General features: G+C 48.2%; 8 non-coding genes across 8 annotated transcripts; all 8 read left to right on the plus strand.

Annotated features, from left to right (window-relative positions):
• Positions 1-9,652: 9,652 nt before the first annotated feature.
• On the plus strand, positions 9,653-9,843 carry LOC137354036 (U2 spliceosomal RNA). Its single transcript, XR_010970186.1, has one exon. It is a non-coding gene; the product is annotated as a U2 spliceosomal RNA (small nuclear RNA).
• Positions 9,844-16,997: 7,154 nt separating this feature from the next.
• Positions 16,998-17,161, plus strand: LOC137354900 (U1 spliceosomal RNA). Its single transcript, XR_010970551.1, has one exon. It is a non-coding gene; the product is annotated as a U1 spliceosomal RNA (small nuclear RNA).
• A 1,423-nt stretch (positions 17,162-18,584) lies between these two features.
• Positions 18,585-18,777, plus strand: LOC137354466 (U2 spliceosomal RNA). The gene has a single exon (XR_010970454.1). It is a non-coding gene; the product is annotated as a U2 spliceosomal RNA (small nuclear RNA).
• A 13,914-nt stretch (positions 18,778-32,691) lies between these two features.
• On the plus strand, positions 32,692-32,882 carry LOC137355122 (U2 spliceosomal RNA). The gene has a single exon (XR_010970761.1). It is a non-coding gene; the product is annotated as a U2 spliceosomal RNA (small nuclear RNA).
• Positions 32,883-40,009: 7,127 nt separating this feature from the next.
• On the plus strand, positions 40,010-40,173 carry LOC137354911 (U1 spliceosomal RNA). Its single transcript, XR_010970562.1, has one exon. It is a non-coding gene; the product is annotated as a U1 spliceosomal RNA (small nuclear RNA).
• Positions 40,174-41,597: 1,424 nt separating this feature from the next.
• LOC137354467 (U2 spliceosomal RNA) lies at positions 41,598-41,790 on the plus strand. Its single transcript, XR_010970455.1, has one exon. It is a non-coding gene; the product is annotated as a U2 spliceosomal RNA (small nuclear RNA).
• A 13,912-nt stretch (positions 41,791-55,702) lies between these two features.
• Positions 55,703-55,893, plus strand: LOC137355154 (U2 spliceosomal RNA). Its single transcript, XR_010970791.1, has one exon. It is a non-coding gene; the product is annotated as a U2 spliceosomal RNA (small nuclear RNA).
• Positions 55,894-63,032: 7,139 nt separating this feature from the next.
• Positions 63,033-63,196, plus strand: LOC137354923 (U1 spliceosomal RNA). The gene has a single exon (XR_010970573.1). It is a non-coding gene; the product is annotated as a U1 spliceosomal RNA (small nuclear RNA).
• The last annotated feature ends 8,246 nt before the right edge of the window (positions 63,197-71,442 follow it).

Below are 71,442 nucleotides of genomic sequence, written 5' to 3' on the forward strand. Positions count from 1 at the left end.
CTTTACCCAAAGAGTGGTAAGATAGCGGAATGTGCTACCGCAAGGAATAGTTGAGGCAAATAGCATAAATGCATTAAAAGGGAAGCTAAATAAGCAGATGAGAGAGAAAGGAATATAAGTGTATGCTGGCCGAGTTAGATGAAGCCGGGGAGAGGAGACTCGTGTGGAGCATAAATGTCGGCATAGAGCAGTTGGGCCGAAAGGCCTGTTGACTCGCTGTTATGGCTTCTTTCTGTGCGGTATGATTCTGTCCGTTATAATGGTTTCCTAGCAAGTGGCGGAAGGTAAGAAATGGCTCTACACGTATCAAATATAGAGTAGCCTATGTTAAGCAATGTACATTGAGTTTGGCTGCTGGGCAGTGATCCATCAATGATCTCAGAGAACAGTGACCATTCCTATGATGCCACAGTCGTCAGGCAGGGATCAGGAAGAGTTACTGCATTGCAAACAGAGCAGGCTCTAGCTATTAGTTGTCCACTAACTCAAAGAAAACTACTGGGCGAGCCGAAGTCAGGAGGAGCATAAGTTCTAAAGGATCCACCACATTTTGCTTAGCAGCCATTGGATAGTGAGCTGGATCAGAAGTCCTGGCTGAGTTTAATTTTACTGCGGTTCTGCCAGATTTCAGGGAAAACAAACAGATCAAATTTGGTGTTATGCTTCAGCATTTCATAAGAAACATTAAAATTTTAGTCCCACGGGGCTGAACAATGAACAGATGCAACTGAGGAAAATGCAACCGCAACTTATATTTATAGAGCACATTTAACATAATGAAACATCCCAAGGCACTTCGCAGCAGGGTTATAAAACAAAATTAGACGCCGAGCCACGTAAGGCAATATTAGGGAAAATGGCCAAAAGCTTGGTTTTAAGGGGCGCTGGAAAGGAAGAAAGCGAGGTGGCGAGTCGGAGTGCTCTGGGGAGCGAATTCCAGAGCTTAGGGCCGAGGCAACTGAAGGCACGGCCACCTGCGGTGGAGCAATTAAAATCGGGGATGCTCAAGAGAGTTCAAAATTAGATGAGTGCATTTGTCTTGGAGGGTTGTGGCCCTGGAGGAGATTGCAAAGGTAGGGAGTGGCAAGGCTGTGGAGGAATTTGGAAACCAGAATGAGAATTTTTAAATCAAGGCATTGCTTGACCGGGAGCCAATGTTGGTCAGCGAGCACAGGGGCGATGGGTGAACGTGACTTGGTGCAAGTAAGACACAGGCAGCAGAGTTTGGATGACCTCAAGTTTACGGAGGGTAGAATGTGGGAGGCCAGCCAGAAGTGCATTGGAAGAGCCAAGTCTAGAAGTAACGACGGCATGAATGATGGTTCAGCGGCAAATGAGCAAAGTCAGCCGATTCTATGGAGGTGGAGATAGGTGGCCTCAGTGATGGCGCAGATATGTGGTTGGAAGCTCATCTCGGGGTCAAATATGACACCAAGGCTGCAAAGAGTCTGGTTCAGTCTCAGACAGTTGCAAGGGAGAGGGGTAGAGTCGGTAGCTCGGGAATGGAGATTGGAACGGCGACCCAAGGCACTGGCTTCGGTCTTCTCAGTATTTAATTGGAGGAAATTTCTGCTCATCCAGTACTGGATATCAGGCAAGCTGTCTGATAATTTAGTGGAGGTGTCGAGAGAGGTTGTGATGAGGTAGAGCTGGGCGTCGAGGCGGCCAAGGATAGATCCTTGGGGAACACCAGTAGTAATGGTGCGGGAGCGAGAAGAGAGGCTGTTGCAAGTGATACAATGGCTACGATTAGATGGATAAGATTGGAAACAGGCAAGTGCAGTCCCGCCCAGCTGGACAACTGTGGAGAGGCGTTGGGGGAGGATTGTGTGGGTCAACTGTGTCAAAAGATGCAGACAGGTCGAGAAGATCAAGGAGGGATCATTTCATTTTGTCACAGTCAATTAGGATGCCATTTGTGACTTGAAGAGCCATTTTGGGACTGTGATGGGGCAGAAACCTGTTTGGAGGGATTCAAATATGGAATTTCATAGAACTGTAAAAAGGTTATGGCACAGAAAGAGCCCATTGTGTCTGCACCAGCCGAAAAAACTAGCCTCCCAATCTAATCCCACCTGCCAGCACCTGTTCCGCAGCCTTGCAGGTTACAGCACTTCAGGTGGAGGTCCAGGTACTTTTTAAATGAGTTGAGGGTTTCTGCCTCCACCACCGATCCGGGCAGTGAATTCCAGACACCCACCACCCTTTTGGGTGAAAAAGTTTTTCCTCACGTCACCTCTAATCCTTCTTCCAATCACCTTAAATCTGTGCCCACTGGTAATTGACCTTTCCGCTAGGGGAATCGGATCCTTCCTGTCTTCTATGTCTAGGCCCCTCATAATTTTGGACACCTCAATTAAGTCACCCCTCAGCCTCCTTTGTTCGAAGGAAAACAAGCCTAGCCTATCCAATCTTTTCCTCATAACTGCAATTTTCAAGCACTGCAACATTCTTTTAAATCTCCTGTATACTCTTTCCAGAGCAATTATGTCCTTCCTGTTACGTGGTGTCCAGGACTGTACGCAAAACTCCACGATCACAGTCCTGAATGCCGTTCCTGATTTTCGTCAGAATTTTTAGTTGTAGTTTAAGCTAGACATTTTCTCGGGTTCGGTACAGTCCTGTATGCAGACCTCACATCCATGCCACAAAGTGCATTTTAGCTTCAATGGAAAAGAAAATGGAGCGCAGTGAAAAGCAGGCTGCTGATTTGCTGTGAGCCCATTTTGCACGATTGATGCAGACCAATTTCACCCCTTCTGTCAACTACAGAGCGGTTAATTTAACCTCAGCGGTGGGGAAAAGAATGCAAAGCATCAGTAGGGATGATATTAATAATCAGTTGGAAGGGTGAGGCTTGATAGAAAAAGGCTTCAGAAAAGAGGTCTAGTTTGCCAAACCTAATCCTGTGATACTTGATTCTGTGGTATCGTAGCTCAGTGAGATTTGGTAGATGTCATCCATTTGGAGTTCCAGAAAGATTTTGATAAACATAGAACATAGAACAGTACAGCACAGTACAGGCCCTTCGGCCCACGATGTTGTGCCGAACCTTTAACCTACTCTAAGGTCAAACTACCTACCTACCCTTCATTCTACTATCATCCATGTACCAAGAGTCGCTTAAATGTCCCTAATGTATCTGCTTCTACTTCCAAATCTCCCCTTTGACCTCTGGGAGAGAAACTAGAGAGAGATGTGAGTTCCGGGCCAGGGCACGGGGACTCTTTAGAGGAAGTTTTGTCCAGTGGGTGACTGGAAGGAAGGGAAGCAGCACAGGCAGCTGAACTAAAGGCCTCGATCTTCGTGACAAAGAGGTCCATGAGCTCCTCGGACTTATTATTGGAGGTGAGGGTGGAGGAGAGAAATGAGAGGGGTTTACGAAGATGGTTTACAATAGAGAAGCGAAGCCAGGGGTTATCTTTGCATTCCAAGATAGTAATCAGTTTTGGGAGAATAGAGCAAGACCCAATAGTGCTTTATGTGATGTAGCCAGGTCTGGTAGTGAATGGCTGAAGCAGTTGTCCACCATATCCTTCACAACTGCATTCTTCGGACTTGAGGGAGAGGAGATGAGGGCCGTACCGGGGGAAGTGCCAGGGTGAGAGAGAGTAATGGCTTTACTGGGGACTAGGGCATCACAGTTGGAGGTGAGGGTGCAGTTGAGCAAATCAGTAGCTGCTGAAATGTTGTGATCAGAGAGCCAAAGGCAGTTGTAAATGAATTGGAAGATAGCATTCCGGGGTGGATACAGAAAGAGGTAGTGTTGGGGCGTAGAAGGGGCAAGTGGGTGGAGAGTGATACAAGAAAGTGATCAGAGTTGGCATTATCCGATGGGAGAAGCAAGCCCACGTTAGATGGCAAGGTCAAGGGGGGTAGCTGTGAGAATGGGTTGGGGAGTTTACATGAAGCGAGAGATATAGTGAGAATACGATGGCGGTGAACTCAAAGGGGAACGAGAATGATGAGTTGAGATGGAGGTTGAAATCACCGAGAATGAGAAGCAGTTTGGTGCAGAGGCTGAGGGAGGAAAGCAGTGAAGATATCTCGGTGAAAATGTTATTATCATGCTTACGTGGGCAGTCGAGAATGAAGATTTTGAATAAGAGGTGAGAGGGATGGAGCAAGGTGAGATGCTCAAAGGAGGAGAAAGTGCCAGAGGAGTAAGGGTTCAGGCCAAGGTGTGATTTGGTGATAAGCACCACACTGGCACCGACAGTCTTGACAGGGCAGGTATTGGAAGGTATAGCCAGGTGGGCAGGCTTCATTTAGGAGGAAGGTGTCATCACCCCTCAGTCAGGTTTCCGTTAAGGCCATGATGTCGATGCAATCTTCAAAAATAAGTTCATTTTTGGCAAGGGCCTTGTTTGCAAGTGAACGGGTATTCTGGAGGGAGTTGAGCAGAGGGGTGGTGAGAGCTGATCCACTGACAGATTCCACAGGGTCAGAAGTGGGAGGGGTGAGTTGGACAGGAAGGAGATTGCCAAGAATAGCCCGCGGCGGACACTCTGGGCGGGAACTTCGGCGGAATAGTAGGATGGGGCAATTGGGCTTGCTGTTCCTAACGAGCCAGTGCCGAGTGCCTCGATGAGGATGTCAAGGGAGGCACAGAGGGAAGCTGTAGGCTCATCTAAGAGGGAGTCAAACCTGGCATGGTGCAAAAGAGCAGGAAGGCCGAGCAGGACCTTGAAGGGTTGGGGTAGGGAATTGGGAGGTCCACGATCACAGTCCTGAATGCCGTTCCGGCCGAGCAGGACCTTGAAGGGTTGGGGTAGGGAATTGGGAGGTCCACGATCACAGTCCTGAACGCCGTTCCTGATTGTCGTCAGAATTTTTAGTTGTAGTTTAAGCTAGACATTTTCTCGGGTTCGGTACAGTCCTGTATGCAGACCTCACATCCATGCCACAAAGTGCATTTTAACTTCAATGGAAAAGAAAATGGAGCGCAGTGAAAAGCAGGCTGCTGATTTGCTGTGAGCCCATTTTGCACGATTGATGCAGACCAATTTCACCCCTTCTGTCAACTACAGAGCGGTTAATTTAACCTCAGCGGTGGGGAAAAGAATGCAAAGCATCAGTAGGGATGATATTAATAATCAGTTGGAAGGGTGAGGCTTGATAGAAAAAGGCTTCAGAAAAGAGGTCTAGTTTGCCAAACCTGATCCTGTGATACTTGATACTGTGGTATCGTAGCTCAGTGAGATTTGGTAGATGTCATCCATTTGGAGTTCCAAAAAGATTTTGATAAACATGGAACATAGAACAGTACAGCACAGTACAGGCCCTTCGGCCCACGATGTTGTGCCGAACCTTTCACCTACTCTAAGATCAAACTACCTACCTACCCTTCATTCTACTATCATCCATGTACCTGTTCCAAGAGTTGCTTAAATGTCCCTAATGTATCTGCTTCTACTACCACCGCTGGCAGCGCATTCCACGCACCCACCACTCTCTGTGTTAAGAACCTACCTCTGACATCTCCCCGAAACCTTCCTCCAATCACCTTAAAATTATGCCCCCTGGTGATAGCCCTTTCCACCCTGGGAAAAAGTCTCTGGCTATCCACTCTATCTATGCCTCTCATCATCTTGTACCCCTCTATCAAGTCACCTCTCATCCTTCTTCGCTCCAATGAGAAAAGCCCTAGCTCCCTCAATCTTTCTTCGTAAGACATGCCCTCCAGTCCAGGCAGCATCCTGGTAAATCTCCTCTGCACCCTCTCTAAAGCTTCCACATCCTTCCTATAATGAGGCGACCAGAACTGAACACAATATTCCAAGTGTGGTCGAACCAGGGCCTTATAGAGCTGCAGCATAACTTTGTGGCTCTTAAACTCAATCCCCCTGTTAATGAAAGCCAACACACCATACGCCTTCTTAACAACCCTATCAACTTGGGTGGCAACTTTGAGCGATCTATGGACATGGACCCCAAGATCCCTCTGTTCCTCCACACTACCAAGAATCCTGTCTTTAAGCCTGTATTCTGCATTCAAATTTGACCTTCCAAAATGAATCACTTCACACTTTTCCAGGTTGAACTCCATCTGCCGCTTCTCAGCCCAGCTCTGCATCCTGTCAATGTCCCGTTGCAACCTACAACAGCCTTCCACACTATCCACAACTCCAGCAATCTTCGTGTCATCGGCAAACTTGCTAACCCAGCCTTCCACTTCCTCATCCAAGTCATTTATAAAAATCACAAAGAGCAGAGGTCCCAGAACAGATCCCTGCGGAACACCACTGGTCACCGAGCTCCATGCTGAATACTTTCCATCTATGGGCCAGCCAATTTTGTATCCAGACAGCCAACTTTCCCTGTATCTCATGCCTCCTTACTTTCTGAATGAGCCTACCATGGGGAACCTTATCAAACGCCTTGCTAAAATCCATATACACCACATCCACTGCTCTTCCTTCATCAATGTGTTTTGTCACATCTTCAAAGAATTCAATAAGGCTTGTGAGGCATGACCTGCCCCTCACAAAGCCATGCTGACTGTCTCTAATCAAACCATGCTTTTCCAAATAATCATAAATCCTGTCTCTCAGAATCCTCTCCAATAATTTGCCCACTACCGACGTAAGACTGACTGGTCTATAATTCCCAGGGTTATCCCTATTCCCTTTCTTGAACAAGGGAATAACATTTGCCATCCTCCAATCATCCGGTACTACTCCAGTGGACAGTGAGGACGCAAAGACGCCAAAGGCGCGGCAATCTCTTCCCTCGCTTCCCGTAATATCCTTGGGTATATCCCGTCTGGCCCTGGGGACTTATCTGTCCTCATATCATTCAAACTTTCCAGCACATCCTCCCTCTTAACATCAACCTGTTCCACGCTGTCCTCACAAACGACCAGGTCCCTCTCACTAGTGAATACTGAAGCAAAGTATTCATTTCGGACCTCCCCTACCTCTTCCGACTCCAGGCACAAGTTCCCTCCACTATCCCTGATCGGCCCTACCCTCACTCTGGCCATCCTCTTGTTCCTCACATAAGTGTAGAACGCCTTGGGATTTTCCTTAATCCTACCCGCCAAGACTTTTTCATGTCCCCTTCTAGCTCTCCTCTAAGTCCATTTTTCAGTTCCTTCCTGGCTACCTTGTAACCCTCTAGAGCCCTGTCTGATCCTTGCTTCCTCAACCATAAGTAAGCTTCCTTCTTCCTCTTGACTAGCTGTTCCACATCTCTTGTCATCCAAAGTTCCTTCACCCTACCATCCCTTCCTTGCCTCATCGGGACAAACCTATCCTGCAGTCGCAGCAAGTGCTCCCTAAACAACCTCCACATTTCTGTCGTGCCTTTCCCTGAGAACATCTGTTCCCAATTAATGCTCCCCAGTTCCTGCCTAATAGCATTGTAATTCCCCCTCCCCCAATTAAATATTTTCCCTTCCTGTCTGCTCCTGTCCCTCTCCATGACTATAGTAAAGGTCAGGGAGTTGTGATCACTATCACCGAAATGCTCTCCCACTGAGAGATCTGCCACCTGGCCTGGTTCGTTGCCAAGCACCAAATCCAACATAGCCTCCCCTCTAGTCGGCCTATCTACATATTGATACATAAAATGTTATGTAAGGAACTTAAGTCCGTTGATGGATTGCAAATTGGCTCAAGTTGGGTAGAGAGTGGGCAGGTTTTAGGTAGAGCTGCTGCCAGACAGGTTGCGGTCACCAGTGGGCTGGGCCAGTGCTGATTGGTGTAACCTCCGTTTTTTATTATTGATCTGGAGCAGGACGTAGATAGTACAGTTGTTAAATATGCGGTAGAGTCAAGATTTTAGAAGAAGTCAAATTGGACAAGTTTGCCCAAAGCTGGCAAATGTTCCTCGGTGTAGTTAATCGTGTGACAGATGTCGGGTTGATAGTACAAGTGAGAAGCAGGCTGAATATGGGAAGTTCAGAGGGGAAGTGAAAAAAGAATTGAGAGAAGCAAGGAGAGAGTATGAGTAGAGACTAGCAGCTAACATAAAAGGGAATCCAAAAGTCTTCTATAGGCATATAAATAGTAGGAGATGGTGGTAAAAGGAGGAGTGGGCCTGATGACTGGAGCATTGCCAGTGTTACACCGTTGTTCATAAAGGGTGTAAGGATAAGTTCAACAACTACAGGCCAGTCATTCTAACCTCGGTGCTGGGAAAGCTTTTAGAAACGATAATCCAGGACAAAATTAACAGTCGCTTTGCAAATGTGGATTAATGAAGGGAAGGCGGCACAAATTTAAGAAGGGCAAATTGCGTTTCCCGACCTTGATTGAGTTTTGTGATGAGTTAACAGAGAGAATTGATGAGCGTGATGCTGAGTGACAGGAAACAGAGAGTAGTGCTGAGCGATTGTTTTGCAGACTAGAAGAAGGTATATAGTGGTGTTCCCCCGGGGTCAGTATTCAGACCACTGCTTTACTTGATCTATGTTAATGACCTCGACTTGGGTGCGCAGGGCACAGTGATGGACTTGAAGAGGACATAGACAGGCTGGTGGAATGGGCGGACACGTGGCAGATGAAATTTAATGCAGAGAAGTGTGAAGTGATACATTTTGGTAGGAAGAACGAGGAGACGCAATACAAAATAAAGGATACAATTCTAAAGGGGTGCAGGAGCAGAGGGACCTGGCGGTATATGTGCACAGATCATTGAAGCTGGCTGGGCAGTTTGAGGAAGCGCTTAATAAGGCATACGGGATCCTGGGCTTTAGAAATAGAGGCATATAGAGTTATGGTGAACCTTTATAAAACACTGATTCGACCTCAACTGCAGTATTGTGTCCAATTCTGGGCACCACACTTTAGGAAGGATGTGAAGGCACTAGAGAGGATGAAGAAAAGATTTTTGAGGATGGTTCTAGGGATGAGGGACTTCAGTTACATGGATAGATTGGAGAAGCTGGGGCCGTTCTCCTTCGAGAAGGTTGAGAGGAGATTTGATAGCAGTGTTCAAAATCATGAGGGGTCCGGACAGAGCAGATCAGGAAGAAACTGTCCCCATTGGTGGGAGGGTCGAGAACCAGAAGACACCGATTTAAGGTGAATGGCAAAAGGACTAAAGGCGACGTGAGGAAAAACTTTTTGATGCAGCGAGTGCTTAGGATCTGGAATGTACTGCCTGAGAGTGTGGTGGAGGCAGATGCAATTATGGCTTTCAAAAGAGAATTGGACAATTACCTGACGAGAAATACAATTTACAGGGAAAAGGCGGGGAGTGGGACTCGCTGAGTTGCTCTTGCAGACAGCTGGCACGGACACGACATAAGGCCTCCTTTTGTGCTGTAACCATTCTATGATTCTGCGTGTGCAGTTCTGCACAGTTGGTTGTTGCATGGTCACTCACACCCTGCAAGACACGCAACTGCTTTAAAAAGTTTATGTTCCACAGCAGCCTCTGACAATGACGTACGTACGTGTGGACAGGCACAACCCTCTCCCATCTGATTGGTAGAATACTGGCAATCTACATACCTATGAAGCAGTTTCACTGACAAAGGAAAAAACAGCAACTTCTGTCAACTAATCTTCTGTTCCAATTAGAAATCCAGAGAAAAATATGCCGACAGTGAAACCGTCAGCAGTTATACGTCTTTGGACACAATCAGTCTGACGTAAAAGAGGGAGGGCAAATGGGGCCTGAGGACACCGTAACCTATACCGGTATCGCTTCTCGGCCTTTTGGCTAAGATCAAGTGTAGTATCTGTTCTTATCAGTTTAATATCTGATACGTCCCTTATCTGGGGACCATATATTAAATTGATTTTTGGAGCAGGGAGATGGAATAGGGGCTTGCTTCGTCCACTCCACGCATCGACCTGGTATTGCAGTATCTCTGGGAACGGTGCACCTCCCTTTCAGGGAATTTTTAAAATCTAAAAACAGTATTCTAAATGTTCACAAACTGTACATGCTCCTCTGCTCGCAGCATTCTCGAGTGGCAGGTTCTGTCGTAAGTTCCGCACGTCAAACTGCCACGTGACGCTGTGAGTTGTTGTTTTTGGCGCCTGTCACCAAGCTGCTGTAGCCACTTGTCGTTGTGGTAGTGCACGCCAGTCCACAGGATGTAGCTCCATTTCCTTCTTCCGCCAGCTAGTGACTCCCAGCTCTGATAGTACACGCTGCCCCATTTGTCCTCTGGTCTTGGCTACCTCACCGTACGCAAGGCGCTTGGGTGCTCGTCCGTCTTCCATCCTGAGGACGTGTCCCATCCGCCGTCTGTTACATTCGTGCCAGCACACTTGGGAGCTCTGCCTTTGGGCAGGACTGCCGCATTTGTGATGTTGTCCTGCCAGGATATACCCATAATGTGCCGCAGACAGCAAAGATGGAAATTATTCAGCTTCTTTTCCTGGTAGCTGCACGTCGCCCATGTTTCACAGCCATACAGCAGGGTGCTGAGAATACAGGCCTTATAAACAGTGCTGAGAACACAGGCCTTTCAACAATCAGCTTGGTCCTAAGGGTCCGCTTGCTCTTATCTCATGTGCATTTCGCGAGTCGGCAAAGCTGGTAACTGCTTTCCCTATGCACGTATCGAGCTCTACATCAAGGCACTGATTGTCTGTCACGGTGGACCCAAGAGAGTAGATCTGCTAGCCACTTCCAGTGGGGTGTTGTTTAGTGCGATCAGGCGCGGAGAGGCAAACCTTGACCCATGACCTTAGTTTACTTGGAGAACAAGTTACAGGCATGGGAGAGACAGTCTGTGAGTCTTTGTAACTGAGCAAAGATGGTACATAAACAAATTTTGCAGTCGAGTATCCCACATTTGGGGACATCGCAGGCGTCAGCACACCCAAAGGGCAATGGGTTAGCTTGGTCCCGGGAGAACTTCTTCCCCCCCAAAAATATACTTTATTCATAAAAATCTGTGAAAAAAATGCATTACAAAACAGTTCAAAACAGTACCAAGCTGACATTCCAAAAAGTGCAAAGGAAATCAGTTTTCTTCGAGACAGGAGTGAGTTGCCTCACAACCCTTCCATTCTATTTTTCATGCCATGTGCATTTTACAGCAAACCCATATTTGGTGTATACAGCCCGAGGGGTTTCCCATGGGTCCAGTCCCTCAGTTCACTTTGGTGGGAGTACCTTACACAGTGGTCTTTCCCCATTGAGCCTTTACAGGGTCTGTCCCAAGCTTTAGTGCGTCCCTCAGCACGTAGTCCTGGACCTTGGAATGTGCCAGTCTGCAACACTCGGTCGTGGACAACTCTTTGTGCTGGAACACCAGCATGTTTCGAGCAGACCAAAGAGCGTCTTTCACTGCATTGATGGTCCTGCAGCAGCAGTTGATGTTTATCTCAGTGTGCCTCCCTGGGAACAGCCCAGAGCTGCTTGGGATGAACTTCGACAAAAACCACTGCATCTCTTTCCACACCTGCTTTGCAAAGACACATTCCAGAAGGAGGTGGGCAACGGTCTCTTCCCCACCACAGCCACCTCGAGGCAGCGTGCGGAAAGTGGGTGCGAGACTCCGGGCGTGCAGGAAGGATGTAACGGGGAGGGCCCTTCTCACCACCAGCCAAGCTACGTCTTGGTGCTTGTTTGAAAGTTCTGGTGATGAGGCATTGTGCCAAATGACTTTGGCAGTCTGCTCGGGGAACCACCCGACAGGATCCACCATCTCCTTTTTCCGTAGGGCCTTGAGGATATTGTGTGCAGACCACTGCCTGATGGATTGGTGGTGAAAGGTGTTTCTCTGCACAAACTTTTCCACGAAGGACAGGTGGTACGGCTCGGTGGAACTTGATGGAGCATTCTGCGGCAACGTGGCCAGACCCATCCTTGGCAACATCGGGGCCAGATAGAACGTCGGCACGTAGTGAGACTTGGTGTTTGCGGAATGGGGTTGTACGCAGAGCTTGATGCAGCCGCACACAAAAGTGGGCATGAGGATGAGGGGGAGGTTGTTTAACTTTTTTGCCCCAAGCTTTATCTAGAGGTTTGAAGATGGTGTCTGTGCGGACAGGCTCCACTTCGGATCTCCAGATAAAGTGTAAGATGGGTCGGGTGAGTGCCGTGGTGCAGGACTGGGTTTATGGAGCAGAGCTGCGGTGTCATGGTGTCATCCAAGATCTGGCCATTGGCACCAACTTGACCTGATCGTCACCAGAAGACACCATCTGCCCAGCGTTCTCCATGCCCGCACCTACCATCGCCACTCTCTTGTCAGCAGCAAAGTGAGGGCCCAAGCCCAAAGGTTTCACAGTTCCAAACAGGACGGTCCGCCACGCATCGGCATCCCTGCTACAAGAAATGATGCCAAGTGCCAGCAGTTCGCATTGGCGCTCGAGCAATTGCTACCTGCTAAAGGTTTACCAGGAAAAGCCGATGTTGAAATTGATGAAGCTTGCAAATCTCTGGGCTCAATCATCTATGACACAGCGGCAGCAGTGACATTTGGTAAAGGTGGAACACGCAACAAAGACTGCTTTGTGACCTACTCAGCAGAGATGACATCTGTCATTGAAGCAAAAAGCAGCGCCTACCTGATGCACAACATAAAGCCAACAGCCAGAACACTCTATGACTTGAAAGTAGCCAAGGCAGTCGTGCAAAAGACAGGGAGACACTGCGCACATAAACACCGGAGCAACCTATGTCCAGAAATCCACACTGCCTGTCACAGTGTGAATCTATGTGCTATGTACGATGGGATCAAGCTGGCGCTTGGTCCTACCATTACCACAGTTGCCCCTCTGAAATTGGCCTACGGTCAAGTACTCAGCGACAGAAGCAAACAGATGTCCCACTGGGTTGGACACGACTGTGAGCTGTACTCCCGTGACACGGGCATCTCCCAGCCTGCGCTTGACGCTCTTCTGCAGCTTCCTGTCATGGATCACTCGAGCTTGAAAAGGTCATTGATTCCTTTGCCCGCAGAAAGGCACCCGGCAAGGATGGAATTCCAACCGAATTGCTTAAGCACGAAAATCCCATTCACTGCCACACCTTCGTGACCTCCTCTTTCGCCGTTGGAGGGCAGGATCCTTCCTCAGGACATGTGTGATGCAAAGAAATTATCACGTTACGCAAAAACAAAGGTGACGGAGGAGACCGTAACAACTACTTGCCAGGGACATCTCGCTCCTCAGAGTCACTGGGGTCTTGCTGGAAAGACTCTGTCTACTGGCAGATCAAGTGTATCCAGGAGGACAGTGCGGTTCCCGTGCTGACAGATCTACACTGGGCATGACCTTCGCCATACGCCAGCCGCAAGAGAAGTGTCGGGAACAGGACATGCCTTGCTATCGTAGAGCTCACGGAATCATTTGACACCGTCAGCTGAGCAGGACTGCACATGATTTTAGAGAAAATTGGCTGTCCACCAAAACTCTGTAGTCTCACCCGTTCCTTTCATGACAACGTGCACAGTTCTGTACGGTTTGGTGGCTCCACTTCCGACAGTTTCAGCATGAAGAATGGAGCGATACAGGGCTGCGTCCGAGCCCCCACTTTGTTTGGTATTTTCGTCTCCACGCTCCTGACCTTTGTCTTCCCTGCAGATATGGAAGGAGTTTGCCTGCATACTAGGTCAGGCGGCAAGCTCTAGCGTCTATCCAGATTGAAAGCGAAGACAAAAATGCAGCACGTCTTGATCAGAGAGCTCCTCTACGCTGATGATGCCGCGCTAGTGGCCCACACGGAAACTCAGCTACAGCCACTCATGGAGCGTGTCTCCCATGCCTCTAACCTCTTCCCTCTTACTACAAGTGGCAAGAAAACTGTGGTTCTGGGGCAGGGTGTCACATCTACGCCCTCGATCGGACTAAGCAGCACTCCGCTGGAAGTGCAGATTCTGCAACCTTGGATCAACGGTGACAGACAGTCTGATTCTTGATGCAGAAGTCGACACACGCAGAGGGAGAGCAGCTACCACCTTTGGCGGACTCACAAAACGTGCATGGAAAAATAACAAGCTCGCACTTTGGACCAAGTTGCTGGTTTATGAGGCCTGTGTTCGCAGCACCTTGTTGTACGGCTGTGAAGCATGGACGACTTACAGCTGTCAAGAAAGGAAGCTCAACCATTTTTATCATCGATGTCTGCGGCGTATTCTCGGCATCTCATGGAAGAACCAAATCGCGAATGCGACGGTGTTCTCAAAAGCAAATCTCCCGAGTATGCCAGCACTCGTCACGCAGAGGTGACTTTGCTGGCGCGGGCATGTTTGCAGGATGGAAGACGACCCATTCCCAAGGGTATTCTATATGACGAGGTGGGCAGAGCCAGAAGACCAATAGCTCCACTTCAAGGATGCCTGCAAGCGTGACATGAAGGCCCGAAACATCGATTTTCATACGTGGGAGACACTAGCCAAGAACAGAGGAAAATGGCGACATTACCCCAGACTGGTGCACGCCACCACGACGGCCAGTGGCTACAGCAGCGTGACAGCAGGCGCCAACACGCAAACCAGCACCCTACAACGGCACCTGATAACCCCACCTCATATGCGGCACTTGTGGCAGGACCTGTCTCTCACAGATTGGCCTTTTCAGCCATCAGTCAAAGTGCAGCACGTGAAACGATCGCATCGCCGATGGATTTGCTGCACGTCCATCATCTTACGTTGGTGGAAGGATGCCGCCGCCGACATATACAACCGGACACCGCGGGGGGCGGGGGGGGGCCCACTCGGCCCATTGTGCCTATGGCCGCTCGTTCAAAGGGAAATACAATTAGTCCTACTCCTGTCTCTTCTTTACCTATAGCCCTGCAAATTTTTTCCCTTCCAACTGTTTCTTGAAATTCCCTTTCCAACCTTATGATTGAGTCTCTTTCCACCATCCTGTCAGAATATGCATTCCAGACCAATTAAAGATTTATAGAGCACCTTTAACGTAATACAACGTCCCATGGCGCTTCACAGGGGTGTCAGAAAGCAAAATTGGACGCCGAGCCGCGTAAGGCCGTATTAGGGCAGATGTGCAAAGGCTTGGTCACCAAAGTAGGTTTCCACGAGCGTCCTAAGGGAGGGTAGAGAGGCGGAGAGGCTCAGGCAGGGAAATCTGGAGCTTCGAGCCTGGGCAGCTGAAGGCACGGCCGCCAGCGGTGGAGCGATAAAAATCCGCGATGTTCGAGAGACCAGAATTGGAGGAGTGAAAGAATCTCGGTGAGGAGTGAGCCGCAAAGAGGTTTCAGAGGTTGAGAGGAGCAAAGCCATGGAGGAATTTGAAAGCAAGGATGAGCAATTGAAACGTGTGGTGCTGCTCAAGCAGCGAGCACAGGGGCGATGGGTGAACTGCACTTGGTGTGAGCTTGGACACGGGCAGCAGAATTTTGGAGCAGTAACCTTCTTAGTTACTTCTTTATTTGTTGCTGAGGCCATGCGGTTCTTCTTGAAGGAAAATGCCACGGTTCCTCGTAGATATTCCCTGCCACAAGAGACATCATTTTGACTTAAGGCCTGACTCGAACGCAGCACAAGGAAGCCTCGCTGGAAGCACCGACCATGCTGGAGGAATTTAGGATTCCTGCCGTGATGGCTCGGGTACCTTCAAGAATGATGTGCATTTCTATAACGCCTTTCACGATCACAGCACATCCCAAATACAGCCAATGAAGCACTTTTGAAGTTTAGGAAAGGCGGCAGCCAATTTGCGCACAGCAAATTCCCACAAACAGCAATGTGATGATGACGGGGTAGTGTTTGTTTTCGTGTTGTCGATGGAGGGATAAATTGGCCAGGTCGTGGTGGATAAGCCCCCTGTTCTTGGAAAGAGTGCCGCAGGATCTTTTGCGTCCGTCCACCTGAGAGGGCAGACGGACAAGGCCTCGGTTTAATGTCTCATCCGAAAGATGTTAGGAAACATGTAGATGCGTGTCTACAACCTGAATATTGCTGAAAACAGAAATTTTGTCAAAGCTTTTCGTCTTGCACTCATGAGGACAACTCGCAAGCATAAGGGAAGCAACAAATTTATACTATATGAGAAGAGAGTGCTGATTGGTTGGCAAGTAGACTGTGATTGGTAGAGGCGTTGCCATGGAGAAATTTAAAGCAGGCAGCTTGACTCTGATTGGTCAAGGCATTGCCCTGAGGAATGAACCAGCAAATGACTGTCACATATTTTGTTTCCCTGAAATAGGCGCAGTGTGTGTACATGTTCTTTCTGTCTGCAAAGAACAGGCCCCTGTGTATTAATATATGTAGCTTCCAGTACACGCAAATGCGCCACACAAATTTCAAACAAAGCTTGGCAGTTAACTGTCAGTCACCATAAAACTGTCAACGCCTCTACCAATCAGAGTCCCCTTGCCAACCAATCAGCAGTCTCTTCTCATACAGTATAAATTTGTTGCTTCCCTTACATTGGTATTCTTGCAGGTTGTCCTGATGAGTGCAAGACGAAAAGTTTTGACAAAATGTCTCTGTTTTCTTCAACCTTTTAATGTGGCTTCTCCTTGAATCAGTTACTGGCTATGTGGACAATGATCATACTGCAGAGAGTAAGATAGATTGCAAAGCCAGAGTTAAACAAAGGGAGGTAGGTTTGCTGGCTTTGGGAAACTGGTGAAATATTTCAAGCAAAGGAAGTGAATGTGACAAGTGAGGAAGACTTGACGGCCAGAACTTTCTCCCTATGTCCCTATTGGTGTTGTGGTGCAAAACTTGAAAAGTGCTTTTTCGAAGGCATCAGATTGTGAATGGTGTTTGAAAGGAAGAGAAGCCAAGCATTTCCTTCCTTTGCAATGTATACGTCTAGGGATTTCTTACTGGAAAACGCCTCGCGGCCTGAAGGAAGGCAGCTGAGGGGGTGGGGTGAGGGTGCTGATTTCCTATTAAGGGCAATATTCAAACGTCATTGCAGGCTCTGGATCCGTGCGGCATTTTGTCGGAAGGTGTAATGAATGATAGATTGCAATATTTGCCAAGAACTGACGTGAACAAAGAGCAGCAGATTGTGAATGGAGTGACAAGGCGATGTGTAAAAACGGAGTGTTTGAGACCGTAAGAGGTGGTGTGTGATGTCAGGTGGCAGTGTGTGGCAATATGTAGCATACTTACCTGGCAGGGGAGAGACCATGATCAAGAAGGTGGTTCTCCCAGGACGAGGCTAGCCCATTGCACTTCGGGTGTGCTGACGCCTGCGATGTCCCCAAATGCGGGATACTCGACTGCAAAATTTGTGGTAGTGGGGGACTGCGTTCGCGCTCTCCCCTGGTTTTACAAAGCAAAATTAGAACTTACTGTCTTTTTCAGCTTCTTTTGTTGCCATCATTTATTCCCACTGTTTTCTTTGCATGTACTCGCTCTTCTGCTTAATTCCTAACCTTTCTTTTATCTTTTCTCCACACACTCAGCATGTTGTATCAGCGTTCTCTCTCTCTCTCTCTCTCCATTGCGCCTAATAACCTGCTCATCAGCTGCCAGATGCTCACATTCTTGCTCTGTCTGCCGCCCCATACCCCACTCCTACTCTGTGCCACGCCGCTCACCCGACCCATCTTACACTTTATCGCCACGTCCAAAATGGACCCTGTCTGCACGGACACCATCTTCAAACCTCTACGTAAAGATTGGGACAAAAAAATTTATACAACCTCCCCCTCATCCTCATGCCCACTTTTGTGTGCCGCTGCATCAAGCTCTGCCTACAACCCAACTACGCAAACACCAAGTCTCACTACCCGCTGACCTTCTGTCTGGCCCCGATCTTGCCAAGGATGGGTCTGGTCTGCCCACATTGCCGCAGAATGCTCCATCCACTTCCACCGTGCCGTACCACCTATCCTTCGTGGGAAAGTTTGTGCAGAAAAACACCTTTCACCACCAATCCATCAGGCAGTGGTCTGCACGCAATGTCCTCAAGGCCCAAGGGAAAAGGAGAAGGTGCATCCTGTCGGATTGGTTCCCCGAGCAGACTGCCAAAGTCATTTGGCACAATGCCTCATCATCACAACTTTCAAAACAAGCACCAAGACGTAGTTTGGCTCGTGCTGAGAAGGGCCCTCTCCGTCAGATCCTTCCTGCGCGCCTGCAATATCACCGCCTCCGTACACTGCCCTCCAGGTGGCTGTGGTGGGAAACAGACTGTTGCCCACCCCCTTCAGCAATGTGCTTTTGCAAAGCAAGTGTGGAAAGAGACGCAGTGGTTTCTGTCGACGTTCATCCCGAGCAGCTCCGTAACACAGGAGTCTGTGTTCTACCCTCTGTTCCCAGGGACGTCTACCGAGATAAACATCAACTGCTGCGGGAGGACCATCAACCCGGTGACAGACCCTCTTTGGTCTGCCCGAAACTTGCTGGTCTTCCAGTGCAAAGAGTTATCCACGACTGAGTGTTGCTGACTGGCCCATTCCAAGGTCCAGGACTACGTGCTGAGGGACGCACTAAAGCTTGGCCAGACGCCGCAAAGGCTCAATGGGGAAAGGCCACTGTGTAAGGTCCTCCTACTGAAGTGAACTGAGGGGCTGGACCCATGGGAAACCCCTCAGGCTGTATACTCCAGATATGGCTTTGCTGTAAAATGTACACGGCATGTAAATTGGAATGGAAAGGTTGTGAGGCAACTCCCTCCTGTATCGAAGAAAACTGATTTCCTTTGCGCTTTTGTTTTGAACTGTTTCGTAATGCATTTTTTTAAACTGATTTTTATGAATAAAGTACATGTTGGGGGGAAAAAATCTGTTCTTATCAGTTTAATATCTGATACGCCCCTTATCTGGGGACCATATATTAAATTGATTTTTGGAGCAGGGACATGGAATAGGGCCTTGCTCCGTCCACACCACGCATCGACCTGGTATTGCAGTATCTCTGGGAACGGTGCACCTCCCTTTCCGCTGCTGCTGCTACACTTCAAACTACAAAACCACGTACAACCATCCCGTCAAAGCTGGCACAGTTTACACAGCTACTCACAAACGGCTAAATCCACAAGATCATACATACCCTTCAAATGCTTGAAAGCTAAAACATACACTCAACAATTAAACATCCCATTACTCCGCCACATTCATCTATTTACGCGCACAAAACTTACACGCACAGCGTGCAAACAATAAAACTCTGCGCAAACCTCCAAACCAACTTAAGCTGCAGCCAGCACAAAGGGAGCCGCAGTACAAGGAAATAAACCACAATTAGCCCAAAAGGAGGACCAACGCCAAGCAAAGGAAGTCCATCAGCAGGACGCAAGACAGTTCCTCATACAAAACAAAGCAGCTGAAACAGTACTCTCGACATTCAGTGCAGGAGAACTACTCCAATCAGGAAAAGCTGTTTCCCCTAACCAACGGGGTACCTGTTAGGAATTTAGATTGCCAGTCTGAAAACCAGGAAGCTGTCCATGACTGGACGTCTACCCGCTAATATGATAGCAAAGGTGGCATTTACTGGAAGGAGAATTCGGCAATCACACATAGAGAGCATCAGCAAACAGCAATGACAGTCCATAAGTTGGCATCTTTCCATCTACGGAAGATGATGGACACGTAGCAAACAATTGATTTAGGTGGGGTGTCTTCTCTGCTCCTTTGCTGATGACTGTGAAGGACAATCCTCGAGAGGCAGGTTCTGCCACAAGTTCTGCACGTCTAGCTGCCAAGTGACGCTGTGAGTTGGTGTTTTCGGCATCGGCACATGTTGCCAAGCTGCTGTAGCCACTTGTCGTCGTGGTAGTGCACGTCAGTCCACAGGATGTATCGCCATTTCCCTCTTCCGCCAGCTAGTGACTCCCAGGTGCGATAGTCGACATTTAGGGCCTTCATGTCACACTTTGGCTGCCCCATTTTCCGTCTGGCCCTGGCTACTTCACCATACACAACGTCCTTGGGTATTCGACCATCTTCCATCCTGCAGATGTGTGCCGTCCACCGAAGCCGTGTCTGTTACATCCGTGCCAGCACATATGGGAACTCTGCCTTTGAGAGGTCTGCCACTTTTGTGATGTTGTCCTGCCAGGATATACCCGTAATGTGCTGCAGACAGCTAAGATGGAAATTATTCAGCTTCTTTTCCTGGTAGCTGCACGTCGCCCATGTTTCACAGCCATGCAGCAAGGTGCTGAGAACACAGGCCTTATAAACAATCAGCTTGGTCTGAAGGGTCCGCTTGCTCTTATCCCATGTGCAGTTCGCGAGTCGTCAAAGCTGGTAGCTGCTTTCCCTGTGCACGTATCGAGCTCTAGATCAAGGCACTGATTGTCTGTCAAAGTGCACCCAGGAGAATAGAATTTGCTAGCCACTTCCTGTGGGGTGTTGTTTAGTGCGATCAGGGGCGGAGATGCAAACCTTGACCTTAGTTTACTTGACACTTAAAAGTCAAGGGGAACAAGTTACAGGCATGGGAGAGACAGTCTGTGAGTCTTTGTAACTGAGCGAAGACAATCCATAAAGAGATCATCATTCCAGCCAGCCATCCTGAAATACAAGTCACCCATGAGGACTGTATTAAGGCAGTCAGGAATCAGCCCTATCTGATGAGGATAACTCCAAAATTGCTGGATTAAAGTGTTGAAGACGAGAGTTAGAGACATTGGAGAGAAGTTATCGTGGCCAGCAACAGTATGCTTCTCAAAGTATCTTTCAATCCAAACATCAGGACATGACTAGGCCCACCTCAGGCAGAATGATCTGCTCAGCTAACATTCCCAAGAAGTAAGTTCAGGAGACGTGTTAGTCGTAGCGAAGCATGAAATAGCCAATTGGTGCATCTTACATCCTGAAAATGGATCCTGACATCTTGGATCAACTGAAAATTTTGATTCAAACGAGAATGCCTCTGGAGGTCTGGTTTCTAGCAGAAGGTACAAACAAGGCCCAACAACAACTCACTAGCCATATCCCACTTTAAAGGCCGAGGACCTGGAGGTTACAATGGGATGAAGTTCAGTTGTAGGCAGGCTGGAGGCAGCTCGGTGAAGCCACCGATCAATGCAGGAGAGAGGTTTGGAATTCAGCCCCATGGTCCACTGGAAGTGTAGAGTGAGTGGCCTCAGGTATTAACAACAGACCTGGGGAGCAGTAGGCGTGAATCCCGGGGATCAAGAACAGCAAAGATCGGAGATGGAGAGAAAGGGTAAATCCAGCAGTTCAGGGCAGATGAAGAAGATGGCTCAAAGAACAGCTGCTAGGCACACAAGACTGGGAGCAGCAATGGCAGCCTGAGGAGCCAGTCGATCCAGCGCAAACAGAACATCTAGACCAGTATCTCTAAAATACATCCAACAGAGCACGGCACTGCAGTGCAGAGCCAGCATTTCCTGAGCATCAGGGCTGCCAGTGATCACTGAAAGGAAGAGAGGTGTGAAGCTGTTATCTTATAGCTGTTACACCATTGTTGTCTCAGCAGTGACTAGAGATGGAATTTTTTTACTGAAAGCAACTCCTCTTAAAGACTAATCCGAGAGGGTCGAAGAGTGCGAGACTGAGCAGCGGCACCACTGGCATTGAAGCGTCGTAGGAGAGACCCCAAAGAAGATGGGCCCCAAGAGCAGGTGTCAGCCAATGAGGAGCACGCAAGACCGAGAGCTGCAGGAGGAGCCCGAGGAGCCAGTCCATTCAGCAAGCTCCGAAAGCAGAGAAGAAATATTTGTTTCTCTTTCAGTCACCCCTTGCCTGAGTAAATTGCAAAAAGGTCCTAAAAAGCGACTGTTCCGCCCACTCACAACCCTGCACCATTCGTCTTTTCTTCAGGTTAGGTTTGAGTAAGCATTGCAGCCTCCAGCCACAAACCGGTCTCAGGCACAGAGATAAGGGCCAGCACCATGACTGCACCCCCGACTCCTGCCCATTACACAAGACAGGACATCATCTGAGCAGTAGTAAGCAGTCGAAGAATGGAATCTGGCTTCACACTAGGCTACAAAGGAATCCTAAGAGGGCCAGAGAGATCAGATTATGAAGGAGTTTACAAATTATAATTTCTTGGCTTTTCGTTAAGATCAGCTGAAGTACAAACATTCTTTACAAATTACTATCTGTTACATTCCCTATGTAGGGGCGAAAAATACAACTTTGCAACACAGATGGAATCGGGACTTGCTCCATTATTACAGTGCCCTAATTGAAATGAACAAATATCCTTTCTGCGATGCATAGAATCGTAGGAAGATACAGCACAGGAGGAGGCCATTGGGCCCATTGTGTCTGCAGGCTGTTTGGTTGGGCCAATCGTTGCCAGATATGACTGGACGACATAAAGCACCATCTCCATCAGCAAGACCACCTCCCTAACATCACCTGACTACAACTCTGCCTCGGGACTTCTGCTGCTGAAACCTTCATCCACCCCTTTGTTACCTCCACATTCAACTATTGTAATGCTTCCTCGCAACTTGCTCCCTCCATACACTGAAGCTCATCCAAAATTCTGCTGCCCCTATCCTGACTTCATCACCGAGTTCATTCACCCATCACCCTTACGCTCGCTGACCTACATTGGCTCCCAGTTTGGCAATGCTTTGCTTTTAAAATTCTCAAGCTTGTTTTCAAATCCCTCCATGGCCTCGCCCTTTCCTATTTGTGTAACTTCCTCCAGCCCTGGCAGCCTGTGAGATGTCAGCGTTCCTCAAATTCTGGGATCTTGCACATCCTTGATTTTCATCCTTCCACCATTGGTGGCTATGCCTTCTGCTGCCTAAGCCCTAGCATCTGGAATTTTCTCCCTAAACCTCTCCACATTTCTACTTCTCCCTTACACTTTAAGATGCTCCTTTCAACCTATATCTCTGACCAAGCTTTTGGTCACCTGCCATAATATCTCCCTGTGTGGCTTGGTGTCAAATTTTGTTTGATAGCTCTCCAGTGACGCACCTTGGGACTTATTACTACGCTAAAGGCGAGTAGTGAGTTATGACGGTCTGGAATGCAGTGCCTGAAAGCGTGGTGGAACTGGATTCAATAGTAACTTTCAAAAGGGGGATTGGATGTGAACTTGAAAAGGAAATATTTCCAGGGCTATGCAGCAAGAGTCGTGGAGTAGCTTGGACAGGTCCGTTCCTGTGAACATGGAGAAAAAGTTTCCACTTGTGGGGAAAAACCAAAATTACAGGCCATAAATATAAGATAGGCACTAACAAATCCGGGGGAAACTTCTTTACCCAAAGAGTGGTAAGATAGCGGAATGTGCTACCGCAAGGAATAGTTGAGGCAAATAGCATAAATGCATTAAAAGGGAAGCTAAATAAGCAGATGAGAGAGAAAGGAATATAAGTGTATGCTGGCCGAGTTAGATGAAGCCGGGGAGAGGAGACTCGTGTGGAGCATAAATGTCGGCATAGAGCAGTTGGGCCGAAAGGCCTGTTGACTCGCTGTTATGGCTTCTTTCTGTGCGGTATGATTCTGTCCGTTATAATGGTTTCCTAGCAAGTGGCGGAAGGTAAGAAATGGCTCTACACGTATCAAATATAGAGTAGCCTATGTTAAGCAATGTACATTGAGTTTGGCTGCTGGGCAGTGATCCATCAATGATCTCAGAGAACAGTGACCATTCCTATGATGCCACAGTCGTCAGGCAGGGATCAGGAAGAGTTACTGCATTGCAAACAGAGCAGGCTCTAGCTATTAGTTGTCCACTAACTCAAAGAAAACTACTGGGCGAGCCGAAGTCAGGAGGAGCATAAGTTCTAAAGGATCCACCACATTTTGCTTAGCAGCCATTGGATAGTGAGCTGGATCAGAAGTCCTGGCTGAGTTTAATTTTACTGCGGTTCTGCCAGATTTCAGGGAAAACAAACAGATCAAATTTGGTGTTATGCTTCAGCATTTCATAAGAAACATTAAAATTTTAGTCCCACGGGGCTGAACAATGAACAGATGCAACTGAGGAAAATGCAACCGCAACTTATATTTATAGAGCACATTTAACATAATGAAACATCCCAAGGCACTTCGCAGCAGGGTTATAAAACAAAATTAGACGCCGAGCCACGTAAGGCAATATTAGGGAAAATGGCCAAAAGCTTGGTTTTAAGGGGCGCTGGAAAGGAAGAAAGCGAGGTGGCGAGTCGGAGTGCTCTGGGGAGCGAATTCCAGAGCTTAGGGCCGAGGCAACTGAAGGCACGGCCACCTGCGGTGGAGCAATTAAAATCGGGGATGCTCAAGAGAGTTCAAAATTAGATGAGTGCATTTGTCTTGGAGGGTTGTGGCCCTGGAGGAGATTGCAAAGGTAGGGAGTGGCAAGGCTGTGGAGGAATTTGGAAACCAGAATGAGAATTTTTAAATCAAGGCATTGCTTGACCGGGAGCCAATGTTGGTCAGCGAGCACAGGGGCGATGGGTGAACGTGACTTGGTGCAAGTAAGACACAGGCAGCAGAGTTTGGATGACCTCAAGTTTACGGAGGGTAGAATGTGGGAGGCCAGCCAGAAGTGCATTGGAAGAGCCAAGTCTAGAAGTAACATGGCATGAATGATGGTTCAGCGGCAAATGAGCAAAGTCAGCCGATTCTATGGAGGTGGAGATAGGTGGCCTCAGTGATGGTGCAGATATGTGGTTGGAAGCTCATCTCGGGGTCAAATATGACACCAAGGCTGCAAAGAGTCTGGTTCAGTCTCAGACAGTTGCAAGGGAGAGGGGTAGAGTCGGTAGCTAGGGAATGGAGATTGGAACGGCGACCCAAGGCACTGGCTTCGGTCTTCTCAGTATTGAATTGGAGGAAATTTCTGCTCGTCCAGTACTGGATATCAGGCAAGCTGTCTGATAATTTAGTGGAGGTGTCGAGAGAGGTTGTGATGAGGTAGAGCTGGGTGTCGAGGCAGCCAAGGATAGATCCTTGGGGAACACCAGTAGTAATGGTGCGGGAGCGAGAAGAGAGGCTGTTGCAAGTGATACAATGGCTACGATTAGATGGATAAGATTGGAAACAGGCAAGTGCAGTCCCGCCCAGCTGGACAACTGTGGAGAGGCGTTGGGGGAGGATTGTGTGGGTCAACTGTGTCAAAAGATGCAGACAGGTCGAGAAGATCAAGGAGGGATCATTTCCCTTTTGTCACAGTCAATTAGGATGTCATTTGTGACTTGAAGAGCCATTTCGGGACTGTGACGGGGGCAGAAACCTGATTGGAGGGATTCAAACATGGAATTTCATAGAACTGTAAAAAGGTTATGGCACAGAAAGAGCCCATTGTGTCTGCACCAGCCGAAAAAACTAGCCTCCCACCTGCTAATCCCACCTGCCAGCACCTGTTCCGCAGCCTTGCAAGTTACAGCACTTCACGTGGAGGTCCAGGTACTTTTTAAATGAGTTGAGGGTTTCTGCCTCCGCCACCGATCCGGGCAGTGAATTCCAGACACCCACCACCCTTTTGGGTGAAAAAGTCTTTCCTCACGTCAACTCTAATCCTTCTTCCAATCACCTTAAATCTGTGCCCACTGGTAATTGACCTTTCCGCTAGGGGAATCGGATCCTTCCTGTCTTCTATGTCTAGGCCCCTCATAATTTTGGACACCTCAATTAAGTCACCCCTCAGCCTCCTTTGTTCTAAGGAAAACAAGCCTAGCCTATCCAATCTTTTCCTCATAACTGCAATTTTCAAGCACTGCAACATTCTTTTAAATCTCCTGTATACTCTTTCCAGAGCAATTATGTCCTTCCTGTTACGTGGTGTCCAGGACTGTACGCAAAACTCCACGATCACAGTCCTGAATGCCGTTCCTGATTTTCGTCAGAATTTTTAGTTGTAGTTTAAGCTAGACATTGTCTCGGGTTCGGTACAGTCCTGTATGCAGACCTCACATCCATGCCACAAAGTGCATTTTAACTTCAATGGAAAAGAAAATGGAGCGCAGTGAAAAGCAGGCTGCTGATTTGCTGTGAGCCCATTTTGCACGATTGATGCAGACCAATTTCACCCCTTCTGTCAACTACAGAGCGGTTAATTTAACCTCAGCGGTGGGGAAAAGAATGCAAAGCATCAGTAGGGATGATATTAATAATCAGTTGGAAGGGTGAGGCTTGATAGAAAAAGGCTTCAGAAAAGAGGTCTAGTTTGCCAAACCTGATCCTGTGATACTTGATACTGTGGTATCGTAGCTCAGTGAGATTTGGTAGATGTCATCCATTTGGAGTTCCAAAAAGATTTTGATAAACATGGAACATAGAACAGTACAGCACAGTACAGGCCCTTCGGCCCACGATGTTGTGCCGAACCTTTCACCTACTCTAAGATCAAACTACCTACCTACCCTTCATTCTACTATCATCCATGTACCAAGAGTCGCTTAAATGTCCCTAATGTATCTGCTTCTACTTCCAAATCTCCCCTTTGACCTCTGGGAGAGAAACTAGAGAGAGATGTGAGTTCCGGGCCAGGGCACGGGGGCTCTTTAGAGGAAGTTTTGTCCAGTGGGTGACTGGAAGGAAGGGAAGCAGCACAGGCAGCTGAACTAAAGGCCTCGATCTTCGTGACAAAGAGGTCCATGAGCTCCTCGGACTTATTATTGGAGGTGAGGGTGGAGGAGAGAAATGAGAGGGGTTTACGAAGATGGTTTACAATAGAGAAGCGAAGCCAGGGGTTATCTTTGCATTCCAAGATAGTAATCAGTTTTGGGAGAATAGAGCAAGACCCAATAGTGCTTTATGTGATGTAGCCAGGTCTGGTAGTGAATGGCTGAAGCAGTTGTCCACCATATCCTTCACAACTGCATTCTTCGGACTTGAGGGAGAGGAGATGAGGGCCGTACCGGGGGAAGTGCCAGGGTGAGAGAGAGTAATGGCTTTACTGGGGACTAGGGCATCACAGTTGGAGGTGAGGGTGCAGTTGAGCAAATCAGTAGCTGCTGAAATGTTGTGATCAGAGAGCCAAAGGCAGTTGTAAATGAATTGGAAGATAGCATTCCGGGGTGGATACAGAAAGAGGTAGTGTTGGGGCGTAGAAGGGGCAAGTGGGTGGAGAGTGATACAAGAAAGTGATCAGAGTTGGCATTATCCGATGGGAGAAGCAAGCCCACGTTAGATGGCAAGGTCAAGGGGGGTAGCTGTGAGAATGGGTTGGGGAGTTTACATGAAGCGAGAGATATAGTGAGAATACGATGGCGGTGAACTCAAAGGGGAACGAGAATGATGAGTTGAGATGGAGGTTGAAATCACCGAGAATGAGAAGCAGTTTGGTGCAGAGGCTGAGGGAGGAAAGCAGTGAAGATATCTCGGTGAAAATGTTATTATCATGCTTACGTGGGCAGTCGAGAATGAAGATTTTGAATAAGAGGTGAGAGGGATGGAGCAAGGTGAGATGCTCAAAGGAGGAGAAAGTGCCAGAGGAGTAAGGGTTCAGGCCAAGGTGTGATTTGGTGATAAGCACCACACTGGCACCGACAGTCTTGACAGGGCAGGTATTGGAAGGTATAGCCAGGTGGGCAGGCTTCATTTAGGAGGAAGGTGTCATCACCCCTCAGTCAGGTTTCCGTTAAGGCCATGATGTCGATGCAATCTTCAAAAATAAGTTCATTTTTGGCAAGGGCCTTGTTTGCAAGTGAACGGGTATTCTGGAGGGAGTTGAGCAGAGGGGTGGTGAGAGCTGATCCACTGACAGATTCCACAGGGTCAGAAGTGGGAGGGGTGAGTTGGACAGGAAGGAGATTGCCAAGAATAGCCCGCGGCGGACACTCTGGGCGGGAACTTCGGCGGAATAGTAGGATGGGGCAATTGGGCTTGCTGTTCCTAACGAGCCAGTGCCGAGTGCCTCGATGAGGATGTCAAGGGAGGCACAGAGGGAAGCTGTAGGCTCATCTAAGAGGGAGTCAAACCTGGCATGGTGCAAAAGAGCAGGAAGGCCGAGCAGGACCTTGAAGGGTTGGGGTAGGGAATTGGGAGGTCCACGATCACAGTCCTGAATGCCGTTCCGGCCGAGCAGGACCTTGAAGGGTTGGGGTAGGGAATTGGGAGGTCCACGATCACAGTCCTGAACGCCGTTCCTGATTGTCGTCAGAATTTTTAGTTGTAGTTTAAGCTAGACATTTTCTCGGGTTCGGTACAGTCCTGTATGCAGACCTCACATCCATGCCACAAAGTGCATTTTAACTTCAATGGAAAAGAAAATGGAGCGCAGTGAAAAGCAGGCTGCTGATTTGCTGTGAGCCCATTTTGCACGATTGATGCAGACCAATTTCACCCCTTCTGTCAACTACAGAGCGGTTAATTTAACCTCAGCGGTGGGGAAAAGAATGCAAAGCATCAGTAGGGATGATATTAATAATCAGTTGGAAGGGTGAGGCTTGATAGAAAAAGGCTTCAGAAAAGAGGTCTAGTTTGCCAAACCTGATCCTGTGATACTTGATACTGTGGTATCGTAGCTCAGTGAGATTTGGTAGATGTCATCCATTTGGAGTTCCAAAAAGATTTTGATAAACATGGAACATAGAACAGTACAGCACAGTACAGGCCCTTCGGCCCACGATGTTGTGCCGAACCTTTCACCTACTCTAAGATCAAACTACCTACCTACCCTTCATTCTACTATCATCCATGTACCTGTTCCAAGAGTTGCTTAAATGTCCCTAATGTATCTGCTTCTACTACCACCGCTGGCAGCGCATTCCACGCACCCACCACTCTCTGTGTTAAGAACCTACCTCTGACATCTCCCCGAAACCTTCCTCCAATCACCTTAAAATTATGCCCCCTGGTGATAGCCCTTTCCACCCTGGGAAAAAGTCTCTGGCTATCCACTCTATCTATGCCTCTCATCATCTTGTACCCCTCTATCAAGTCACCTCTCATCCTTCTTCGCTCCAATGAGAAAAGCCCTAGCTCCCTCAATCTTTCTTCGTAAGACATGCCCTCCAGTCCAGGCAGCATCCTGGTAAATCTCCTCTGCACCCTCTCTAAAGCTTCCACATCCTTCCTATAATGAGGCGACCAGAACTGAACACAATATTCCAAGTGTGGTCGAACCAGGGCCTTATAGAGCTGCAGCATAACTTTGTGGCTCTTAAACTCAATCCCCCTGTTAATGAAAGCCAACACACCATACGCCTTCTTAACAACCCTATCAACTTGGGTGGCAACTTTGAGCGATCTATGGACATGGACCCCAAGATCCCTCTGTTCCTCCACACTACCAAGAATCCTGTCTTTAAGCCTGTATTCTGCATTCAAATTTGACCTTCCAAAATGAATCACTTCACACTTTTCCAGGTTGAACTCCATCTGCCGCTTCTCAGCCCAGCTCTGCATCCTGTCAATGTCCCGTTGCAACCTACAACAGCCTTCCACACTATCCACAACTCCAGCAATCTTCGTGTCATCGGCAAACTTGCTAACCCAGCCTTCCACTTCCTCATCCAAGTCATTTATAAAAATCACAAAGAGCAGAGGTCCCAGAACAGATCCCTGCGGAACACCACTGGTCACCGAGCTCCATGCTGAATACTTTCCATCTATGGGCCAGCCAATTTTGTATCCAGACAGCCAACTTTCCCTGTATCTCATGCCTCCTTACTTTCTGAATGAGCCTACCATGGGGAACCTTATCAAACGCCTTGCTAAAATCCATATACACCACATCCACTGCTCTTCCTTCATCAATGTGTTTTGTCACATCTTCAAAGAATTCAATAAGGCTTGTGAGGCATGACCTGCCCCTCACAAAGCCATGCTGACTGTCTCTAATCAAACCATGCTTTTCCAAATAATCATAAATCCTGTCTCTCAGAATCCTCTCCAATAATTTGCCCACTACCGACGTAAGACTGACTGGTCTATAATTCCCAGGGTTATCCCTATTCCCTTTCTTGAACAAGGGAATAACATTTGCCATCCTCCAATCATCCGGTACTACTCCAGTGGACAGTGAGGACGCAAAGACGCCAAAGGCGCGGCAATCTCTTCCCTCGCTTCCCGTAATATCCTTGGGTATATCCCGTCTGGCCCCGGGGACTTATCTGTCCTCATATCATTCAAACTTTCCAGCACATCCTCCCTCTTAACATCAACCTGTTCCACGCTGTCCTCACAAACGACCAGGTCCCTCTCACTAGTGAATACTGAAGCAAAGTATTCATTTCGGACCTCCCCTACCTCTTCCGACTCCAGGCACAAGTTCCCTCCACTATCCCTGATCGGCCCTACCCTCACTCTGGCCATCCTCTTGTTCCTCACATAAGTGTAGAACGCCTTGGGATTTTCCTTAATCCTACCCGCCAAGACTTTTTCATGTCCCCTTCTAGCTCTCCTCTAAGTCCATTTTTCAGTTCCTTCCTGGCTACCTTGTAACCCTCTAGAGCCCTGTCTGATCCTTGCTTCCTCAACCATAAGTAAGCTTCCTTCTTCCTCTTGACTAGCTGTTCCACATCTCTTGTCATCCAAAGTTCCTTCACCCTACCATCCCTTCCTTGCCTCATCGGGACAAACCTATCCTGCAGTCGCAGCAAGTGCTCCCTAAACAACCTCCACATTTCTGTCGTGCCTTTCCCTGAGAACATCTGTTCCCAATTAATTCTCCCCAGTTCCTGCCTAATAGCATTGTAATTCCCCCTCCCCCAATTAAATATTTTCCCTTCCCGTCTGCTCCTGTCCCTCTCCATGACTATAGTAAAGGTCAGGGAGTTGTGATCACTATCACCGAAATGCTCTCCCACTGAGAGATCTGCCACCTGGCCTGGTTCGTTGCCAAGCACCAAGTCCAACATAGCCTCCCCTCTAGTCGGCCTATCTACATATTGATACATAAAATGTTATGTAAGGAACTTAAGTCCGTTGATGGATTGCAAATTGGCTCAAGTTGGGTAGAGAGTGGGCAGGTTTTAGGTAGAGCTGCTGCCAGACAGGTTGCGGTCACCAGTGGGCTGGGCCAGTGCTGATTGGTGTAACCTCCGTTTTTTATTATTGATCTGGAGCAGGACGTAGATAGTACAGTTGTTAAATATGCGGTAGAGTCAAGATTTTAGAAGAAGTCAAATTGGACAAGTTTGCCCAAAGCTGGCAAATGTTCCTCGGTGTAGTTAATCGTGTGACAGATGTCGGGTTGATAGTACAAGTGAGAAGCAGGCTGAATATGGGAAGTTCAGAGGGGAAGTGAAAAAAGAATTGAGAGAAGCAAGGAGAGAGTATGAGTAGAGACTAGCAGCTAACATAAAAGGGAATCCAAAAGTCTTCTATAGGCATATAAATAGTAGGAGATGGTGGTAAAAGGAGGAGTGGGCCTGATGACTGGAGCATTGCCAGTGTTACACCGTTGTTCATAAAGGGTGTAAGGATAAGTTCAACAACTACAGGCCAGTCATTCTAACCTCGGTGCTGGGAAAGCTTTTAGAAACGATAATCCAGGACAAAATTAACAGTCGCTTTGCAAATGTGGATTAATGAAGGGAAGGCGGCACAAATTTAAGAAGGGCAAATTGCGTTTCCCGACCTTGATTGAGTTTTGTGATGAGTTAACAGAGAGAATTGATGAGCGTGATGCTGAGTGACAGGAATCAGAGAGTAGTGCTGAGCGGTTGTTTTGCAGACTAGAAGAAGGTATATAGTGGTGTTCCCCCGGGGTCAGTATTCAGACCACTGCTTTACTTGATCTATGTTAATGACCTCGACTTGGGTGCGCAGGGCACAGTGATGGACTTGAAGAGGACATAGACAGGCTGGTGGAATGGGCGGACACGTGGCAGATGAAATTTAATGCAGAGAAGTGTGAAGTGATACATTTTGGTAGGAAGAACGAGGAGAGGCAATACAGAATAAAGGATACAATTCTAAAGGGGTGCAGGAGCAGAGGGACCTGGCGGTATATGTGCACAGATCATTGAAGCTGGCTGGGCAGTTTGAGGAAGCGCTTAATAAGGCATACGGGATCCTGGGCTTTAGAAATAGAGGCATATAGAGTTATGGTGAACCTTTATAAAACACTGATTCGACCTCAACTGCAGTATTGTGTCCAATTCTGGGCACCACACTTTAGGAAGGATGTGAAGGCACTAGAGAGGATGAAGAAAAGATTTTTGAGGATGGTTCTAGGGATGAGGGACTTCAGTTACATGGATAGATTGGAGAAGCTGGGGCCGTTCTCCTTCGAGAAGGTTGAGAGGAGATTTGATAGCAGTGTTCAAAATCATGAGGGGTCCGGACAGAGCAGATCAGGAAGAAACTGTCCCCATTGGTGGGAGGGTCGAGAACCAGAAGACACCGATTTAAGGTGAATGGCAAAAGGACTAAAGGCGACGTGAGGAAAAACTTTTTGATGCAGCGAGTGCTTAGGATCTGGAATGTACTGCCTGAGAGTGTGGTGGAGGCAGATGCAATTATGGCTTTCAAAAGAGAATTGGACAATTACCTGACGAGAAATACAATTTACAGGGAAAAGGCGGGGAGTGGGACTCGCTGAGTTGCTCTTGCAGACAGCTGGCACGGACACGACATAAGGCCTCCTTTTGTGCTGTTACCATTCTATGATTCTGCGTGTGCAGTTCTGCACAGTTGGTTGTTGCATGGTCACTCACACCCTGCAAGACACGCAACTGCTTTAAAAAGTTTATGTTCCACAGCAGCCTCTGACAATGACGTACGTACGTGTGGACAGGCACAACCCTCTCCCATCTGATTGGTAGAATACTGGCAATCTACATACCTATGAAGCAGTTTCACTGACAAAGGAAAAAACAGCAACTTCTGTCAACTAATCTTCTGTTCCAATTAGAAATCCAGAGAAAAATATGCCGACAGTGAAACCGTCAGCAGTTATACGTCTTTGGACACAATCAGTCTGACGTAAAAGAGGGAGGGCAAATGGGGCCTGAGGACACCGTAACCTATACTGGTATCGCTTCTCGGCCTTTTGGCTAAGATCAAGTGTAGTATCTGTTCTTATCAGTTTAATATCTGATACGTCCCTTATCTGGGGACCATATATTAAATTGATTTTTGGAGCAGGGAGATGGAATAGGGGCTTGCTTCGTCCACTCCACGCATCGACCTGGTATTGCAGTATCTCTGGGAATGGTGCACCTCCCTTTCAGGGAATTTTTAAAATCTAAAAACAGTATTCTAAATGTTCACAAACTGTACATGCTCCTCTGCTTGCAGGTTCTGTCGTAAGTTCAGCACGTCAAACTGCCACGTGACGCTGTGAGTTGTTGTTTTTGGCGCCTGTCGCCAAGCTGCTGTAGCCACTTGTCGTTGTGGTAGTGCACGCCAGTTCACAGGATGTAGCTCCATTTCCTTCTTCCGCCAGCTAGTGACTCCCAGCTCTGATAGTACACGCTGCCCCATTTGTCCTCTGGTCTTGGCTACCTCACCGTACGCAAGGCGCTTGGGTACTCGACCGTCTTCCATCCTGCGGACGTGTCCCATCCGCCGTCTGTTACATTCGTGCCAGCACACTTGGGAGCTCTGCCGTTGGGCAGGACTGCCGCATTTGTGATGTTGTCCTGCCAGGATATACCCATAATGTGCCGCAGACAGCAAAGATGGAAATTATTCAGCTTCTTTTCCTGGTAGCTGCACGTCGCCCATGTTTCACAGCCATACAGCAGGGTGCTGAGAACACAGGCCTTATAAACAGTGCTGAGAACACAGGCCTTTCAACAATCAGCTTGGTCCTAAGGGTCCGCTTGCTCTTATCTCATGTGCATTTCGCGAGTCGGCAAAGCTGGTAACTGCTTTCCCTATGCACGTATCGAGCTCTACATCAAGGCACTGATTGTCTGTCACGGTGGACCCAAGAGAGTAGATCTGCTAGCCACTTCCAGTGGGGTGTTGTTTAGTGCGATCAGGCGCGGAGACGCAAACCTTGACCCATGACCTTTGAGAACAAGTTACAGGCATGGGAGAGACAGTCTGTGAGTCTTTGTAACTGAGCAAAGATGGTACATAAACAAATTTTGCAGTCGAGTATCCCACATTTGGGGACATCGCAGGCGTCAGCACACCCAAAGGGCAATGGGTTAGCTTGGTCCCGGGAGAACTTTTTCCCCCCCAAAAATATACTTTATTCATAAAAATCTGTGAAAAAAATGCATTACAAAACAGTTCAAAACAGTACCAAGCTGACATTCCAAAAAGTGCAAAGGAAATCAGTTTTCTTCGAGACAGGAGTGAGTTGCCTCACAACCCTTCCATTCTATTTTTCATGCCATGTGCATTTTACAGCAAACCCATATTTGGTGTATACAGCCTGAGGGGTTTCCCATGGGTCCAGTCCCTCAGTTCACTTTGGTGGGAGTACCTTACACAGTGGTCTTTCCCCATTGAGCCTTTACAGGGTCTGTCCCAAGCTTTAGTGCGTCCCTCAGCACGTAGTCCTGGACCTTGGAATGTGCCAGTCTGCAACACTCGGTCGTGGACAACTCTTTGTGCTGGAACACCAGCAAGTTTCGGGCAGACCAAAGAGCGTCTTTCACTGCATTGATGGTCCTGCAGCAGCAGTTGATGTTTATCTCAGTGTGCCTCCCTGGGAACAGCCCAGAGCTGCTTGGGATGAACTTCGACAAAAACCACTGCATCTCTTTCCACACCTGCTTTGCAAAGACACATTCCAGAAGGAGGTGGGCAACGGTCTCTTCCCCACCACAGCCACCTCGAGGCAGCGTGCGGAAAGTGGGTGCGAGACTCCGGGCGTGCAGGAAGGATGTAACGGGGAGGGCCCTTCTCACCACCAGCCAAGCTACGTCTTGGTGCTTGTTTGAAAGTTCTGGTGATGAGGCATTGTGCCAAATGACTTTGGCTGTCTGCTCGGGGAACCACCCGACAGGATCCACCATCTCCTTTTTCCGTAGGGCCTTGAGGATATTGTGTGCAGACCACTGCCTGATGGATTGGTGGTGAAAGGTGTTTCTCTGCACAAACTTTTCCACGAAGGACAGGTGGTACGGCTCGGTGGAACTTGATGGAGCATTCTGCGGCAACGTGGCCAGACCCATCCTTGGCAACATCGGGGCCAGATAGAACGCCAGCACGTAGTGAGACGTGGTGTTTGCGGAATGGGGTTGTACGCAGAGCTTGATGCAGCCGCACACAAAAGTGGGCATGAGGATGAGGGGGAGGTTGTATAACTTTTTTGCCCCAAGCTTTATCTAGAGGTTTGAAGATGGTGTCTGTGCGGACAGGCTCCACTTCGGATCTCCAGATAAAGTGTAAGATGGGTCGGGTGAGTGCCGTGGTGCAGGACTGGGATTATGGAGCAGAGCTGCGGTGTCATGGTGTCATCCAAGATCTGGCCATTGGCACCAACTTGACCTGATCGTCACCAGAAGACACCATCTGCCCAGCGTTCTCCATACCCGCACATACCATCGCCACTCTCTTGTCAGCAGCAAAGTGAGGGCCCAAGCCCAAAGGTTTCACAGTTCCAAACAGGACGGCCCGCCACGCATCGGCATCCCTGCTACAAGAAATGATGCCAAGTGCCAGCAGTTCGCATTGGCGCTCGAGCAATTGCTACCTGCTAAAGGTTTACCAGGAAAAGCCGATGTTGAAATTGATGAAGCTTGCAAATCTCTGGGCTCAATCATCTATGACACAGCGGCAGCAGTGACATTTGGTAAAGGCGGAACACGCAACAAAGACTGCTTTGTGACCTACTCAGCAGAGATGACATCTGTCATTGAAGCAAAAAGCAGCGCCTACCTGATGCACAACATAAAGCCAACAGCCAGAACACTCTATGACTTGAAAGTAGCCAAGGCAGTCGTGCAAAAGACAGGGAGACACTGCGCACATAAACACCGGAGCAACCTATGTCCAGAAATCCACACTGCCTGTCACAGTGTGAATCTATGTGCTATGTACGATGGGATCAAGCTGGCGCTTGGTCCTACCATTACCACAGTTGCCCCTCTGAAATTGGCCTACGGTCAAGTACTCAGCGACAGAAGCAAACAGATGTCCCACTGGGTTGGACACGACTGTGAGCTGTACTCCCGTGACACGGGCATCTCCCAGCCTGCGCTTGACGCTCTTCTGCAGCTTCCTGTCATGGATCACTCGAGCTTGAAAAGGTCATTGATTCCTTTGCCCGCAGAAAGGCACCCGGCAAGGATGGAATTCCAACCGAATTGCTTAAGCATGAAAATCCCATTCACTGCCACACCTTCGTGACCTCCTCTTTCGCCGTTGGAGGGCAGGATCCTTCCTCAGGACATGTGTGATGCAAAGAAATTATCACGTTACGCAAAAACAAAGGTGACGGAGGAGACCGTAACAACTACTTGCCAGGGACATCTCGCTCCTCAGAGTCACTGGGGTCTTGCTGGAAAGACTGTCTACTGGCAGATCAAGTGTATCCAGGAGGACAGTGCGGTTCCCGTGCTGACAGATCTACACTGGGCATGACCTTCGCCATACGCCAGCCGCAAGAGAAGTGTCGGGAACAGGACATGCCTTGCTATCGTAGAGCTCACGGAATCATTTGACACCGTCAGCTGAGCAGGACTGCACATGATTTTAGAGAAAATTGGCTGTCCACCAAAACTCCATAGTCTCACCCGTTCCTTTCATGACAACGTGCACAGTTCTGTACGGTTTGGTGGCTCCACTTCCGACAGTTTCAGCATGAAGAATGGAGCGATACAGGGCTGCGTCCGAGCCCCCACTTTGTTTGGTATTTTCGTCTCCACGCTCCTGACCTTTGTCTTCCCTGCAGATATGGAAGGAGTTTGCCTGCATACTAGGTCAGGCGGCAAGCTCTAGCGTCTATCCAGATTGAAAGCGAAGACAAAAATGCAGCACGTCTTGATCAGAGAGCTCCTCTACGCTGATGATGCCGCGCTAGTGGCCCACACGGAAACTCAGCTACAGCCACTCATGGAGCGTGTCTCCCATGCCTCTAACCTCTTCCCTCTTACTACAAGTGGCAAGAAAACTGTGGTTCTGGGGCAGGGTGTCACATCTACGCCCTCGATCGGACTAAGCAGCACTCCGCTGGAAGTGCAGATTCTGCAACCTTGGATCAACGGTGACAGACAGTCTGATTCTTGATGCAGAAGTCGACACACGCAGAGGGAGAGCAGCTACCACCTTTGGCGGACTCACGAAACGTGCATGGGAAAATAACAAGCTCGCACTTTGGACCAAGTTGCTGGTTTATGAGGCCTGTGTTCGCAGCACCTTGTTGTACGGCTGTGAAGCATGGACGACTTACAGCTGTCAAGAAAGGAAGCTCAACCATTTTTATCATCGATGTCTGCGGCGTATTCTCGGCATCTCATGGAAGAACCAAATCGCGAATGCGACGGTGTTCTCAAAAGCAAATCTCCCGAGTATGCCAGCACTCGTCACGCAGAGGTGACTTTGCTGGCGCGGGCATGTTTGCAGGATGGAAGACGACCCATTCCCAAGGGTATTCTATATGACGAGGTGGGCAGAGCCAGAAGACCAATAGCTCCACTTCAAGGATGCCTGCAAGCGTGACATGAAGGCCCGAAACATCGATTTTCATACGTGGGAGACACTAGCCAAGAACAGAGGAAAATGGCGACATTACCCCAGACTGGTGCACGCCACCACGACGGCCAGTGGCTACAGCAGCGTGACAGCAGGCGCCAACACGCAAACCAGCACCCTAAAACGGCACCTGATAACCCCACCTCATATGCGGCACTTGTGGCAGGACCTGTCTCTCACAGATTGGCCTTTTCAGCCATCAGTCAAAGTGCAGCACGTGAAACGATCGCATCGCCGATGGATTTGCTGCACGTCCATCATCTTACGTTGGTGGAAGGATGCCGCCGCCGACATATACAACCGGACACCGCGGGGGCGGCGGGGGGGGAGCCCACTCGGCCCATTGTGCCTATGGCAGCTCATTCAAAGGGAAATACAATTAGTCCTACTCCTGTCTCTTTCCCTCGAGCCCTGCTAATTTTTTCCCTTCCAACTGTTTCTTGAAATTCCCTTTCCAACCTTATGATTGAGTCTCTTTCCACCATCCTGTCAGAATATGCATTCCAGACCAATTAAAGATTTATAGAGCACCTTTAACGTAATACAACGTCCCATGGCGCTTCACAGGGGTGTCAGAAAGCAAAATTGGACGCCGAGCCGCGTAAGGCCGTATTAGGGCAGATGTCCAAAGGCTTGGTCACCAAAGTAGGTTTCCACGAGCGTCCTAAGGGAGGGTAGAGAGGCGGAGAGGCTCAGGCAGGGAAATCTGGAGCTTCGAGCCTGGGCAGCTGAAGGCACGGCCGCCAGCGGTGGAGCGATAAAAATCAGCGATGTTCGAGAGACCAGAATTGGAGGAGTGAAAGAATGTCGGTGAGGAGTGAGCCGCAAAGAGGTTTCAGAGGTTGAGAGGAGCAAAGCCATGGAGGAATTTGAAAGCAAGGATGAGCAATTGAAACGTGTGGTGCTGCTCAAGCAGCGAGCTGAGGGGCGATGGGTGAACTGCACTTGGTGTGAGCTTGGACACGGGCAGCAGAATTTTGGAGCAGTAACCTTCTTAGTTACTTCTTTATTTGTTGCTGAGGCCATGCGGTTCTTCTTGAAGGAAAATGCCACGGTTCCTCGTAGATATTCCCTGCCACAAGAGACATCATTTTGACTTAAGGCCTGACTCGAACGCAGCACAAGGAAGCCTCGCTGGAAGCACCGACCATGCTGGAGGAATTTAGGATTCCTGCCGTGATGGCTCGGGTACCTTCAAGAATGATGTGCATTTCTATAACGCCTTTCACGATCACAGCACATCCCAAATACAGCCAATGAAGCACTTTTGAAGTTTAGGAAAGGCGGCAGCCAATTTGCGCACAGCAAATTCCCACAAACAGCAATGTGATGATGACGGGGTAGTGTTTGTTTTCGTGTTGTCGATGGAGGGATAAATTGGCCAGGTCGTGGTGGATAAGCCCCCTGTTCTTGGAAAGAGTGCCGCAGGATCTTTTGCGTCCGTCCACCTGAGAGGGCAGACGGACAAGGCCTCGGTTTAATGTCTCATCCGAAAGATGTTAGGAAACATGTAGATGCGTGTCTACAACCTGAATATTGCTGAAAACAGAAATTTTGTCAAAGCTTTTCGTCTTGCACTCATGAGGACAACTCGCAAGCATAAGGGAAGCAACAAATTTATACTATATGAGAAGAGAGTGCTGATTGGTTGGCAAGTAGACTGTGATTGGTAGAGGCGTTGCCATGGAGAAATTTAAAGCAGGCAGCTTGACTCTGATTGGTCAAGGCATTGCCCTGAGGAATGAACCAGCAAATGACTGTCACATATTTTGTTTCCCTGAAATAGGCGCAGTGTGTGTACATGTTCTTTCTGTCTGCAAAGAACAGGCCCCTGTGTATTAATATATGTAGCTTCCAGTACACGCAAATGCGCCACACAAATTTCAAACAAAGCTTGGCAGTTAACTGTCAGTCACCATAAAACTGTCAACGCCTCTACCAATCAGAGTCCCCTTGCCAACCAATCAGCAGTCTCTTCTCATACAGTATAAATTTGTTGCTTCCCTTACATTGGTATTCTTGCAGGTTGTCCTGATGAGTGCAAGACGAAAAGTTTTGACAAAATGTCTCTGTTTTCTTCAACCTTTTAATGTGGCTTCTCCTTGAATCAGTTACTGGCTGTGTAGACAATGATCATACTGCAGAGAGTAAGATAGATTGCAAAGCCAGAGTTAAACAAAGGGAGGTAGGTTTGCTGGCTTTGGGAAACTGGTGAAATATTTCAAGCAAAGGAAGTGAATGTGACAAGTGAGGAAGACTTGACGGCCAGAACTTTCTCCCTATGTCCCTATTGGTGTTGTGGTGCAAAACTTGAAAAGTGCTTTTTCGAAGGCATCAGATTGTGAATGGTGTTTGAAAGGAAGAGAAGCCAAGCATTTCCTTCCTTTGCAATGTATACGTCTAGGGATTTCTTACTGGAAAACGCCTCGCGGCCTGAAGGAAGGCAGCTGAGGGGGTGGGGTGAGGGTGCTGATTTCCTATTAAGGGCAATATTCAAACGTCATTGCAGGCTCTGGATCCGTGCGGCATTTTGTCGGAAGGTGTAATGAATGATAGATTGCAATATTTGCCAAGAACTGACGTGAACAAAGAGCAGCAGATTGTGAATGGAGTGACAAGGCGATGTGTAAAAACGGAGTGTTTGAGACCGTAAGAGGTGGTGTGTGATGTCAGGTGGCAGTGTGTGGCAATATGTAGCATACTTACCTGGCAGGGGAGAGACCATGATCAAGAAGGTGGTTCTCCCAGGACGAGGCTAGCCCATTGCACTTCGGGTGTGCTGACGCCTGCGATGTCCCCAAATGCGGGATACTCGACTGCAAAATTTGTGGTAGTGGGGGACTGCGTTCGCGCTCTCCCCTGGTTTTACAAAGCAAAATTAGAACTTACTGTCTTTTTCAGCTTCTTTTGTTGCCATCATTTATTCCCACTGTTTTTCTTTGCATGTACTCGCTCTTCTGCTTAATTCCTAACCTTTCTTTTATCTTTTCTCCACACACTCAGCATGTTGTATCAGCGTTCTCTCTCTCTCTCTCTCTCCATTGCGCCTAATAACCTGCTCATCAGCTGCCAGATGCTCACATTCTTGCTCTGTCTGCCGCCCCATACCCCACTCCTACTCTGTGCCACGCCGCTCACCCGACCCATCTTACACTTTATCGCCACGTCCAAAATGGACCCTGTCTGCACGGACACCATCTTCAAACCTCTACGTAAAGATTGGGACAAAAAAATTTATACAACCTCCCCCTCATCCTCATGCCCACTTTTGTGTGCCGCTGCATCAAGCTCTGCCTACAACCCAACTACGCAAACACCAAGTCTCACTACCCGCTGACCTTCTGTCTGGCCCCGATCTTGCCAAGGATGGGTCTGGTCTGCCCACATTGCCGCAGAATGCTCCATCCACTTCCACCGTGCCGTACCACCTATCCTTCGTGGGAAAGTTTGTGCAGAAAAACACCTTTCACCACCAATCCATCAGGCAGTGGTCTGCACGCAATGTCCTCAAGGCCCAAGGGAAAAGGAGAAGGTGCATCCTGTCGGATTGGTTCCCCGAGCAGACTGCCAAAGTCATTTGGCACAATGCCTCATCATCACAACTTTCAAAACAAGCACCAAGACGTAGTTTGGCTCGTGCTGAGAAGGGCCCTCTCCGTCAGATCCTTCCTGCGCGCCTGCAATATCACCGCCTCCGTACACTGCCCTCCAGGTGGCTGTGGTGGGAAACAGACTGTTGCCCACCCCCTTCAGCAATGTGCTTTTGCAAAGCAAGTGTGGAAAGAGACGCAGTGGTTTCTGTCGACGTTCATCCCGAGCAGCTCCGTAACACAGGAGTCTGTGTTCTACCCTCTGTTCCCAGGGACGTCTACCGAGATAAACATCAACTGCTGCGGGAGGACCATCAACCCGGTGACAGACCCTCTTTGGTCTGCCCGAAACTTGCTGGTCTTCCAGTGCAAAGAGTTATCCACGACTGAGTGTTGCTGACTGGCCCATTCCAAGGTCCAGGACTACGTGCTGAGGGACGCACTAAAGCTTGGCCAGACGCCGCAAAGGCTCAATGGGGAAAGGCCACTGTGTAAGGTCCTCCTACTGAAGTGAACTGAGGGGCTGGACCCATGGGAAACCCCTCAGGCTGTATACTCCAGATATGGCTTTGCTGTAAAATGTACACGGCATGTAAATTGGAATGGAAAGGTTGTGAGGCAACTCCCTCCTGTATCGAAGAAAACTGATTTCCTTTGCGCTTTTGTTTTGAACTGTTTCGTAATGCATTTTTTTAAACTGATTTTTATGAATAAAGTACATGTTGGGGGGAAAAAATCTGTTCTTATCAGTTTAATATCTGATACGCCCCTTATCTGGGGACCATATATTAAATTGATTTTTGGAGCAGGGACATGGAATAGGGCCTTGCTCCGTCCACACCACGCATCGACCTGGTATTGCAGTATCTCTGGGAACGGTGCACCTCCCTTTCCGCTGCTGCTGCTACACTTCAAACTACAAAACCACGTACAACCATCCCGTCAAAGCTGGCACAGTTTACACAGCTACTCACAAACGGCTAAATCCACAAGATCATACATACCCTTCAAATGCTTGAAAGCTAAAACATACACTCAACAATTAAACATCCCATTACTCCGCCACATTCATCTATTTACGCGCACAAAACTTACACGCACAGCGTGCAAACAATAAAACTCTGCGCAAACCTCCAAACCAACTTAAGCTGCAGCCAGCACAAAGGGAGCCGCAGTACAAGGAAATAAACCACAATTAGCCCAAAAGGAGGACCAACGCCAAGCAAAGGAAGTCCATCAGCAGGACGCAAGACAGTTCCTCATACAAAACAAAGCAGCTGAAACAGTACTCTCGACATTCAGTGCAGGAGAACTACTCCAATCAGGAAAAGCTGTTTCCCCTAACCAACGGGGTACCTGTTAGGAATTTAGATTGCCAGTCTGAAAACCAGGAAGCTGTCCATGACTGGACGTCTACCCGCTAATATGATAGCAAAGGTGGCATTTACTGGAAGGAGAATTCGGCAATCACACATAGAGAGCATCAGCAAACAGCAATGACAGTCCATAAGTTGGCATCTTTCCATCTACGGAAGATGATGGACACGTAGCAAACAATTGATTTAGGTGGGGTGTCTTCTCTGCTCCTTTGCTGATGACTGTGAAGGACAATCCTCGAGAGGCAGGTTCTGCCACAAGTTCCGCACGTCTAGCTGCCAAGTGACGCTGTGAGTTGGTGTTTTCGGCATCGGCACATGTTGCCAAGCTGCTGTAGCCACTTGTCGTCGTGGTAGTGCACGTCAGTCCACAGGATGTATCGCCATTTCCCTCTTCCGCCAGCTAGTGACTCCCAGGTGCGATAGTCGACATTTAGGGCCTTCATGTCACACTTTGGCTGCCCCATTTTCCGTCTGGCCCTGGCTACTTCACCATACGCAACGTCCTTGGGTATTCGACCATCTTCCATCCTGCAGATGTGTGCCGTCCACCGAAGCCGTGTCTGTTACATCCGTGCCAGCACATATGGGAACTCTGCCTTTGAGAGGTCTGCCACTTTTGTGATGTTGTCCTGCCAGGATATACCCGTAATGTGCTGCAGACAGCTAAGATGGAAATTATTCAGCTTCTTTTCCTGGTAGCTGCACGTCGCCCATGTTTCACAGCCATGCAGCAAGGTGCTGAGAACACAGGCCTTATAAACAATCAGCTTGGTCCGAAGGGTCCGCTTGCTCTTATCCCATGTGCAGTTCGCGAGTCGTCAAAGCTGGTAGCTGCTTTCCCTGTGCACGTATCGAGCTCTAGATCAAGGCACTGATTGTCTGTCAAAGTGCACCCAAGAGAATAGAATTTGCTAGCCACTTCCAGTGGGGTGTTGTTTAGTGCGATCAGGGGCGGAGATGCAAACCTTGACCTTAGTTTACTTGACACTTAAAAGTCAAGGGGAACAAGTTACAGGCATGGGAGAGACAGTCTGTGAGTCTTTGTAACTGAGCGAAGACAATCCATAAAGAGATCATCATTCCAGCCAGCCATCCTGAAATACAAGTTACCCATGAGGACCGTATTAAGGCAGTCAGGAATCAGCCCTATCTGATGAGGATAACTCCAAAATTGCTGGATTAAAGTGTTGAAGACGAGAGTTAGAGACATTGGAGAGAAGTTATCGTGGCCAGCAACAGTATGCTTCTCAAAGTATCTTTCAATCCAAACATCAGGACATGACTAGGCCCACCTCAGGCAGAATGATCTGCTCAGCTAACATTCCCAAGAAGTAAGTTCAGGAGACGTGTTAGTCGTAGCGAAGCATGAAATAGCCAATTGGTGCATCTTACATCCTGAAAATGGATCCTGACATCTTGGATCAACTGAAAATTTTGATTCAAACGAGAATGCCTCTGGAGGTCTGGTTTCTAGCAGAAGGTACAAACAAGGCCCAACAACAACTCACTAGCCATATCCCACTTTAAAGGCCGAGGACCTGGAGGTTACAATGGGATGAAGTTCAGTTGTAGGCAGGCTGGAGGCAGCTCGGTGAAGCCACCGATCAATGCAGGAGAGAGGTTTGGAATTCAGCCCCATGGTCCACTGGAAGTGTAGAGTGAGTGGCCTCAGGTATTAACAACAGACCTGGGGAGCAGTAGGCGTGAATCCCGGGGATCAAGAACAGCAAAGATCGGAGATGGAGAGAAAGGGTAAATCCAGCAGTTCAGGGCAGATGAAGAAGATGGCTCAAAGAACAGCTGCTAGGCACACAAGACTGGGAGCAGCAATGGCAGCCTGAGGAGCCAGTCGATCCAGCGCAAACAGAACATCTAGACCAGTATCTCTAAAATACATCCAACAGAGCACGGCACTGCAGTGCAGAGCCAGCATTTCCTGAGCATCAGGGCTGCCAGTGATCACTTAAAGGAAGAGAGGTGTGAAGCTGTTATCTTATAGCTGTTACACCATTGTTGTCTCAGCAGTGACTAGAGATGGAATTTTTTTACTGAAAGCAACTCCTCTTAAAGACTAATCCGAGAGGGTCGAAGAGTGCGAGACTGAGCAGCGGCACCACTGGCATTGAAGCGTCGTAGGAGAGACCCCAAAGAAGATGGGCCCCAAGAGCAGGTGTCAGCCAATGAGGAGCACGCAAGACCGAGAGCTGCAGGAGGAGCCCGAGGAGCCAGTCCATTCAGCAAGCTCCGAAAGCAGAGAAGAAATATTTGTTTCTCTTTCAGTCACCCCTTGCCTGAGTAAATTGCAAAAAGGTCCTAAAAAGCGACTGTTCCGCCCACTCACAACCCTGCACCATTCGTCTTTTCTTCAGGTTAGGTTTGAGTAAGCATTGCAGCCTCCAGCCACAAACCGGTCTCAGGCACAGAGATAAGGGCCAGCACCATGACTGCACCCCCGACTCCTGCCCATTACACAAGACAGGACATCATCTGAGCAGTAGTAAGCAGTTGGAGAATGGAATCTGGCTTCACACTAGGCTACAAAGGAATCCTAAGAGGGCCAGAGAGATCAGATTATGAAGGAGTTTACAAATTATAATTTCTTGGCTTTTCGTTAAGATCAGCTGAAGTACAAACATTCTTTACAAATTACTATCTGTTACATTCCCTATGTAGGGGCGAAAAATACAACTTTGCAACACAGATGGAATCGGGACTTGCACCATTATTACAGTGCCCTAATTGAAATGAACAAATATCCTTTCTGCGATGCATAGAATCGTAGGAAGATACAGCACAGGAGGAGGCCATTGGGCCCATTGTGTCTGCAGGCTGTTTGGTTGGGCCAATCGTTGCCAGATATGACTGGACGACATAAAGCACCATCTCCATCAGCAAGACCACCTCCCTAACATCACCTGACTACAACTCTGCCTCGGTACTTCTGCTGCTGAAACCTTCATCCACCCCTTTGTTACCTCCACATTCAACTATTGTAATGCTTCCTCGCAACTTGCTCCCTCCATACACTGAAGCTCATCCAAAATTCTGCTGCCCCTATCCTGACTTCATCACCGAGTTCATTCACCCATCACCCTTACTCTCGCTGACCTACATTGGCTCCCAGTTTGGCAATGCTTTGCTTTTAAAATTCTCAAGCTTGTTTTCAAATCCCTCCATGGCCTCGCCCTTTCCTATTTGTGTAACTTCCTCCAGCCCTGGCAGCCTGTGAGATGTCAGCGTTCCTCAAATTCTGGGATCTTGCACATCCTTGATTTTCATCCTTCCACCATTGGTGGCTATGCCTTCAGCTGCCTAAGCCCTAGCATCTGGAATTTTCTCCCTAAACCTCTCCACATTCCTACTTCTCCCTTACACTTTAAGATGCTCCTTTCAACCTATATCTCTGACCAAGCTTTTGGTCACCTTCCCTAATATCTCCCTGTGTGGCTTGGTGTCAAATTTTGTTTGATAGCTCTCCAGTGACGCACCTTGGGACTTATTACTACGCTAAAGGCGAGTAGTGAGTTATGACGGTCTGGAATGCAGTGCCTGAAAGCGTGGTGGAACTGGATTCAATAGTAACTTTCAAAAGGGGGATTGGATGTGAACTTGAAAAGGAAATATTTCCAGGGCTATGCAGCAAGAGTCGTGGAGTCGCTTGGACAGGTCCGTTCCTGTGAACATGGAGAAAAAGTTTCCACTTGTGGGGAAAAACCAAAATTACAGGCCATAAATATAAGATAGGCACTAACAAATCCGGGGGAAACTTCTTTACCCAAAGAGTGGTAAGATAGCGGAATGTGCTACCGCAAGGAATAGTTGAGGCAAATAGCATAAATGCATTAAAAGGGAAGCTAAATAAGCAGATGAGAGAGAAAGGAATATAAGTGTATGCTGGCCGAGTTAGATGAAGCCGGGGAGAGGAGACTCGTGTGGAGCATAAATGTCGGCATAGAGCAGTTGGGCCGAAAGGCCTGTTGACTCGCTGTTATGGCTTCTTTCTGTGCGGTATGATTCTGTCCGTTATAATGGTTTCCTAGCAAGTGGCGGAAGGTAAGAAATGGCTCTACACGTATCAAATATAGAGTAGCCTATGTTAAGCAATGTACATTGAGTTTGGCTGCTGGGCAGTGATCCATCAATGATCTCAGAGAACAGTGACCATTCCTATGATGCCACAGTCGTCAGGCAGGGATCAGGAAGAGTTACTGCATTGCAAACAGAGCAGGCTCTAGCTATTAGTTGTCCACGAACTCAAAGAAAACTACTGGGCGAGCCGAAGTCAGGAGGAGCATAAGTTCTAAAGGATCCACCACATTTTGCTTAGCAGCCATTGGATAGTGAGCTGGATCAGAAGTCCTGGCTGAGTTTAATTTTACTGCGGTTCTGCCAGATTTCAGGGAAAACAAACAGATCAAATTTGGTGTTATGCTTCAGCATTTCATAAGAAACATTAAAATTTTAGTCCCACGGGGCTGAACAATGAACAGATGCAACTGAGGAAAATGCAACCGCAACTTATATTTATAGAGCACATTTAACATAATGAAACATCCCAAGGCACTTCGCAGCAGGGTTATAAAACAAAATTAGACGCCGAGCCACGTAAGGCAATATTAGGGAAAATGGCCAAAAGCTTGGTTTTAAGGGGCGCTGGAAAGGAAGAAAGCGAGGTGGCGAGTCGGAGTGCTCTGGGGAGCGAATTCCAGAGCTTAGGGCCGAGGCAACTGAAGGCACGGCCACCTGCGGTGGAGCAATTAAAATCGGGGATGCTCAAGAGAGTTCAAAATTAGATGAGTGCATTTGTCTTGGAGGGTTGTGGCCCTGGAGGAGATTGCAAAGGTAGGGAGTGGCAAGGCTGTGGAGGAATTTGGAAACCAGAATGAGAATTTTTAAATCAAGGCATTGCTTGACCGGGAGCCAATGTTGGTCAGCGAGCACAGGGGCGATGGGTGAACGTGACTTGGTGCAAGTAAGACACAGGCAGCAGAGTTTGGATGACCTCAAGTTTACGGAGGGTAGAATGTGGGAGGCCAGCCAGAAGTGCATTGGAAGAGCCAAGTCTAGAAGTAACGACGGCATGAATGATGGTTCAGCGGCAAATGAGCAAAGTCAGCCGATTCTATGGAGGTGGAGATAGGTGGCCTCAGTGATGGCGCAGATATGTGGTTGGAAGCTCATCTCGGGGTCAAATATGACACCAAGGCTGCAAAGAGTCTGGTTCAGTCTCAGACAGTTGCAAGGGAGAGGGGTAGAGTCGGTAGCTCGGGAATGGAGATTGGAACGGCGACCCAAGGCACTGGCTTCGGTCTTCTCAGTATTTAATTGGAGGAAATTTCTGCTCATCCAGTACTGGATATCAGGCAAGCTGTCTGATAATTTAGTGGAGGTGTCGAGAGAGGTTGTGATGAGGTAGAGCTGGGCGTCGAGGCGGCCAAGGATAGATCCTTGGGGAACACCAGTAGTAATGGTGCGGGAGCGAGAAGAGAGGCTGTTGCAAGTGATACAATGGCTACGATTAGATGGATAAGATTGGAAACAGGCAAGTGCAGTCCCGCCCAGCTGGACAACTGTGGAGAGGCGTTGGGGGAGGATTGTGTGGGTCAACTGTGTCAAAAGCTGCAGACAGGTCGAGAAGATCAAGGAGGGATTATTTCCCTTTTGTCACAGTCAATTAGGATGTCATTTGTGACTTGAAGAGCCATTTTGGGACTGTGATGGGGCAGAAACCTGATTGGAGGGATTCAAATATGGAATTTCATAGAACTGTAAAAAGGTTATGGCACAGAAAGAGCCCATTGTGTCTGCACCAGCCGAAAAAACTAGCCTCCCAATCTAATCCCACCTGCCAGCACCTGTTCCGCAGCCTTGCAGGTTACAGCACTTCAGGTGGAGGTCCAGGTACTTTTTAAATGAGTTGAGGGTTTCTGCCTCCACCACCGATCCGGGCAGTGAATTCCAGACACCCACCACCCTTTTGGGTGAAAAAGTTTTTCCTCACGTCACCTCTAATCCTTCTTCCAATCACCTTAAATCTGTGCCCACTGGAAATTGACCTTTCCGCTAGGGGAATCGGATCCTTCCTGTCTTCTATGTCTAGGCCCCTCATAATTTTGGACACCTCAATTAAGTCACCCCTCAGCCTCCTTTGTTCGAAGGAAAACAAGCCTAGCCTATCCAATCTTTTCCTCATAACTGCAATTTTCAAGCACTGCAACATTCTTTTAAATCTCCTGTATACTCTTTCCAGAGCAATTATGTCCTTCCTGTTACGTGGTGTCCAGGACTGTACGCAAAACTCCACGATCACAGTCCTGAATGCCGTTCCTGATTTTCGTCAGAATTTTTAGTTGTAGTTTAAGCTAGACATTTTCTCGGGTTCGGTACAGTCCTGTATGCAGACCTCACATCCATGCCACAAAGTGCATTTTAGCTTCAATGGAAAAGAAAATGGAGCGCAGTGAAAAGCAGGCTGCTGATTTGCTGTGAGCCCATTTTGCACGATTGATGCAGACCAATTTCACCCCTTCTGTCAACTACAGAGCGGTTAATTTAACCTCAGCGGTGGGGAAAAGAATGCAAAGCATCAGTAGGGATGATATTAATAATCAGTTGGAAGGGTGAGGCTTGATAGAAAAAGGCTTCAGAAAAGAGGTCTAGTTTGCCAAACCTAATCCTGTGATACTTGATTCTGTGGTATCGTAGCTCAGTGAGATTTGGTAGATGTCATCCATTTGGAGTTCCAGAAAGATTTTGATAAACATAGAACATAGAACAGTACAGCACAGTACAGGCCCTTCGGCCCACGATGTTGTGCCGAACCTTTAACCTACTCTAAGGTCAAACTACCTACCTACCCTTCATTCTACTATCATCCATGTACCAAGAGTCGCTTAAATGTCCCTAATGTATCTGCTTCTACTTCCAAATCTCCCCTTTGACCTCTGGGAGAGAAACTAGAGAGAGATGTGAGTTCCGGGCCAGGGCACGGGGACTCTTTAGAGGAAGTTTTGTCCAGTGGGTGACTGGAAGGAAGGGAAGCAGCACAGGCAGCTGAACTAAAGGCCTCGATCTTCGTGACAAAGAGGTCCATGAGCTCCTCGGACTTATTATTGGAGGTGAGGGTGGAGGAGAGAAATGAGAGGGGTTTACGAAGATGGTTTACAATAGAGAAGCGAAGCCAGGGGTTATCTTTGCATTCCAAGATAGTAATCAGTTTTGGGAGAATAGAGCAAGACCCAATAGTGCTTTATGTGATGTAGCCAGGTCTGGTAGTGAATGGCTGAAGCAGTTGTCCACCATATCCTTCACAACTGCATTCTTCGGACTTGAGGGAGAGGAGATGAGGGCCGTACCGGGGGAAGTGCCAGGGTGAGAGAGAGTAATGGCTTTACTGGGGACTAGGGCATCACAGTTGGAGGTGAGGGTGCAGTTGAGCAAATCAGTAGCTGCTGAAATGTTGTGATCAGAGAGCCAAAGGCAGTTGTAAATGAATTGGAAGATAGCATTCCGGGGTGGATACAGAAAGAGGTAGTGTTGGGGCGTAGAAGGGGCAAGTGGGTGGAGAGTGATACAAGAAAGTGATCAGAGTTGGCATTATCCGATGGGAGAAGCAAGCCCACGTTAGATGGCAAGGTCAAGGGGGGTAGCTGTGAGAATGGGTTGGGGAGTTTACATGAAGCGAGAGATATAGTGAGAATACGATGGCGGTGAACTCAAAGGGGAACGAGAATGATGAGTTGAGATGGAGGTTGAAATCACCGAGAATGAGAAGCAGTTTGGTGCAGAGGCTGAGGGAGGAAAGCAGTGAAGATATCTCGGTGAAAATGTTATTATCATGCTTACGTGGGCAGTCGAGAATGAAGATTTTGAATAAGAGGTGAGAGGGATGGAGCAAGGTGAGATGCTCAAAGGAGGAGAAAGTGCCAGAGGAGTAAGGGTTCAGGCCAAGGTGTGATTTGGTGATAAGCACCACACTGGCACCGACAGTCTTGACAGGGCAGGTATTGGAAGGTATAGCCAGGTGGGCAGGCTTCATTTAGGAGGAAGGTGTCATCACCCCTCAGTCAGGTTTCCGTTAAGGCCATGATGTCGATGCAATCTTCAAAAATAAGTTCATTTTTGGCAAGGGCCTTGTTTGCAAGTGAACGGGTATTCTGGAGGGAGTTGAGCAGAGGGGTGGTGAGAGCTGATCCACTGACAGATTCCACAGGGTCAGAAGTGGGAGGGGTGAGTTGGACAGGAAGGAGATTGCCAAGAATAGCCCGCGGCGGACACTCTGGGCGGGAACTTCGGCGAAATAGTGGGATGGGGCAATTGGGCTTGCTGTTCCTAACGAGCCAGCGCCGAGTGCCTCGATGAGGATGTCAGGGGAGGCACAGAGGGAAGCTGTAGGCTCATCTAAGAGGGAGTCAAACCTGGCATGGTGCAAAAGAGCAGGAAGGCCGAGCAGGACCTTGAACGGTTGGGGTAGGGAATTGGGAGGTCCACGATCACAGTCCTGAATGCCGTTCCGGCCGAGCAGGACCTTGAAGGGTTGGGGTAGGGAATTGGGAGGTCCACGATCACAGTCCTGAACGCCGTTCCTGATTGTCGTCAGAATTTTTAGTTGTAGTTTAAGCTAGACATTTTCTCGGGTTCGGTACAGTCCTGTATGCAGACCTCACATCCATGCCACAAAGTGCATTTTAACTTCAATGGAAAAGAAAATGGAGCGCAGTGAAAAGCAGGCTGCTGATTTGCTGTGAGCCCATTTTGCACGATTGATGCAGACCAATTTCACCCCTTCTGTCAACTACAGAGCGGTTAATTTAACCTCAGCGGTGGGGAAAAGAATGCAAAGCATCAGTAGGGATGATATTAATAATCAGTTGGAAGGGTGAGGCTTGATAGAAAAAGGCTTCAGAAAAGAGGTCTAGTTTGCCAAACCTGATCCTGTGATACTTGATACTGTGGTATCGTAGCTCAGTGAGATTTGGTAGATGTCATCCATTTGGAGTTCCAAAAAGATTTTGATAAACATGGAACATAGAACAGTACAGCACAGTACAGGCCCTTCGGCCCACGATGTTGTGCCGAACCTTTCACCTACTCTAAGATCAAACTACCTACCTACCCTTCATTCTACTATCATCCATGTACCTATTCCAAGAGTTGCTTAAATGTCCCTAATGTATCTGCTTCTACTACCACCGCTGGCAGCGCATTCCACGCACCCACCACTCTCTGTGTTAAGAACCTACCTCTGACATCTCCCCGAAACCTTCCTCCAATCACCTTAAAATTATGCCCCCTGGTGATAGCCCTTTCCACCCTGGGAAAAAGTCTCTGGCTATCCACTCTATCTATGCCTCTCATCATCTTGTACCCCTCTATCAAGTCACCTCTCATCCTTCTTCGCTCCAATGAGAAAAGCCCTAGCTCCCTCAATCTTTCTTCGTAAGACATGCCCTCCAGTCCAGGCAGCATCCTGGTAAATCTCCTCTGCACCCTCTCTAAAGCTTCCACATCCTTCCTATAATGAGGCGACCAGAACTGAACACAATATTCCAAGTGTGGTCGAACCAGGGCCTTATAGAGCTGCAGCATAACTTTGTGGCTCTTAAACTCAATCCCCCTGTTAATGAAAGCCAACACACCATACGCCTTCTTAACAACCCTATCAACTTGGGTGGCAACTTTGAGCGATCTATGGACATGGACCCCAAGATCCCTCTGTTCCTCCACACTACCAAGAATCCTGTCTTTAAGCCTGTATTCTGCATTCAAATTTGACCTTCCAAAATGAATCACTTCACACTTTTCCAGGTTGAACTCCATCTGCCGCTTCTCAGCCCAGCTCTGCATCCTGTCAATGTCCCGTTGCAACCTACAACAGCCTTCCACACTATCCACAACTCCAGCAATCTTCGTGTCATCGGCAAACTTGCTAACCCAGCCTTCCACTTCCTCATCCAAGTCATTTATAAAAATCACAAAGAGCAGAGGTCCCAGAACAGATCCCTGCGGAACACCACTGGTCACCGAGCTCCATGCTGAATACTTTCCATCTATGGGCCAGCCAATTTTGTATCCAGACAGCCAACTTTCCCTGTATCTCATGCCTCCTTACTTTCTGAATGAGCCTACCATGGGGAACCTTATCAAACGCCTTGCTAAAATCCATATACACCACATCCACTGCTCTTCCTTCATCAATGTGTTTTGTCACATCTTCAAAGAATTCAATAAGGCTTGTGAGGCATGACCTGCCCCTCACAAAGCCATGCTGACTGTCTCTAATCAAACCATGCTTTTCCAAATAATCATAAATCCTGTCTCTCAGAATCCTCTCCAATAATTTGCCCACTACCGACGTAAGACTGACTGGTCTATAATTCCCAGGGTTATCCCTATTCCCTTTCTTGAACAAGGGAATAACATTTGCCATCCTCCAATCATCCGGTACTACTCCAGTGGACAGTGAGGACGCAAAGACGCCAAAGGCGCGGCAATCTCTTCCCTCGCTTCCCGTAATATCCTTGGGTATATCCCGTCTGGCCCCGGGGACTTATCTGTCCTCATATCATTCAAACTTTCCAGCACATCCTCCCTCTTAACATCAACCTGTTCCACGCTGTCCTCACAAACGACCAGGTCCCTCTCACTAGTGAATACTGAAGCAAAGTATTCATTTCGGACCTCCCCTACCTCTTCCGACTCCAGGCACAAGTTCCCTCCACTATCCCTGATCGGCCCTACCCTCACTCTGGCCATCCTCTTGTTCCTCACATAAGTGTAGAACGCCTTGGGATTTTCCTTAATCCTACCCGCCAAGACTTTTTCATGTCCCCTTCTAGCTCTCCTCTAAGTCCATTTTTCAGTTCCTTCCTGGCTACCTTGTAACCCTCTAGAGCCCTGTCTGATCCTTGCTTCCTCAACCATAAGTAAGCTTCCTTCTTCCTCTTGACTAGCTGTTCCACATCTCTTGTCATCCAAAGTTCCTTCACCCTACCATCCCTTCCTTGCCTCATCGGGACAAACCTATCCAGCAGTCGCAGCAAGTGCTCCCTAAACAACCTCCACATTTCTGTCGTGCCTTTCCCTGAGAACATCTGTTCCCAATTAATGCTCCCCAGTTCCTGCCTAATAGCATTGTAATTCCCCCTCCCCCAATTAAATATTTTCCCTTCCCGTCTGCTCCTGTCCCTCTCCATGACTATAGTAAAGGTCAGGGAGTTGTGATCACTATCACCGAAATGCTCTCCCACTGAGAGATCTGCCACCTGGCCTGGTTCGTTGCCAAGCACCAAGTCCAACATAGCCTCCCCTCTAGTCGGCCTATCTACATATTGATACATAAAATGTTATGTAAGGAACTTAAGTCCGTTGATGGATTGCAAATTGGCTCAAGTTGGGTAGAGAGTGGGCAGGTTTTAGGTAGAGCTGCTGCCAGACAGGTTGCGGTCACCAGTGGGCTGGGCCAGTGCTGATTGGTGTAACCTCCGTTTTTTATTATTGATCTGGAGCAGGACGTAGATAGTACAGTTGTTAAATATGCGGTAGAGTCAAGATTTTAGAAGAAGTCAAATTGGACAAGTTTGCCCAAAGCTGGCAAATGTTCCTCGGTGTAGTTAATCGTGTGACAGATGTCGGGTTGATAGTACAAGTGAGAAGCAGGCTGAATATGGGAAGTTCAGAGGGGAAGTGAAAAAAGAATTGAGAGAAGCAAGGAGAGAGTATGAGTAGAGACTAGCAGCTAACATAAAAGGGAATCCAAAAGTCTTCTATAGGCATATAAATAGTAGGAGATGGTGGTAAAAGGAGGAGTGGGCCTGATGACTGGAGCATTGCCAGTGTTACACCGTTGTTCATAAAGGGTGTAAGGATAAGTTCAACAACTACAGGCCAGTCATTCTAACCTCGGTGCTGGGAAAGCTTTTAGAAACGATAATCCAGGACAAAATTAACAGTCGCTTTGCAAATGTGGATTAATGAAGGGAAGGCGGCACAAATTTAAGAAGGGCAAATTGCGTTTCCCGACCTTGATTGAGTTTTGTGATGAGTTAACAGAGAGAATTGATGAGCGTGATGCTGAGTGACAGGAAACAGAGAGTAGTGCTGAGCGGTTGTTTTGCAGACTAGAAGAAGGTATATAGTGGTGTTCCCCCGGGGTCAGTATTCAGACCACTGCTTTACTTGATCTATGTTAATGACCTCGACTTGGGTGCGCAGGGCACAGTGATGGACTTGAAGAGGACATAGACAGGCTGGTGGAATGGGCGGACACGTGGCAGATGAAATTTAATGCAGAGAAGTGTGAAGTGATACATTTTGGTAGGAAGAACGAGGAGAGGCAATACAAAATAAAGGATACAATTCTAAAGGGGTGCAGGAGCAGAGGGACCTGGCGGTATATGTGCACAGATCATTGAAGCTGGCTGGGCAGTTTGAGGAAGCGCTTAATAAGGCATACGGGATCCTGGGCTTTAGAAATAGAGGCATATAGAGTTATGGTGAACCTTTATAAAACACTGATTCGACCTCAACTGCAGTATTGTGTCCAATTCTGGGCACCACACTTTAGGAAGGATGTGAAGGCACGAGAGAGGATGAAGAAAAGATTTTTGAGGATGGTTCTAGGGATGAGGGACTTCAGTTACATGGATAGATTGGAGAAGCTGGGGCCATTCTCCTTAGAGAAGGTTGAGAGGAGATTTGATAGCAGTGTTCAAAATCATGAGGGGTCCGGACAGAGCAGATCAGGAAGAAACTGTCCCCATTGGTGGGAGGGTCGAGAACCAGAAGACACCGATTTAAGGTGAATGGCAAAAGGACTAAAGGCGACGTGAGGAAAAACTTTTTGATGCAGCGAGTGCTTAGGATCTGGAATGTACTGCCTGAGAGTGTGGTGGAGGCAGATGCAATTATGGCTTTCAAAAGAGAATTGGACAATTACCTGACGAGAAATACAATTTACAGGGAAAAGGCGGGGAGTGGGACTCGCTGAGTTGCTCTTGCAGACAGCTGGCACGGACACGACATAAGGCCTCCTTTTGTGCTGTAACCATTCTATGATTCTGCGTGTGCAGTTCTGCACAGTTGGTTGTTGCATGGTCACTCACACCCTGCAAGACACGCAACTGCTTTAAAAAGTTTATGTTCCACAGCAGCCTCTGACAATGACGTACGTACGTGTGGACAGGCACAACCCTCTCCCATCTGATTGGTAGAATACTGGCAATCTACATACCTATGAAGCAGTTTCACTGACAAAGGAAAAAACAGCAACTTCTGTCAACTAATCTTCTGTTCCAATTAGAAATCCAGAGAAAAATATGCCGACAGTGAAACCGTCAGCAGTTATACGTCTTTGGACACAATCAGTCTGACGTAAAAGAGGGAGGGCAAATGGGGCCTGAGGACACCGTAACCTATACCGGTATCGCTTCTCGGCCTTTTGGCTAAGATCAAGTGTAGTATCTGTTCTTATCAGTTTAATATCTGATACGTCCCTTATCTGGGGACCATATATTAAATTGATTTTTGGAGCAGGGAGATGGAATAGGAGCTTGCTTCGTCCACTCCACGCATCGACCTGGTATTGCAGTATCTCTGGGAACGGTGCACCTCCCTTTCAGGGAATTTTTAAAATCTAAAAACAGTATTCTAAATGTTCACAAACTGTACATGCTCCTCTGCTCGCAGCATTCTCGAGTGGCAGGTTCTGTCGTAAGTTCCGCACGTCAAACTGCCACGTGACGCTGTGAGTTGTTGTTTTTGGCGCCTGTCGCCAAGCTGCTGTAGCCACTTGTCGTTGTGGTAGTGCACGCCAGTCCACAGGATGTAGCTCCATTTCCTTCTTCCGCCAGCTAGTGACTCCCAGCTCTGATAGTACACGCTGCCCCATTTGTCCTCTGGTCTTGGCTACCTCACCGTACGCAAGGCGCTTGGGTACTCGACCGTCTTCCATCCTGCGGACGTGTCCCATCCGCCGTCTGTTACATTCGTGCCAGCACACTTGGGAGCTCTGCCTTTGGGCAGGACTGCCGCATTTGTGATGTTGTCCTGCCAGGATATACCCATAATGTGCCGCAGACAGCAAAGATGGAAATTATTCAGCTTCTTTTCCTGGTAGCTGCACGTCGCCCATGTTTCACAGCCATACAGCAGGGTGCTGAGAACACAGGCCTTATAAACAGTGCTGAGAACACAGGCCTTTCAACAATCAGCTTGGTCCTAAGGGTCCGCTTGCTCTTATCTCGTGTGCATTTCGCGAGTCGGCAAAGCTGGTAACTGCTTTCCCTATGCACGTATCGAGCTCTACATCAAGGCACTGATTGTCTGTCACGGTGGACCCAAGAGAGTAGATCTGCTAGCCACTTCCAGTGGGGTGTTGTTTAGTGCGATCAGGCGCAGAGACGCAAACGTTGACCCATGACCTTTGAGAACAAGTTACAGGCATGGGAGAGACAGTCTGTGAGTCTTTGTAACTGAGCAAAGATGGTACATAAACAAATTTTGCAGTCGAGTATCCCACATTTGGGGACATCGCAGGCGTCAGCACACCCAAAGGGCAATGGGTTAGCTTGGTCCCGGGAGAACTTTTTCCCCCCCAAAAATATACTTTATTCATAAAAATCTGTGAAAAAAATGCATTACAAAACAGTTCAAAACAGTACCAAGCTGACATTCCAAAAAGTGCAAAGGAAATCAGTTTTCTTCGAGACAGGAGTGAGTTGCCTCACAACCCTTCCATTCTATTTTTCATGCCATGTGCATTTTACAGCATTTGGTGTATACAGCCCGAGGGGTTTCCCATGGGTCCAGTCCCTCAGTTCACTTTGGTGGGAGTACCTTACACAGTGGTCTTTCCCCATTGAGCCTTTACAGGGTCTGTCCCAAGCTTTAGTGCGTCCCTCAGCACGTAGTCCTGGACCTTGGAATGTGCCAGTCTGCAACACTCGGTCGTGGACAACTCTTTGTGCTGGAACACCAGCAAGTTTCGGGCAGACCAAAGAGCGTCTTTCACTGCATTGATGGTCCTGCAGCAGCAGTTGATGTTTATCTCAGTGTGCGTCCCTGGGAACAGCCCAGAGCTGCTTGGGATGAACTTCGACAAAAACCACTGCATCTCTTTCCACACCTGCTTTGCAAAGACACATTCCAGAAGGAGGTGGGCAACGGTCTCTTCCCCACCACAGCCACCTCGAGGCAGCGTGCGGAAAGTGGGTGCGAGACTCCGGGCGTGCAGGAAGGATGTAACGGGGAGGGCCCTTCTCACCACCAGCCAAGCTACGTCTTGGTGCTTGTTTGAAAGTTCTGGTGATGAGGCATTGTGCCAAATGACTTTGGCAGTCTGCTCGGGGAACCACCCGACAGGATCCACCATCTCCTTTTTCCGTAGGGCCTTGAGGATATTGTGTGCAGACCACTGCCTGATGGATTGGTGGTGAAAGGTGTTTCTCTGCACAAACTTTTCCACGAAGGACAGGTGGTACGGCTCGGTGGAACTTGATGGAGCATTCTGCGGCAACGTGGCCAGACCCATCCTTGGCAACATCGGGGCCAGATAGAACGCCAGCACGTAGTGAGACGTGGTGTTTGCGGAATGGGGTTGTACGCAGAGCTTGATGCAGCCGCACACAAAAGTGGGCATGAGGATGAGGGGGAGGTTGTATAACTTTTTTGCCCCAAGCTTTATCTAGAGGTTTGAAGATGGTGTCTGTGCGGACAGGCTCCACTTCGGATCTCCAGATAAAGTGTAAGATGGGTCGGGTGAGTGCCGTGGTGCAGGACTGGGATTATGGAGCAGAGCTGCGGTGTCATGGTGTCATCCAAGATCTGGCCATTGGCACCAACTTGACCTGATCGTCACCAGAAGACACCATCTGCCCAGCGTTCTCCATACCCGCACCTACCATCGCCACTCTCTTGTCAGCAGCAAAGTGAGGGCCCAAGCCCAAAGGTTTCACAGTTCCAAACAGGACGGCCCGCCACGCATCGGCATCCCTGCTACAAGAAATGATGCCAAGTGCCAGCAGTTCGCATTGGCGCTCGAGCAATTGCTACCTGCTAAAGGTTTACCAGGAAAAGCCGATGTTGAAATTGATGAAGCTTGCAAATCTCTGGGCTCAATCATCTATGACACAGCGGCAGCAGTGACATTTGGTAAAGGCGGAACACGCAACAAAGACTGCTTTGTGACCTACTCAGCAGAGATGACATCTGTCATTGAAGCAAAAAGCAGCGCCTACCTGATGCACAACATAAAGCCAACAGCCAGAACACTCTATGACTTGAAAGTAGCCAAGGCAGTCGTGCAAAAGACAGGGAGACACTGCGCACATAAACACCGGAGCAACCTATGTCCAGAAATCCACACTGCCTGTCACAGTGTGAATCTATGTGCTATGTACGATGGGATCAAGCTGGCGCTTGGTCCTACCATTACCACAGTTGCCCCTCTGAAATTGGCCTACGGTCAAGTACTCAGCGACAGAAGCAAACAGATGTCCCACTGGGTTGGACACGACTGTGAGCTGTACTCCCGTGACACGGGCATCTCCCAGCCTGCGCTTGACGCTCTTCTGCAGCTTCCTGTCATGGATCACTCGAGCTTGAAAAGGTCATTGATTCCTTTGCCCGCAGAAAGGCACCCGGCAAGGATGGAATTCCAACCGAATTGCTTAAGCACGAAAATCCCATTCACTGCCACACCTTCGTGACCTCCTCTTTCGCCGTTGGAGGGCAGGATCCTTCCTCAGGACATGTGTGATGCAAAGAAATTATCACGTTACGCAAAAACAAAGGTGACGGAGGAGACCGTAACAACTACTTGCCAGGGACATCTCGCTCCTCAGAGTCACTGGGGTCTTGCTGGAAAGACTCTGTCTACTGGCAGATCAAGTGTATCCAGGAGGACAGTGCGGTTCCCGTGCTGACAGATCTACACTGGGCATGACCTTCGCCATACGCCAGCCGCAAGAGAAGTGTCGGGAACAGGACATGCCTTGCTATCGTAGAGCTCACGGAATCATTTGACACCGTCAGCTGAGCAGGACTGCACATGATTTTAGAGAAAATTGGCTGTCCACCAAAACTCTGTAGTCTCACCCGTTCCTTTCATGACAACGTGCACAGTTCTGTACGGTTTGGTGGCTCCACTTCCGACAGTTTCAGCATGAAGAATGGAGCGATACAGGGCTGCGTCCGAGCCCCCACTTTGTTTGGTATTTTCTTCTCCACGCTCCTGACCTTTGTCTTCCCTGCAGATATGGAAGGCGTTTGCCTGCATACTAGGTCAGGCGGCAAGCTCCAGCGTCTATCCAGATTGAAAGCGAAGACAAAAATGCAGCACGTCTTGATCAGAGAGCTCCTCTACGCTGATGATGCCGCGCTAGTGGCCCACACGGAAACTCAGCTACAGCCACTCATGGAGCGTGTCTCCCATGCCTCTAACCTCTTCCCTCTTACTACAAGTGGCAAGAAAACTGTGGTTCTGGGGCAGGGTGTCACATCTACGCCCTCGATCGGACTAAGCAGCACTCCGCTGGAAGTGCAGATTCTGCAACCTTGGATCAACGGTGACAGACAGTCTGATTCTTGATGCAGAAGTCGACACACGCAGAGGGAGAGCAGCTACCACCTTTGGCGGACTCACAAAACGTGCATGGAAAAATAACAAGCTCGCACTTTGGACCAAGTTGCTGGTTTATGAGGCCTGTGTTCGCAGCACCTTGTTGTACGGCTGTGAAGCATGGACGACTTACAGCTGTCAAGAAAGGAAGCTCAACCATTTTTATCATCGATGTCTGCGGCGTATTCTCGGCATCTCATGGAAGAACCAAATCGCGAATGCGACGGTGTTCTCAAAAGCAAATCTCCCGAGTATGCCAGCACTCGTCACGCAGAGGTGACTTTGCTGGCGCGGGCATGTTTGCAGGATGGAAGACGACCCATTCCCAAGGGTATTCTATATGACGAGGTGGGCAGAGCCAGAAGACCAATAGCTCCACTTCAAGGATGCCTGCAAGCGTGACATGAAGGCCCGAAACATCGATTTTCATACGTGGGAGACACTAGCCAAGAACAGAGGAAAATGGCGACATTACCCCAGACTGGTGCACGCCACCACGACGGCCAGTGGCTACAGCAGCGTGACAGCAGGCGCCAACACGCAAACCAGCACCCTACAACGGCACCTGATAACCCCACCTCATATGCGGCACTTGTGGCAGGACCTGTCTCTCACAGATTGGCCTTTTCAGCCATCAGTCAAAGTGCAGCACGTGAAACGATCGCATCGCCGATGGATTTGCTGCACGTCCATCATCTTACGTTGGTGGAAGGATGCCGCCGCCGACATATACAACCGGACACCGCGGGGGCGGCGGGGGGGGGCCCACTCGGCCCATTGTGCCTATGGCTGCTCGTTCAAAGGGAAATACAATTAGTCCTACTCCTGTCTCTTCTTTACCTATAGCCCTGCTAATTTTTTCCCTTCCAACTGTTTCTTGAAATTCCCTTTCCAACCTTATGATTGAGTCTCTTTCCACCATCCTGTCAGAATATGCATTCCAGACCAATTAAAGATTTATAGAGCACCTTTAACGTAATACAACGTCCCATGGCGCTTCACAGGGGTGTCAGAAAGCAAAATTGGACGCCGAGCCGCGTAAGGCCGTATTAGGGCAGATGTCCAAAGGCTTGGTCACCAAAGTAGGTTTCCACGAGCGTCCTAAGGGAGGGTAGAGAGGCGGAGAGGCTCAGGCAGGGAGATCTGGAGCTTCGAGCCTGGGCAGCTGAAGGCACGGCCGCCAGCGGTGGAGCGATAAAAATCAGCGATGTTCGAGAGACCAGAATTGGAGGAGTGAAAGAATCTCGGTGAGGAGTGAGCCGCAAAGAGGTTTCAGAGGTTGAGAGGAGCAAAGCCATGGAGGAATTTGAAAGCAAGGATGAGCAATTGAAACGTGTGGTGCTGCTCAAGCAGCGAGCTCAGGGGCGATGGGTGAACTGCACTTGGTGTGAGCTTGGACATGGGCAGCAGAATTTTGGAGCAGTAACCTTCTTAGTTACTTCTTTATTTGTTGATGAGACCATGCGGTTCTTCTTGAAGGAAAATGCCACGGTTCCTCGTAGATATTCCCTGCCACAAGAGACATCATTTTGACTTAAGGCCTGACTCAAACGCAGCACAAGGAAGCCTCGCTGTAAGCACCGACCATGCTGGAGGAATTTAGGATTCCTGCCGTGATGGCTCGGGTACCTTCAAGAATGATGTGCATTTCTATAACGCCCTTCACGATCACAGCACATCCCAAATACAGCCAATGAAGCACTTTTGAAGCTTAGGAAAGGAGGCAGCCAATTTGCGCACAGCAAATTCCCACAAACAGCAATGTGATGATGACGGGGTAGTGTTTGTTTTCGTGTTGTCGATGGAGGGATAAATTGGCCAGGTCGTGGTGGATAAGCCCCCTGTTCTTGGAAAGAGTGCCGCAGGATCTTTTGCGTCCGTCCACCTGAGAGGGCAGACGGACAAGGCCTCGGTTTAATGTCTCATCCGAAAGATGTTAGGAAACATGTAGATGCGTGTCTACAACCTGAATATTGCTGAAAACAGAAATTTTGTCAAAGCTTTTCGTCTTGCACTCATGAGGACAACTCGCAAGCATAAGGGAAGCAACAAATTTATACTATATGAGAAGAGAGTGCTGATTGGTTGGCAAGTAGACTGTGATTGGTAGAGGCGTTACCATGGAGAAATTTAAAGCAGGCAGCTTGACTCTGATTGGTCAAGGCATTGCCCTGAGGAATGAACCAGCAAATGACTGTCACATATTTTGTTTCCCTGAAATAGGCGCAGTGTGTGTACATGTTCTTTCTGTCTGCAAAGAACAGGCCCCTGTGTATTAATATATGTAGCTTCCAGTACACGCAAATGCGCCACACAAATTTCAAACAAAGCTTGGCAGTTAACTGTCAGTCACCATAAAACTGTCAACGCCTCTACCAATCAGAGTCCCCTTGCCAACCAATCAGCAGTCTCTTCTCATACAGTATAAATTTGTTGCTTCCCTTACATTGGTATTCTTGCAGGTTGTCCTGATGAGTGCAAGACGAAAAGTTTTGACAAAATGTCTCTGTTTTCTTCAACCTTTTAATGTGGCTTCTCCTTGAATCAGTTACTGGCTATGTGGACAATGATCATACTGCAGAGAGTAAGATAGATTGCAAAGCCAGAGTTAAACAAAGGGAGGTAGGTTTGCTGGCTTTGGGAAACTAGTGAAATATTTCAAGCAAAGGAAGTGAATGTGACAAGTGAGGAAGACTTGACGGCCAGAACTTTCTCCCTATGTCCCTATTGGTGTTGTGGTGCAAAACTTGAAAAGTGCTTTTTCGAAGGCATCAGATTGTGAATGGTGTTTGAAAGGAAGAGAAGCCAAGCATTTCCTTCCTTTGCAATGTATACGTCTAGAGATTTCTTACTGGAAAACGCCTCGCGGCCTGAAGGAAGGCAGCTGAGGGGGTGGGGTGAGGGTGCTGATTTCCTATTAAGGGCAATATTCAAACGTCATTGCAGGCTCTGGATCCGTGCGGCATTTTGTCGGAAGGTGGAATGAATGATAGATTGCAATATTTGCCAAGAACTGACGTGAACAAAGAGCAGCAGATTGTGAATGGAGTGACAAGGCGATGTGTAAAAACGGAGTGTTTGAGACCGTAAGAGGTGGTGTGTGATGTCAGGTGGCAGTGTGTGGCAATATGTAGCATACTTACCTGGCAGGGGAGAGACCATGATCAAGAAGGTGGTTCTCCCAGGACGAGGCTAGCCCATTGCACTTCGGGTGTGCTGACGCCTGCGATGTCCCCAAATGCGGGATACTCGACTGCAAAATTTGTGGTAGTGGGGGACTGCGTTCGCGCTCTCCCCTGGTTTTACAAAGCAAAATTAGAACTTACTGTCTTTTTCAGCTTCTTTTGTTGCCATCATTTATTATCACTGTTTTCTTTGCATGTACTCGCTCTTCTGCTTAATTCCTAACCTTTCTTTTATCTTTTCTCCACACACTCAGCACGTTGTATCAGTGTTCTCTCTCTCTCTCCATTGCGCCTAATAACCTGCTCATCAGCTGCCAGATGCTCACATTCTTGCTCTGTCTGCAGCCCCATACCCCACTCCTACTCTGTGCCACGCCGCTCACCCGACCCATCTTACACTTTATCGCCACGTCCAAAATGGACCCTGTCTGCACGGACACCATCTTCAAACCTCTACGTAAAGATTGGGACAAAAAATTTATACAACCTCCCCCTCATCCTCATGCCCACTTTTGTGTGCCGCTGCATCAAGCTCTGCCTACAACCCAACTACGCAAACACCAAGTCTCACTACCCGCTGACCTTCTGTCTGGCCCCGATCTTGCCAAGGATGGGTCTGGTCTGCCCACATTGCCGCAGAATGCTCCATCCACTTCCACCGTGCCGTACCACCGATCCTTCGTGGGAAAGTTTGTGCAGAAAAACACCTTTCACCACCAATCCATCAGGCAGTGGTCTGCACGCAATGTCCTCAAGGCCCAAGGGAAAAGGAGAAGGTGCATCCTGTCGGATTGGTTCCCTGAGCAGACTGCCAAAGTCATTTGGCACAATGCCTCATCATCACAACTTTCAAAACAAGCACCAAGACGTAGTTTGGCTCGTGCTGAGAAGGGCCCTCTCCGTCAGATCCTTCCTGCGCGCCTGCAATATCACCGCCTCCGTACACTGCCCTCCAGGTGGCTGTGGTGGGAAAGAGGTGGCAGCAGTGTGCCGCTGCATCAAGCTCTGCTATCAAACAGTACGGCTCCTGTCTCATCTTTACCTATCACCCTGACAATTTTTTGCTTCCAACTATTTCTCGAAATTCCCTTTCCAACCTTATGATTGAGTCTCTTTCCACCATCCTGTCAGACTATGCATTCCAGACCAATAACAACAACAACTTGTATAAAAACGATAGCAAGGCATGTCCTGTTCCCGACACTTCTCTTGCGGCTGCCGTATGGCGAAGGTCATGCCCAGTGTAGATCTGTCAGCACGGAAACCGCACTGTCCTCCTGGATACACTTGATCTGCCAGTAGACAGAGTCTTTCCAGCAAGACCCCAGTGACTCTGAGGAGCGAGATGTCCCTGGCAAGTAGTTGTTACGGTCTCCTCCGTCACCTTTGTTTTTGTGTAACGTGATGATTTCTTTGCGTCACGCATGTCCTGAGGAAGGATCCTGCCCTCCAACGGCGAAAGAGGAGGTCACGAAGGTGTGGCAGTGAATGGGATTTTCGTGCTTAAGCAATTCGGTTGGAATTCCATCCTTGCCGGGTGCCTTTCTGCTGGCAAAGGAATCAATGACCTTTTCAAGCTCGAGTAATCCATGACAGGAAGCTGCAGAAGAGCGTCAAGCGCAGGCTGGGAGATGCCCTTGTCACGGGAGTACAGCTCACAGTCATATCCAACCCAGTGGGAGATCTGTTTGCTTCTGTCGCTGAGTACTTGACCGTAGGCCAATTTCAGAGGGGCAACTTTGGTAATGGTAGGACCAAGCGCCCTCTTGATCCCATCGTACATAGCACATTGATTCACACTGTGACAGGCAGTGTGGATTTCTGGACATAGGTTGCTCCGGTGTTTATGTGCGCAGTGTCTCCCTGTCTTTTGCACGACTGCCTTGGCTACTTTCAAGTCATAGAGTGTTCTGGCTGTTGGCTTATGTTGTGCATCAGGTAGGCGCTGCTTTTTGCTTCAATGACAGATGTCATCTCCGCTGAGTAGGTCACAAAGCAGTCTTTGTTGCGTGTTCCGCCTTTTCCAAATGTCACTGCTGCCGCTGTGTCATAGATGATTGAGCCCAGAGACTTGCAAGCTTCATCAATATCAACATCGGCTTTTCCTGGTAAACCTTTAGCAGGTAGCAATTGCTCGAGCGCCAATGCGAACTGCTGGCACTTGGCATCACTTCGTGCAGCAGGGATGCCGATGCGTGGCGGGCCGTCCTGTTTGGAACTGTGAAACCTTTGGGCTTGGGCCCTCACTTTGCTGCTGACAAAAGAGTGGTGATGGTAGGTGCGGGTGTGGAGAACGCTGGGCAGATGGTGTCTTCTGGTGATGATCAGGTCACGTTCGTGCCAATGGCCAGATTTTGGATGACGCCATGACACCGCAGCTGTGCCGCATAAACCCAGTCCTGCACCACGGCACTCACCCGACCCATCTTACACTTTATCTGAAAATCCAAAATGGTGCCTGTCCGCACAGACACCATCTTCAAACCTCTAGATGAAGGTTGAGGCAAAAATCTTATACAACCTTCCGCTCATCCTCTTCCCCAGTTTTGTGTGCCGTTGCATCAAGCTCTGCGTACAACCCCATTATGCAAACACCAAGTCTCACTACCTGCTGACGTTCTATCTGGCCCTGAAATTGCCAAGGATGGGTCTGTCCACATTGCCGCAGAATGTTCCATCAAGTTCCACCGTGCTGTACCACCTATCGTTCGTAGAAAAGTTTGCGCAGAATAACACCTTTCACCACCAATCCATCAGGCAGTGATCTGCACGGAATCTTTGCGCTGGAAGACGAGCAAGTTTCGGACAGGCCAAAGAGCGTTTTTCACCGAATTGATGGTCCTCCAGCAACAGTTGATGTTTATCTCACTGTGCGTCCCTGGGAACAAGTGGCCTTGTTGTGCGGTATGTGATTATGTATTTGGAGGTTGCATGTTTTGTTACTTGTCTTTGAGCAAGTGTAGAGTTGGGATGCAGTTTTGCAAATGTTGTTAGAATCCTAGAAAGTTTGATGTGGGCATCGCTGGCTAGGCCAGATTCATTTCCCATCCCCAATGCCCATGAGAAGGTGATGGTGCACTGCATTCTTGAAGTGCTGCAGTCCTTGGGCTGTAGGTACAACAACAGTGCTGTTAGGAAGGGAGTTCCAGGATTTTGACCCAGTGACAGTGAAGGAACAGCGATACAGTTCCAAGTCAGAATGGTGTGTGGCTTGGAGAGGAACTTGCAGGTGGTGATGTTCCCATGCATCTTCTGCCCTTGCCAATTTAGGTGGTAGAGGTCGGGGGTTTGGAAGGTGCTGTCAAAGAAGCCTTGGTGAGTTGCTGCAGTGCATCTTGTGGATGAGACACACTGCTGCCACTGTGCGTTGGTGGTGAAGTGAGTGAATGTTGAAGCTGGTGGATGGGGTGGCAATCAAGCAGGCTGCTTTGTCCTGGATGGTGTCGAGCTTCTTGAGTGTTGTTGGAGCTGTTCTCTCACACTCATGGCTTGTGCCTTGGAAATGGTGGACAGGCACTGGGGAGACTGGAGGTGAGTTATTCGCTGCAGAATTCCCAGCCTCTGATCTGCTCAGTAGCCACAGCATTTATGTGGCTGGTCCACTTCAGCTTCTGGTCAATGGTAACCCCCAGAATGTTGACAGTGGAGGAATTCAGTGATGGTAATGCCATTGAACATCAAGGGGAGATGGTTAGATTCTCTCTTGTTTGAGATGGTCATTGCCTGGCACTGAAGTGGTGCGAATGTTACTTGCCACTTATCAGCCCAAGCCTGGATGTGTCCAGGTTTTGCTGCATCTGGACATGGGCTGGTTCAGTATCTGAGGAGTCGCGAATGGGGATGAACATTGTGCGATCATCAGCGAATATCCCCACTTCTGACCTTATGACCTTAGGAGGGAAGATTATTGATGAAGCAGCTGAAGATGGTTGGACCTAGGACACTACCCTGAGGAAGTTCTGAAGTGATGTCCTGGGACTGAGATGATTGACCTCCAAAAACCACAAGCATCTTCCTTTGAGCTCGGTAAGACTCCAACCAGCAGAGAATTTTACCCCTGATTTCCATTGGCTCTGGTTTTGCGACGGCCCCTTGATGCCATACTTGGTCAAATGCTGCCTTGATGTCAAGGGCAGTCACTCTCACCTCACCTCTGGAGTTCAGCTCGTTTGTCCATGTTTGGGTCAAGGCTGTAATAAGGACGGGAGCTGAGTGGCCCTGGCGGAACCCAAATTGAACATCAATAAGCAGGTTATTGCTGAGCAAGTGCCGCTTGATAGCACTGTCGACGACCCCTTCCATCACTTGAACTGTTCTCTTGAACACATTTCAGAAATTCCTTTCCCTTTGCTCTAACATTTTCCCAATCAAAATCTGGGTAATTAAAGTCTCCCAACATCACCATTCTATGGTTCTTGCACATCTCTATGATTTCCCTGCACACTTGTTCTTCAATCTCTCTCACTATTTAGAGCATAGAACATCTCCAGTAGCATCTCAACTCTAACCAAATGGATTCTCTCCTTGCCCCCTCAACAACATCTACTCTTTTTAATGCTACAGTGACTTCCCTAATCAGTACGGCCACCCCACCTCCCTTTTCCCCATCCCTATCTTTTCTGAACACTTTGTATCCCTGAATATTAAGTGCCCAACCCTCACCATTTTAAAGCCACATTTCTGTTATTGCTACTACATGATAAAACCAGATGGCTATTTGGGCTTGTGGCTCACCAACCTTATTCACCACACTTTGTGTGTTGTCATGCTAGGCCCCCACCTGCCAAGACTGAGGCAAATTAATTTTGTCATGAACATTGATTTTAAACTGTTACTGGAGTGAAGAAAGGACTTGTTAAACAGATCAGCCGTGGCAGGAAAATACATTTGCATATTAACAGACGGTGATTAGAAGGACCATTCCCTGACACATTCAACCCACAATGGACTTTGATCACCAGGTATTGTATGTAAGAGGAGCATTGTAGAGACTGCTAAGATGATACAATCCAAGACATGGTCAGACCAGTCAGTCACATGACTAACCTGCTTGGCAATCTGGGGTTTTCTGAATTGTACAAACAGCTTGAACTCAAAGTCTGTTTGCTCCTGAACTGAGAAGATCTCTCCTGTCTGCTCCCATCTCTTTCTCACAAGCCTCTGGATCCACTGAAGACACATGAACCCCAAGAGAGAAAAGTATCCGACAGCCAACAAGGTGCAAGAAGAATTCTGGGCCCCACCGAAAAGCAAGATTTCCTACAATCAAGGACTCTACAGTGAGCTCGAAGAACCATAACAAAAACTTTTCAGATATTGCATCAAACTTTTCTACTTTATTTTTCTTATGCTCTTTGTCTCTATTTGCATGTGTGTATTGCGTATGCATGCTAGCATGGGCACGTCATGTATTAAAGGTTAAAGGAAGTCCACGAGGAATCCCAGATGAAAACCCTTACTGTCCAGTCAGCCAACCCCGCAAAATGTGATAAGTTAGACCCCACATCCTCCTACATAAATTCAGACACTAGAAGCACCCCACCAGAGTTGCTAACATCATTTTCAGGAACCTGCAGAGACAAAGAAAGATCTCCGGGGGCAGAGAAACTGCGAGGGTGATGCCTCACCTAGTCAAAGTGTCACAGGGGAGTGCAGTAGAGTCTGCACAAATACCCACAGGCAGGAATCTCTCAGAGGACAAAGGGGAGATCGCAAAGAATCCTCTCCCGCAGTCAGAAAAAAGAAAACCACAAAAACCTGTTTGTGCTGGTTTCTTTGCCATATAATTGCAAAGCGGTGAACAAGGATTCACCAAGGGGCAGCTAAAAACAGTGTGTTTAAAATAAAATCCTGTTACGGTAAGACTAGGTGAAGGCTGAAAGGGAACCCTCGACCTCTTTCTCACCTGGTTGTAACAGTGTTTCCATACATGCATTCTAAACCTGTCTTTGTATTCCCCGCAGTACTTCTTAGCCTGCTGCTATCTAACATGGTACTACTTCCTTCTCTAGTACTCTCCAACACACCCACTTTATGCACCTTATTCTTCTTTTCTACTTCTATATGTTGGTGCCCATGCTACTGCTAATTTAGTTTAAACACTCCCTAACCACACTTCTGAACGTCCCCGCGATGATATTGGTCACAAACCCTTTTGAATTGGTGCCTCCTGGTCCACAACTGATCCCAAAGCCCTAAAATCTGAAGTGCTTCCTCCTGCACCATTGTCACGCATTGATCCTCCCGATCTTCTTATTTCTACTCTCACCAGTGTGCGGCACTGCGTGAAATCCAGAGATTACTGTCTTTATGTCATCCTTTATTACCAGGGATACCCCCATTCTGTCTGTCTTTTAAAAATGCCAAGTACTCTGGAATATTTAGATTCCAAGCTTGGTCACCTTGCAACCATATCTCTGTAATGGCAATTAGATCAAACTGATTTATCTCCACTTGTGCCATTAGTTCTTTTATTTTGTTACAGATGCTTTGTACATTCAGATAATGAGCCTTTAATTTTAATTTTTTACCTTTATTTGCTGCTTTGATCTTATTTTCTGACGCACTATTATTGTTAAAGTCTCTGTCCCTTTGTGTCACGCAGGCTTAACTTTACCCAAATAGCTACACTACTCTATTACCTTGATTTTTTCTGATTAGATTACTAAATTTCCCTTCACCTGACCCCTCCCTCACTTTTTAATTTAAAAGCCCTATCTACGGCTCTAATTATTCAATTGCCAGGACACTGATCCCAGCTTGGTTTAAGTGGAGCATGTCCCAAAGAAACAGCTCCCTTTTTCCCCAGCACTGGTACCAGTGCCTCATGAATCAAAATTACTTCCTCCCACATCACTCTTTGAGCCACATGTTTAATGCTCATCTGTTCCAGTATCCCAGCACATCAGAGGGCATTCATAAGAACTGTGCAATGACCCACAACACCTTGGAGCAAGCCATCAGCCTCCTCAAGCAACAGTTTTGGTACCTGGATCGCTCAGGGGATCGCTAGAGCATTCGCCATTAAGGATGTCCATATTTATGGTGATTGTGCTGCACCCTTCACAACCTTGCCATTCTGAGGGCCCAGCCACTACTGCCTGGGATCTGGAGGCCACCTCGGAAGGAGGAGGAGTAGGAGATGGGAGAAAGGGGGAGTCCACAAACATCAGCTGCAAATGCACAGAGTGAGAGGGACCATATTGTGAGGCTTTGCTTCAGTTAAAATGAACCTCCCCACCTTAACATGGATCCACCATTCCCAAATCTCACATCCATATCTGACTCCCCATCACAAAGTCCCCTTGGTCAACACCAATCAATAAAGGCCAACAACAAAATACTTCACTCAACCACTTTATCCAGCAACACATCAATAAAACAAAACAGTATGTACCTGTCAGGCAGGGAGGAAGTTGTCGAGCGAGGGAGCCGTGGTTTACTCAAGAAGTTGAAGCGCTTGTCAAGAGGAAGAGGGCGGCTTATGTTAGGATGAGACGTGAAGGCTCAGTTAGGGCGCTTGAGAGTTACAAGCTAGCCAGGAAGGATCTAAAGGGAGGGCTAAGAAGAGCAAGGAGAGGACACGAGAAGTCATTGGCGGATAGGATCAAAGAAAACCCTAAGGCTTTCTATAGGTATATCAGGAATAAAAGAATGATAAGAGTTAGAACAGGGCCAATCAAGGATAGTAGTGGGAAGTTGTGTGCGGAATCAGAGGAGATAGGGGAAGCGTTAAATGAATATTTTTCGTCAGTATTTACAGTAGAGAAAGAAAATGTTGCCGAGGAGATTACTGAGATACAGCCTACTAGGCTAGATGGGATTGAGATTCACAAGGAGGAGGTGTTAGCAATTTTGGAAAGAGTGAAAATAGATAAGTCCCCTGGGCCAGATGGGATTTATCCTAGGATTCTCTGGGAAGCCAGGGAGGAGATTGCAGAGCCGTTGTTGTTGATCTTTATGTCGTCATTGTCGACAGGAGTAGTGCCGGAAGACTGGAGGATAGCAAATGTTGTCCCCTTGTTCAAGAAGGGGAGTAGAGACAGCCCTGGTAATTATAGACCTGTGAGCCTTACTTCGGTTGTGGGTAAAATGTTGGAAAAGGTTATAAGAGATAGGATTTATAATCATCTTGAAAAGAATAAGTTCATTTGCGATAGTCAGCACGGTTTTGTGAAAGGTAGGTCGTGCCTCACAAACCTTATTGAGTTTTTCGAGAAGGTGACCAAACAGGTGGATGAGGGTAAAGCCGTGGATGTGGTGTATATGGATTTCAGTAAGGCGTTTGATAAGGTTCCCCACGGTAGGCTATTGCAGAAAATACGGAAGTATGGGGTTGAAGGTGATTTAGAGCTTTGGAT

This window comes from Heterodontus francisci, chromosome 41 (genome assembly GCF_036365525.1).
Source record: "Heterodontus francisci isolate sHetFra1 chromosome 41, sHetFra1.hap1, whole genome shotgun sequence".
NCBI classification, from domain to species: domain Eukaryota; kingdom Metazoa; phylum Chordata; class Chondrichthyes; order Heterodontiformes; family Heterodontidae; genus Heterodontus; species Heterodontus francisci.